The sequence below is a fragment of the Callospermophilus lateralis genome, unplaced genomic scaffold (assembly GCF_048772815.1).
Source record: "Callospermophilus lateralis isolate mCalLat2 unplaced genomic scaffold, mCalLat2.hap1 Scaffold_130, whole genome shotgun sequence".
NCBI lineage: Eukaryota > Metazoa > Chordata > Mammalia > Rodentia > Sciuridae > Callospermophilus > Callospermophilus lateralis.
The window spans coordinates 1,655,301-1,727,389 of NW_027512473.1; positions in this window are offsets into that span (position 1 = coordinate 1,655,301).

Here is a 72,089-nt window from a genome sequence, read left to right on the forward strand (position 1 = left end):
AGTATGAGACTACAGATGGCAAAAATGGAGGACTCAGGAGATTAGAAGTGAAAGCCCACCCTCCTACTCCCTGATGACACACAGGATTGGACAGTTCCCACAAAATGCTCTTGATTGGAAGGGACTTCAGATCATGAACATTGGATCTGAGAGAAGTGAGCCCTTTTTTGAGTGACAGGGAATATTATCCAATCCAGGCAAGAATAAGGGCTAGAATCTCAGGTCATTGAGTGCTGGTTTTTTGTTGTTGTTGTTGTTGTTTTAATCTGAGAAATGTACCCCAGTGTCTCAGGCTGCTGTTATTTTAAGACAAGGTTGTTTTCCCATAAGTGGGAACTAATTTAAATTTAAACTTACATATAAAGTCATTTCAGTTTATGAATTATATATGTTTGTATATTTTTCAGGAATTAATATAAAATAATGACAATAATTATAAAATTTTATTTATTGATTGATTGATCTCTGTTCTTTTTAGGTGACAGATTGAAGTTTGAACTGGGAAGAAACCCCCTAAAGTAAAAATGCCCAATAAAAACAAGACATAAGGGGCTGGGATTGTGGCTCAGGAGTAGAGTGCTCAACGCCCATGTGCAAGACCCTGGGTTCAATACTCAGTACCACATAAAAATAAATAAGTGAAATATAGGTATTCTGTCCAGCTATAGCTAAAAAAATACATAAAAAATCCATACGGTATAAGGTGAGAAACCAGCCTCTACCTCAGAGCAAAGACTGTTGAAGGAAGGGGGCTTGACTCCTGTCCTTGAAAAGACACACAGAGCACTCCTAGGCTCATACCCAACCTGCTGAGTTGTTTATCTACAAATAACAGGAGACATCTGCTGGGCCTGGTGTCTGTGACTCAGTCAGGCTAGGTGGGGATCCATAGCAACCCCTTAGCAGCCACCAATCAGCATGAAGCAGGGAAAATTCCTGGGATTCCAAATGACCCTTACACTAGTTTATGGTGGTTGATAACATTTTTGGAAACCATACAATTCAGCATACACTCCCCTTGTGGCCTAAGCCAGTCTGTTCAAATGAATACCCATCTTGTACTAATTAATCATGCTTACCCAACTTGTTCCCACCAGTGAATGTGCTAATCATGTTTTACAGTTGTTTATGATTTTTCCAAGGTGTGTGATAATTTGCTAAGAGATGCTATGATGTATGTGGGGTTCCTGCCTTCCACAAAGAGTTATAAAACTGCTAACCCTGGGGTCAGGGCCTCTAAGCCACCAGTTGCTGTGTGTGTGGAGGACTGAGATAGATTGCAATAAACATCTCTTTGGTGCTTACATCGATCTTGGTCTCTGGTGGTCTTTTGGGGGTCCCATATTTGAGCATAACAGTCTTTCCTGAAACCCATGGGAAAAGAAGACACCATTCCAGTTCTCTAGGACTGTAGTTTTATAGCACAAAAGGTTGCAAAAGGGGGGTGTCTTGAGAACTTACACGAATAACAGGATTTTCATAAGCATAATACAAATGCAGGTAGTAGGTTAATGGTCTAAATGGTTCAGCACTTAGGGAGTAAATTTAGATAACAACATCAGAATTTATGATGCATCACTAAAGTTTCAGAGTGAGTTGTTATTTGGTCAGGGAAAGCCAGAATTTATGAGTCATCACTAAATTTTCAGTGAGGGTTTTTATCTCATCAGGGAAAACCAGACATGGATGAGTTCAAGGCACTGGAAGGCATTTCAAGCAAGGTTACAAATCAAGGTAATTTATAATGAAGCAGAAATTAACTTTTCATGCCTTTGTGATGAGATGGCTTCCAGTCTTAAATAAAAATTAGGCTGGATTTTTCACTTGCTATAGCCATAGCTTTTAAAGTATATGTTTCATATTTTAAAAGTATGAGCATTAAATTATTAATAAAGATTACTACTAATTTTTAAAAGACAAAATAAAATAGGAAATTAGATATTTGTTATTAAATGCATAAAAATTTTGATTAATATATTGATAATATGAACATGGAAAATTTTGACAATGATAAGAAGACATTTAATATAAGGCCTTCAATATTATAAGTCCTTATGTTCAGTGGGTCATCCTTCAATGATTTTTTCATTTTTTAGGTCATTTTGAATTACACTTCTTCAAATGTTTGTGAAGTTTATAAATTTAAGATTTTGTATTCTGTAAAGTAGAAAAATGGCAGATTTGAGCTTCTGTCAGAATTTTAAACTTCTAAGCCATGTGGGGCATCTTAGCACTTAATTTTCATATTTGCACACAGTCCAATTCTATAGAGGAATGAGTTGGAGACATAGTATACTGTCCTGAGAAAAGAGAAACATAGTCTACTATCCTGAGTAAAGAGAAATTTCCTTAGGCTATTTCTAAAGCTTTCAACTTTTCTAACTTTTCAGAATTTCTGGTGATTTAAAAAATTATTTATTTTAACAAATGAATAGTTTGAAATTAATTATCTATCTTTCCTGCATTATTTTTCACTTTCATTGATTTTTTTTAAAGAAGTAACAGGACATATTTCCAAAAGTCTTCCATGTATATTTAAAGTTATGATTCCAATGATCAAGATAGAAAGCAGGAGCAAAATATCATCTAGTTTGGTGGTTCTGCCTCAAACTAGAGAGTTACTTATTTCTGCCATTATTCACTAGGTTCCTGAGGTTCCAGAAATCACCAACAAAGATGAAAGCCTTTTTAGTTTGTTTCTCACAACCAATTCAAGCTAACATACACTAGTAGCACTATAGTTTCAGATCAAAGTGTGTTTCTAAATAATAAAATATGTATACATAAACATATAAATAAATATAAAATAAAATATAATATTAAACAGATTTTTTTCCTTAATAATCATTTTGTAAATATTTCCCTTTAGACACAGTTCTGGGAACAAAGTGTCACAAATAAGACATAAATCCTACATTGGTACACAGAGTAATTAAGGCACATACTAAGAGCTTGGTTTAAAACATAGAGACAAAAATAACTAGAGAACACCATAGAGAATTATACCTAAGTGCTAAGCAGCAAATTCATAGTCTTTAAGTACATGAAGAGACAAGTTATCATAGCAAATTTTATAACTCAGTTGCTGCTAATATACAGAGATAGAGATATTTATTAAGAGATGGTTTTATGCAGATTTTTGGTTTAAAAAGGGAAAGATCAAATAATGTAGGTGATTCAAACATGAGCAATAATATTTTTCTGCATTCAGTACCATTTTTGCAGATATATTAATTATAATTAGTTCCAACCAGTAAAATGTAGAAATAGTGTAAAGATAATTCACTATGAGTAAAACTACTTAAAAAGAGAATCAAAACTTCCATTTTTATCCAAATGTTTATTCCTGACAAAAAGACAGCTTCTTTGAACCATTTCTGTAGATATGATTTTTTGTAATAAATATTTTGGTGACTTTTTTTGCATATTACTTAATATATTCATGCTTCACATTTTCTCTTTTGTACTATTTTACTACGTATATTCTGAAAGAAATAAAATTTCTACCTCCTAAACTCTCTTGATATTTGAGAGATCTTTTATATCATTTCTATAATGAATACTGTGCTTTCAGTAAGGAATGACTATTCTTATGCACCTGGCTCATTTACAGGAGTTTTGTTGTGTTCTTTGGTTTTATTTACAGTAAAGTTAATACAAAAGGTTAATGTTAAACCAAAACACAAAGTAAAGAGCACCAACTCCAATTTTAAATCAAATTAAATCAAGATTGTATTGTGTAGACAAAAGCTGGCCAGGACTGTCTCTTACAAGACCCCATGCTAGAGATCATCCCCCTGATCTTAAGGAAAATATTTTTACAGCACAAAAAGTTACAAAGGAGGTGGGTGCTAAGGTACCTACAGCTAACAAGATTTTGAAAATCATAATATAAAGGCAGATAGCAGGTTAAGGATCTACATGGCTAACATTTCAAGGGAGGGAATAAATTCAGCTCCAGACTTAGAATTTATGTGCTGCCACTGAGATTTAGAGAGAATTGTTATTGGGTCAGTGGGAGCCAGAATTTATGAGGCACCAGTAAGGTTTTAGAGAGGGTCGCTATCTGGTAAGAGATAGCCAGGCATAGGTGAATTCAAAACACAGGTAGAAATTGCAAGCAAGTTTAAAACATCAAAATATTGTCAGGACAAAGAGAAATTTTTGTTTTCTTACAGAAAACAGAAATAAACTTTTTACCTCTGAAAGCTCTAAGAGAAGATTTTATTTTATGTATTTTCTCATATCTAATGGCTTTTGGTATTCCTTTGTTTGTGAGCATAAATGCATCTCTTCTGTGTTCACGGGGCTTCCAAAAAAAACAATATAGGTAAGCCCTTCTCATAGGGAAGATGTTTCTAACATAGCAAGTAACTACCTTTTAACCCACAGGGTTTGAAAACCATATTATATGATATGAAAGACCCTCCATATGCTTGTTCTTCCAACAATTGTTGGCAAAGACTTACAAAAGTCAATTCATTGCACAGAATGAGTGAGGTGGGTCTCTGCTCTGCAGTCCAGAACAGGAGGTATAAGAGCCCCAAAAGGGAGTTTAGACAGGGCTTTACATGACATAGCTGACAAAATCCTAAAAACAAGAGAAAACATAAATTCAGAGAGAACCATACGCACATAATCTCATTTGACAGAATCAAATTTATTAGAGGAACAGAGGACCGAGGCAAATCTAAAGGGATTTAACTATATTTTCTTTTTCTAAATTGCTATTAATGTCTCCCACAATTATAGAGTTCTGGATCTCCTCAGTTATTACTTTATAATTACCTTCAACCTACAATGCATGAGGCATACTGAATTTACCCTACTCATGTACTTATCACTTATTTTTTATAGAAATGCATATGAATATGAATATATTTTCCCCACATTTCCAAGATTCAACCCTGAAAATTTCTGTGACATCACTTTCCTGAAATGCATTTTCATTACTTCTTGTCAGTTCATCTAAGTATTCCATATCATGTTTTGGAAAACCCTAAGGCCCTTCTTATTTGACTATTTATAAACTATAATTAAAGGTCAACCTCAATACCTCCACAGAACTTAGGTCTCATTCACCTTTCTCATTCATAGTGCTTTATTTTTAAGTAGGTAGCAGAAATTTTATTTTGAAGAAGAGTAATGATTTAAAGCCATTCAGTGTACTTTAGAGGATCCCAAAAACCTATGGTTGTGGTTCTTAAACAACCTTACCACTGAAAGACCTGGATCAAACTCCAGGTTGGACACTGATACTATGCTTCCAATGGAAATGGTTTCTTGGTTATGAATATTGTCTTTTTCTTTCCCCTATAGTCTTGGAAATGTGTAGATTGTGTGAAGTTTTAGAATCACTATTTTCAACACACTTAGCATGGACCCATTTGATAATAGAAGACATCTATATTCTGAAAAAAAAAGACCTTTCACCAAGGCCTAAAGAAGTGATAAAATAGTCTCTGGAAAGAAATAACAGTCATCCATTAGATTATTTTTAAAAAAATACTAAGAATAAGTTTAGTTAGTAATGCATTACTGTACTAGGAAAAGTGATATAAATGCAATTTCAATTTTTAAAGTTGTTTCTGATTACTACAGAGAGTATAAAAAGCTGGTTACATGGGCTGGAGTTGTGTCTCAGTGGTAGACTACTTTGCTAGCATGTGCAAAAGCACTGAGTTTGATTCTCAGCAATACATATAAATATTTTTTGGTTTTATTTTTTAAATACATGACAGCAGAATGCATCGTAATTCTTATTACACATATAGAAAAATTTTTCATACCTCTGTTTGTATATAAAGTATGTTCACATCAATTCCTGTCTTCATATTTGTACTTTATTTTTTAAAGAGAGAGAGAAAGAGAGAGAGAGAGAGAGAGAGAGAGAGAGAGAGAGAGAGAGAGAGAGAGAATTTTAATATTTTTATTTTTTAGTGCTCGGCGGACACAACACCTTTGTTTGTATGTGGTGCTGAGGATCAAACCCCGGCCGCACGCATGCCAGGTGAGTTCACTACCACTTGAGCCACATCCCCAGCCCCATACGTGTACTTTAGATAATAATGTCTATCACATTCCACAATCCTTGCTAATCTTTACTCAACACGCTTACACTGGCTACTTCACGTAAACTGCCTCAGGGATTTAATGCAGTAATCAAAAAATTTTCTGCAGCCTATGCAGTTCTATTGGAATGGCTATTATCAAAATCTAAAATTGTCATGCATGGTGGAATATGCCTGAAATTCTAGAAGCTATGGAAAATGACACAGGTGAATTGTTAGTTCAAAGACAGCCTCATTAACATAACAAGGCTACAATCAACTTAATGAGAGCCTGTCTCAAAATATAACATAAAAAAGAATGTGGATGTATCTCAGTGATATGCAACTCTGGGTTCAATATTCAGCACCAAACCATTCAAAACCAAGCAAATATCTCATAATTAATAGGGATTCCACGGTACACAAATATGTAAAAATGTTGGTGACATTTTTAAATACATTTAATAAATATATTTTAAATAAATTTAATAAATATCTTTATAAAAGGTTTAAGATTCTTTAAAAGCCCTAAACAAAAATGCACATAATCCACTAGTAATAATTTGGGGTAGAAGTGCAAGGTCGTACATGCCTGTACTCCCAGGGGCTTAGGAGAATAAGAGGTAGAAAACTAGGGGTTTATTCTCAAGTTAAAGACCAGATAGAAAGTATATCAGAAAATGCCTTCCAGCTGCAAAGCATCCAATTAGTCCATCCCTTCAGAAGCTACATACTTAAAATTCAAACTGGTCCCTAGAAAAGACTCAGGTAGTGGTGTTTTCTAAATACTCCAAAAAATTTGGAATCTCTGAGAACCTTGTTTCAGTTATTCTAAAACTCAGAACTAGGTCATATGGGAAGTCAGAATGAGAACACAACACACAGTAAATTCTTTAATGGGGAATCTTAACTCAGACATTGTCATAACCAAAAGCAGTGTTGGAGATAAAAAATAGAATCTGTTTCACTATTATGTATTCAAATCAAATATATATTAGAAAAAAGTTAAGGCTACTGGTTAAAATCTAACTATAACAGGTATTAAAAATGTAGCAGGGGCTTGGTGTGTGGGTGCAAGCCTGTAATCCCAGTTGCTGAAGAGGCTGAGGAAGAGTTATCAAAAGTTCAAAACCAGCGTTAGCAGAATTGAGGTGCTAAAAAAACTCAGTGAGATCCTCTCACAAGATAAAGTAAAAAACAAAACAAAACCAAAATCCTGGGGATTTCTCTTAGTAGTGAAGTGTTCGTGAGTTCAATCTCCAATATCCCCAATAAAAAATGTTCCAGGGGGCTAGGGCTGGAGCTCAGTGGAGCTCTTGTCTGACACATCTGAGACACTGGAATTAATTCTCAGCTCCACACATAAGTAAATAAAACATAAGGTCTATCAACACCTTTATATATATAGTACCAAGATATTTACATGGACTGTGATCTAATTTGCCTGTACTTTAGCCCTTAAGATTGAAGTTGGCAAGGCATAATGGTGCATGCCTGTAATATCAGCTGTTCACAAGACTGAGAAATAAAATTAATGAATTCAAAACCAGTCTCATCAATGGTGAGGCACTAAGCAACTCAGTGCAACCCTGTCTCTAAGTAAAATTCAAAATAGGGGTAGGAATGTGGCTCAGCGGTAGAGTGCTCCTGACTTCAATCCCTGGTCTCTCCTTCCCAAAAAATGGGATTGAGTAAATAGTTCAGCTTGTAGAGTGCTTGCCTTCTAAGTATGAGGCCCTGGGGTCAATCCTCAGTACAGAGAGTGAGTGAGTGAGAGAGAGAGAGAGAGAGAGAGAGAGAGGGAGAGAGGGAGAAAGAGATTGAACTTGCATGTAATTTAAATTCAAGTTAGTCCCACTTCTATTTTTTCCTGCCACACCAGAATAAAAACGTTTCTTTAAATGTTTGGAATGTTTCTGTGGGTTATTTATTTATTTATTAATTTATTTATTATTTACTTATTTTTATTTGGTGCTGAGGATCGAACCCAGGACCTTGCATGTGATAGGTGAGTGCTCTATCACTGAGCCACAACCCCAGCATTTTCTGTGGGTTATTTTAATGAAATGGTCTGACCATAAATAAGAAAATAAACAAATTAATTAATAAATAAATACACCCTCAATTGATGACCCATTACAGTTTTTAAAAAAATTTTAAATGGGACACATAAACTGCATTTAGGAGAGATTCACTCTTTTTAATGTCACCTGATATTATTCTGCTTTTTTCTCATGTGAAAATCTCAGAATGATAAATTAAAATCTTTTAAAAATGCCCTCCAGTTCTTGAAGAAAAACACTATAAATGATGCATACATTTGAAATAATACATGGGGAAATAATGATTAATAATGCTGAAAGTGGAGTTTTTAGATAAACCAAAATTTCTCAGTTTTCCATGAATCTGGGTGCTTGTTTCATAAATTTTGAAGAAAAAAAATTATTTAAGCAAGAAGAAATAGAATGCCCACCATGTTGTATAAGGATTGATATCAGAAAAAAAAATCATTTTTGTGTGCCATCTTAGAAGTTTACTGATGGTTTTGGGCAGAACATGGAGCATAATGCATTTAGAATAGGCTTTGGAAAAGGCATTCTGACTACCATATGGGTTCACTTTTATTCTTTCTGTGACCCATCCTTTTTCCTTCAAATTCAATAAGGAATCACTCCTGGGACAAAGGACTTTGTAGAAGGTGTTCCCACAAGTGGGATTCAAGGTCTTTTACTTTTGAAATAGGCCTTAATGGTGCTCATTAACATCTTTCAGTTAGCCACCAGGTGTCTTTGAGTGAGGCCCATTATCTGCATTACATGGTCATTATTAAACTTACTCTCTGTGAACAGAGAACCCTAGTTTTGGATATGTGAACAGAGAGCTAGAAAACTAGGGGTTTATTCTGAGACCTATGGAGAGATAATCTGAAGTTCTGGATTTCAGGTTTTTGTTCTGGATTTGAGATACTGCTTCTGCTACATTTATAAATCTCAGGACTCATGAAGAGAATGAGTTAAAAGCAAGCATCATCAAATGTCTGAGGCCCTAAGAACTTCAAAGTCACAATGTTTCTAAATAAAAATATTAAAAAATGGTGAGAATGTGAATCAGTGGATGAACACCTCTGGGTTGAATTTCTGGTACCAAAAAGAAAACAACAAACAAACACGCACACACACACACACAAAAAAAATAATAAACCAACAAACAAACAAACCCTCATGAGTAACAAGCCCTAAAATCAGCAGCCTCTCTCATGCTTGAATACAAAAAATGGTGTTGTGATTTTCTCCTGGTAATTATCTCAGTCTTTATTATGCAATCTGGAGACATGCTGGAATCATGGGACATGGAAGCCCACAAAGGGCTTTAGAAAAAAGCTGGAAATATCTTACGATTATGGAACAAAATGCCCAGGTTTTCAACTGCTGATCTAAGCCTCACTAGACTAGTCAGAGGGAGGTGAAGGCTAAGTTTCCACAGAGTGACCCTGTGGTCAAAAGACTCTGGAGAGGACCATGAGGAGTCACTAGCCACAACTCCCAGTTTCCACTATTGCCACTCCTGTCAGCTTTAAGCCACCTTCCTACCCAGTATCAAGATAACAAGGCACACTTACCATTTCCTGGCTCTCAGGGTTCTCAGTGTTCTCCCTGTGATTTGTTTTCAGTTTCTGCATAGCACAGACAGCTGGGCTTGGATCCAGGACAGAAGCCTGCAAAAAGATTGAAAAAATGGTGGGCTCCAGACACCAAGGGAACAGAAGATTGTGGAAGCCCTCCCCCTCATCACCGGCTGCATGAGGGTTGGACAGTTCTCACCTAAGAGACTGATTGATCAAGGCTTCATGCCCTGCCTCCAACCTGAGCCAAGTGGGCGCAGAATCAAAAGCTGAATGACAGGCTGCTCCATTGTCACTGTTAAAAGACTATAGATCAGGGCTGAGATTATAGCTTAGTCAGTAGAGTGCTTGTTTTGCTGATAAAAGGCCATGGATTAAGTCCCTTGCACTACACAAACACACTCTCCCACCCCCCCAAAAAAATAAGTAAAGGACTTTGGGGACTAGGGTTATGGATCAGAGGTAAAGCATTTCCCTAGCATGCGTGAGGTACTGGGTTGAACACAAAGCACTGCATTAAAAAGCCACCCAAGAGGGGATGTGGTTTAAGTGGTACAGCACTCCCTGGCATGTGGGCGGCCCAGTTTTGATTCTCAGCACCCCATGTTGTGTCCGCCAAAAACTAAAAGTAAATATTAAAAAAAAGCCAACAAACAAACTACTAATGACATTTGACAAGAATGAATGAGAACCAAATCTAGATGAATACTCTGACCTCCAACTCTATATTCATTTGTCAATAAGCAAGAAGGTAAACTTCTCTGTGTCTAATCACTAAAATAAGGGGATAGTGATCATTTTCTTCAGTGGGAAGTGATTAAAAATCATTATTTTGTGTAAAGTTCTTTAAATGTGAAAAATCTATTTTGGATATGTATAATGATTTTGGACATGTATAAAACGATTGCATAACTAACAATAATTTGTAATTTTATTATATAGTAGTTAATAAGAACCTCAGAGATGCTATAACTATAAAGAACAGTCATTCTTTTCTTTTAATGAAAAAACATAACCATAGTTTGAACTTATAGTTATTATGAAGCTGGTCATAAATAAAATTCTTTCTCCATTCAGTATTACTATTGCAACAATATTTGTTGGTTTATTTTACCACATTATGGTGTTTCTTTTTTTTTCTTTCTTTCTTTTCTCTTTTTTTATTGGTTGTTCAAAAGAATAAAAAGCTCTTGACATATCATATTTCATGCATTAGTCTCAAGTGGGTTATGAACTCCCATTTTTAGCCCAAATACAGATTGCAGAATCACATTGGTTACACATCCACATTTTTACATAATGCCATTAGTAACTATTGTATTCTGCTACCTTTCCTATCCTCTACTACCCCCCTCCCCTCTTCTCTCTCTATCCCATCTACTGTAATTAATTTCTCTCCTTGTTTTTTTTTCCCATTCCCCTCACAACCTCTTATATGTAATTTTGTAAAACAATGAGGGTCTCCTTCCATTTGCATGCAATTTTCCTTTTCTCTCCCTTTCCCTCCCACCTCATGTCTCTGTTTAATATTAATCTTTTCCGCCTGCTCTTCCTCCCTGCTCTGTTCTTAGTTGTTCTCATTATATCAAAGAAGACATTTGCATTTGATTTTTAGGGATTGGCCAGCTTCACTTAGCATAATCTGCTCTAATGCCATCCATTTCCCTGCAAATTCCATGATTTTGTCATTTTTTAGAGCTGCATAATACGCCACTGTGTATAAATGCCACATTTTTTTTATCCATTCATCTATTGAAGGGCATCTGGGTTGGTTCCACAGTCCAGGTATTGTGAATTGTGCTGCTATGAACATTGATGTGGCAGTATCCCTGTAGTACACTCTTTTAAGGTCTTCAGGGAATAGTCCAAGAAGGTCAATAGCTGGGTGAAATGGTGATTTGACCCAGATTTTTTCAATCAAAAATTCTAAAGTATAAATTATCTACTATGACTGTTTAGCCTAAAGCAAGATACTCATTGAATACAGTATAAGAAGAAAGCCATAATTTTTTCAGAAAGATAACACTTGTAAATTCAGGTATTATCTATAGTTACTGGCTTGGTTAGGTATCTAATGTTACTATCTATAGAAACCAATCAATTGAACAAAAGTTTGAGGCAATTAATACCTGAGTAAAATAGTGCTTTTGTTTATGTAGTAATACTAAGTTTATATATCTTTCTTTTCTAACAAGCTGAACATAGCATCAAAACCCCAATCTCTCAATATACAGGAATTTAACCAAGACTTTTTACTGAACAACCAATTTATTCAGTTAAGTGAGTTTAGTGATTGCTGTCTGAGCCAAAATGTTTTTTCTCTGCATGCAAATCTGGGTCAGCTTCATGTAACATAAGGTCAAATGATTATAGGAATCCTCAAAGTTCAGCACTGCAGAGAAACGGCATGAATAATTTTCCTTCAAAAATGTTAAAAACTGATGGTACCAATCTACCATTGGATTTATTGAAAATCACAATGTTTTACCCAGGAGACATCTAATTTTCTGCACCACAACTCACTTTATAAGGCTCCAGAGTAAATTCATTGCAGAATGTATTTCTAGGTAAATAAATAATTTGACCCATGTATGGAATTTTTGAATAGATGCCAATTAAACAAGAGAGAAGAGCTGAAAAAATAAATTGTCATTTTAATTTTAAAGTAGTTGATCTTGAGCTATTACCATTGACAGTAGTTATAGAGTCGGGCCATTTCTCTATTGAGGGCTCTTAATTTGTGAAAATAGTATCATACTATCAGCACAGTAGAAAACACATCTTTTGAATTCTCTAAGGCAAAAAAAATGTATTATTTTCTCAAGTTTCTGTGAGTGAATAATTGTTTCAAAAAAAAATTTCTACTCTAAAATAGTACTATTATATAGTCTTGCTCAATCCACTGTTTTCTCAATAGACTGAAAACCATTACACATTGTTAGCAGACTTACTTCAAAATTCCTTTGGTGGTATACCTGAAAAATATGAATACTGAGACCTTTTACTTCCTACTGGGAAATCCTCTTCCATCATCTTATAATCCTAATAAAGGGTGAAAAGAAGTTGCTTGTTTTTCAAGTTTTATATACCTATATATGTTTGTATACAATTATATATAAAATTCTTTAAAGTAATTTATATATATATATATATATATATATATATGTGTGTGTGTGTGTGTGTGTGTGTGTGTGTGTGTATTTATTCACACATTGCCTACATAAAAATTACTTTAAGGATAATATGTTTAAGATACCTGGAGAATTTAACTGCAATGTGGTCTCTTGTACATGAAATCATGTAGCTGGTTGCAGTGGTACACGCCAGAGTCTTGGGAGGCTGAGGCAAGATGATTGTGAGTTCAAAACCAGCCTCAGCAATTTAGGGAGTCCCTCAGCAACTCAACTCATTGAAATCCTGTTTCTAAAAAAATACAAAAAAGGGCTGAGTATGTGGATCAGTGGATTATGCATCACTGGGTCCATTCCTTGTTACCAAAAAAAAAAAAAAAAAAATAAGGAATGCAATCCTGCAATCATGTAGGCATACATAATGCATAAGTACATGGATTCAAGTTTAAAGAAAAATAAACATGGTAAAATTTTACTAAAATCCAATAGTTTGTAAAAAAAATAATTAAAGAAACTAAGTGTTAAAATACTTACATATTTACTGGAATACCATAAACTATTATCAATAATGTTGTAAACATTGACAACATGAACATTTAATAAACTATAATGTTATCAGAAAAAAATATTTTTAAACATTACAGTTAACATTATCACTTTCTATATAATAACAGGGAGGCATCATTTAATCTTAATGCCTTCACATTTTAGGATCTAAATTTTAGATGGAAGAAGACCATCACTAGTCTTTGGCTATGTGGGCCTACAGATACCTAATGTTAAAAAATCCACAGAATTTACAGTTATTGAATGAATTAATTTGGGAGTATTATGACTATGGGTAATTAATTTTTTTCTTTGATTTACCTTTTTTTATAGACTTCACAGGATGTTCTACTTTTGTAATAAGAAAATTCCGTTTCAAAAAAAATTTTAATACAATTAAAAGTAAATTAAGACATGGAATGGATTTAGTTTTTATTAATCAAAAATAAAACTATGGGGCTCAGAAGGGAATATAGTACATGGGTTGAATGTTTGCATTTTAGAGTTATGCTTTTCTGAGTCTGAATTCTATCTCTGCCTCTCCTACTTAACAAGGAACACAGCTCTCTAGACAATGGTGTTGTAAACCTCAAATACAATAGTGCTTGCAAGGTACTTGGCACTCATAGTTAGTTTCAAAGGATAGTTGCTTTTATTATTACCATAAAATCTAATTTTAATAAAATGAACAACCTACAAACTATTAGACATTTCACACTTTGTACTCTTTTTGACAATAAAATATTTCTAAACCTTTAACTCATACTTGGACCTGGCCAAATACTCACTCAATTTATATTGTATTTTCCACTTAAAATATTATTCTAGGGTAGTGAAAAAGGCAACCAGTTCTCATGACAACGACAAACATGTCTACTTGGAAGTCATCTTTGGTACTGGAAACTTGAAACTACTCATTCCTTTAAATAAGAAACACAACCCTTCATTTGAAATACAAGTTATATTATACTCACAAACATATGGACAAAAGTGTTAGGGAATAATTGGTTGTGGTTGTTTTTTCTTTTCTGTGGAGGTGAGGATTAAACCCAAGGCCTTACAATTGCTAGGCAAGTGCTCTACCACTGAGGTATACTCTCAGTCCCAAATATATGTATTGCATACAATCTCTTTTAAAAATCTGTTATGTACGTCATTAGTAACAAAATATGCTTATTACAAGATGAATTTTTTCTTAGTTCAATATTTATTTCCAGATAATCATATGAATAAATAAATCATGTATGCTAATTTTATGATATGCAATGTAAATAAATTGAATCATCTTCCAGAATAATTAAGATAAAATCCCTTTGCATAATAGCAATTTTTACCATCCAAATATCAAAAATAATGGCTTTCTTCATTTTCATACCTCTTAGTTTATAAGTAAGCGCATGTGTTTTAAAAAAATACTTAACCTTACTGATTGAATATAAGTCAAGGAAAACTAGGATCTTTTAATTTGGCAATAGTAAGAAAACATTTGAAATTTAAAGGAAATTAAGCTTTTTAAAGTATTTCTTCAAAATTTTTCAAAATCAATATTACATAAGGTAAAATTTTTATCTTTCTGTTTTCCAAAAAAATACTAGTTCATCCTTAGTTACATTATACCCTAAAACAAAATCCTGATTCAATGAAATATGTATTTTTATCTTTAAGTTTTCTAAAATGGTAAAATATTTCTTACTGTTCATATAACTGGAAATATAATAATTATGCTTAAACATTTTCACTTTAGATTCTAGATTATAATATCTTGTATTTTCTAAAACTCTCCTAGTAATTGAATTTCTACATTTATCTCAGTTTTAAATACACATATTAATTAGTAATTCATACTTTAATATGTAGCATGTTATAATAAATTAAATGCTTAAAATTTACAAGAAGATGATAGCGAGGGTATTTTAAATGTTCTAAAGATTAGTATCTCCCATTTATATTGCTTTGGTACATAATTTAAAAAATGGAATTGCAGACTCAATATAGCAGAGTGAATATGTGCTACCTCATCATGCACAGATTTTTCTAGCTTCATAAATAACATTATGATCTTGGATTTGGATTTCACCTTTCTGTGTGCTAAAGAATTACATCTTGGGTTAACTGAGTCTATTTCACAAGACTGTTGGAAAGAAAAAAAATTCAAAGTGGCTTTATAGAAATATTCTAGACAAATTTAAGATATAATCTATTAGAACTTAATTTTCTTTATTTCACAATGTTACATTACTGGAACTCATATGCCAAAATGCCCCAAGACTATTGATACAAATCCACTGAGAATATTACATTCAGAGAACTGTAATTACTGGTTAGTAATTCAATTTTTCTAAGAGGCAAATACTGGATCACTTGCTCTCCCAGAAACAGAGAAAGGAAAAAAAGTTTTAAATGAAACTTGAATATGTTACTTGGACATTTTACAAAGTAGTTCATATTTTTTAGTTGTAATTTCTTCATGGATATGAACTTGATCTTCAGAGATAATATCCCTTATAAGTGCATCACAATTAGTTCTTTCCTAAGACATACAAAAACAGAATCACTTAAATATTTAAATTCTTAATTGTTTTTTTACTATTAGAAATATGTCACTACAAAGAAACACATATTAAGCTGTATACTCTTAAGTACATATTATATCAATATGAAAAAGCATTTATTTTTCTTTTGCAAAATTATTATGTAAAGCCTAAAACAAAACACCATTAAAATATTTTTTTACAATAACTCAGGACCTTTTCTTAAGTGTATTCTTAAGTTTTTAAAAATTTCTTAAATCATTATTTATCTTTAAAGATTTGTGAATATACTTAGCTATAATTAGAGAAGAATTTAATTTTGCTTTATAAAGTTTATGAAAATAATATCATCTCATGGGAAGGCTGGAATATTTTAATATCTGTCTGACTTTTGTTGTGTGTTTTCTGCATCTGCAAAGGTAAATGTAACTCAATAGTTCTTGTTTTATAAGCTAGCAATAAATTTGTAAAATTGGAGAGACCATTAAGTGTATTTCATACAAAAAAAATGGTTTTAGATCCCTACATATTCTGGACCCTTTATCATGTAGTTTTTGTACTTTGGACTTTTCAGATATTTTCTATTCCATATGATTGTTCAGTCAAATGTGAAACTTCTTTGAAATTCAAGGTATTACATGATTTCTTCTATATAAAATATTTTCTTTAGAAAATTTTACATACCCTTATCAAGTCTGAAACCAAGGTTGTAATTTTAAAATGGGAATGAATACTTTATGTTGAATTTATTATCCCACAAAAATAATAATGCATAAATATCATGTTTAAACAATCAAGGATAAACCTTCTATAAAGGCAAATCTTAATGAGTCCACCCAGCATCTGGCCTCTTCCCTGCACTGTTCTGCAGAGCCATGCCCACTCCACCCATTTGATCTTCGACATTGTGTCCATGTGGCTCATCTTCCACAGACATATTTAAAACTCTGAGATTGCAGGATTTTCTCTCTAGCTCTGGAACATTTGTAGTATGGCTTGTTTGATATAAGAATACCTCAATATTGTGATTAACAATGTTTCTCAAAAGTTAAAAAATAACATTAAAAAAATCTGAGGATGAGGCTCAGTGGTTATGTTCCCCTAGTTTGAAACGCTTGTGCAAAAAAAAAAGAAAGAAAGAAAGAAAGAAAGAAAGAAAGAAAGAAAGAAAGAAAGAAAGAAAGAAAGAAAAAGAAAAAAAGAAAAAGAAAAATGAATAAAGAAAGAAAAATAGGCAAGTAAGAAAAAAATGTGGTTCCTTTTTCTTATGTGTTACAAATTTAGCTTTCATGTTTACCTATTGTGGATGCTGTGAAAAGTCAGTCTTTCATACATACTTCCATGCCCACACCTGACATTTTGCTGTAAGGCTATTGATTTATGTCAAGGTCTATAATTTACCTGCCACCTCACTTAAATTGGAATTTTTTTCAAATCCTAGGTTTCTCTGGTGGCAAGGTTCTTCTTTAGTCCTTGGAACCTGACTTCTTCCTTCAGTGCTCATTTAGTTTCAAGTTTTTTTTTTTTTTTTGGAGAAGACACACTTGAAAATTGGGGACAGTAAAGCTCACTTTCCCAATGGCCCATCAGTGCAGGAATGGAGATTGGGACCAGTGTCAGCCTGTTGTGGAATAGTTCTCAGGAGAACCATGGGAGCCCTGAGATTTTGGACTTGAGTGTTGGCATCAAGAGGAAAGATACTCACTCTCTGTGAACATTCTGCAGCAGATGAGGGACCCTGGAGATGACTCAGGCCTAACTCTGTCCAGATGGCTCAGATTAGGTACTATAGAGGTTCTGTGTTGTATTTCCCTTCCATCCCCAGAGACCTGAAAAACAATTGGTGACAAAGATGGCTGGTTTTCTTGACCTACATTGTTCCTGAACCTGAAGACAATGAACAGAAAGCAGAACAAGGAGGAAAATCAATGCATCTGTCTTTCCAATACTAGAAAAGTAAACCCATCAAATACTGAAAAATATATCCTTTTACTTGAAAATCAAAAAGCCCAGTGATTGGTAGTCTGGGCTGCTATGGCTATCCAGCTATTCCATCATGCCCCAGGGCCCTTCCTGTTTTTCATTGTGCCATCCATTTAATACAGCAATCAGGGGGAAAAGAAAAAGGAAAAAAAAACAACAAAGAGGTAGAGTCCCAGTTGCTTCCAATGTTATCTCATTGGCCAGCACAAAATCACAGAGACCCCTACCTGCAAAGGATATTGGGGAATACAGTTGTTTTTCACTTTTACTTTGGGTTTGTTTTTGTATCTGGTTGTGGGGACTGAATCAATGATTGCTTAATCACTGAATAACCATCCCCAACACTTTTTAAATTTTAGAGACAAATTTTTAGGGCTTTACTACATTGCTGAAACTGTCCTTAGACTTGTGAGCCTCCTGCCTCATCCTCTATAGTCACTGGGATATAGGCATGTGCCATTAGGCCTGCCTGTGTTTTTTAGGTGCTGGAGTTGGAACACAGAGCCAGGCACATGTGAAATTTGTTTACTACTGAGCTGTAATTTCAGCCAAAAACTTGTCATTTTGAATTATTAGCAACCCATTTTAAAAAAATATAAGGTCCCAGTGGAATGAATGAGGAATACCTGCCACCTGGACCTTAGCAACCAGTTGTGCTGGTGTGGCTTAGTGCAGGCCCAATGCATACTCACAGGGTGGCATGAAAAGATGGGCATCAAGTGAGGAATGGGTTCGGATGGGCTGTGAAAGGAGAACTGCTAGATAGGTGGCAGACTGAGATACTGTTCTTTCATGTGTTGTGATGGGCATCTCAAGTGGAGAAGGGGTAGAGGGTGAGTGAATTTGGGTGGTTACACACTGAGATACATCCCAATTTTTTAAAATATTTTTTTCTTAAAATATTTTTTCCACTGGGATGTTAGGCCTGCACCACTGAGCCAACTCTTATACAATTTTTAAAGTTATTTATTCCATGGTAATATGGATCTATTGAAACTTATAATATAAAAACATACTTATGATATATTCACTTATTATAAATAAAGTTATATGAATTAGAATATGTCATTTTTATAAAAATAGATGTCACAACACTTGTTCCCAGTGACCAAATATGACCCATAAAATGTTAAACACATATGGACATTTGATTTATATATTTTATTCTTTTTTCCATATTTATTATTGTAGACAAGTTCTAAACACTGAATGAGTGAATGCAGAGGTTTATGCCAATTTCCCTAATTATTAATTGAGAATAATATTTTATTTTTCCTAGTAGTGGCATTTATTTTTCCACAAATACTGCATGTGGCATTTATGTGATGAAGCTGAAATGTTAATCACACAGAAACTGAGAACAGAAACACTTCCCGGATTTTTGATAAGAATGAGAAACTGACTGATTGTGTGTAGGGAGTGCAAAAAACAATTAAGTCCAGAAAGTAACTCTTAGGTTTTAGAGCACAATAAGGTGATTACATTGTATAATAACTACTTAAATAAATCAAAATAGCCAGAACTTAGAAAGTTTCAAACACAGAATAATAATTTTAATGAGATGAAAATTACCCTGATCTGATAATTACACACTATGTCCACATGCCGAGTTATAATAATGGGTCTCATATCCAAATACAAAGAGTAGATTCCAGGTAAAAATTAAAATAATTAGAAGTAAATTCTTTGATGTTTTACCAAATAACTACATTACCTCAGATTTTTAAATGGTATCCTATGTTCATGAATGTTTCACTGTTTTGGTTTCCCTTACTGCAATGTCTTTTAGATCTGCAAGGTCTAAAGAGTCATGGAATTATTTAGACTTATTTACATGGATTTCTCATGACTGTTATTTATTTTCAAAACTTGTTTACACTTTATTTTATTACTTTATTTTTATGTGGTGTTGAGGATTGAACACAGTTCCTCACATGTGCTAGGCAAGCATTCGACCACTGAACCACAATGTTAGCCCTGATGACTGGTATTGTTTAATATGTGGCTGGAAAAAAGCTAAAATACATACCTACTATTTCAGGCACTTGACTTAAAATCCAACATGCTTGTATAAAAAAAAAATATTCCATCAGACTAACATCAAATTTTTTGTATCAATTTTATGCATGGTTTCTTTACTGGAGAAATGCATCGCTTACTTCAAGCAGATGAATATTGGGACTCTTATGGAAGTTTGTCTTTTAGGCTTGGGTCAAATTCTTGTCCTTTAATTTAAAAACCTTACAATGAAATGACTTTGAGTCTATCTGAACTGTGACTTTAATTACACCTTTATTCCAGATGACTAAGGAGAAAACAATAATAATATATTTCTACTGATATTCAATAGCTGGACTTTGGTCACTTAAGATAGTTTTTCTGCTCATGATAATAGCATATATGCAAGGTGGATAGCTACATTGGGGATTCAAAGACAGGCCTTAAATACCGTCAAAGAGCTTTCTACACATATTGCTAGAAAATTTTAATATCATGAAAATAATTTGAATCCACAACATATGTAGCCATTATGAAAAGAAAAGTTTAAATCCATTAAATCACATAGATGATGAAGTACATAATTAAAAGATAATGGCCAGCATTTCTACTGAGTACTTTTTATTTCAGAAACACATCCATATATGATCCTTGTTCTTCTTTCATACACAATAGCTCTAGAATATATGTAATAAGACTCCATATATGTAATACAAGATGATCAGATTTAGCACCAACATAACACTTGAACTCAATAAAAGACTACAAATACAAATTAAAAAATCATCTTAGAGGATATGCTTCTCAGTGTCAACTTAGATGATATATTAAAGGCATTAAGTCTGATAATAAATGGTCAAAAGATAGATCTAAAAAATACTTCTATGTGCACACCTACTACATTGAGATTCATTTTTTCAGAAGGTAGCAATTCTTTACTTTTGTACAATCATTCCATTTCAATTCATTGAAAATTGTAGAGTTTTCAATATATTCCTACTACTTAATCAAGAAGAGAAAGATGTAATCAACTTAACACACTACCTCAGAAAATCTCAAAAGAAGATAATATCAAGAAATATTTTGAGAATATATAGTAATTCTGAATCTATAAGAAAGGCTTTGTACAGTGGGAGCACAGCTACTATTACACAATCCAGACATGATTTGGTAATAATATTCGAATGGCACCTGGAGAATATTAGAGAGAGTTTATAATTGAAGTGGGAAAAATGTGTGTTGGGTGAATCCACATATATCCCTAGTAATAGGATAGGCTGAGATTGATAAAGATGACACTATTTGAAATAAGGGCTTCTGCTTCATTTTCTCTTAAGATATGTACTATTAATATGGAATTTGAAAATAAAGATCAACAAAATATATTATTTTATTAGTATAAGAAACATTTCCTCTGAAGTTCATCTTGAGATCTCAGCTAACACCATAATTTTTTTCTGCAACTTCACGTGCCTTTTCTAGCACAAGATCTAACCCAAGAACTTTACCATTGGTATCTTGGCCATAACATATCTAGGGATGCTGATAATTATGGGGTTTATAGTTACAGATGTTTTTGTCTCAGAATTCTGGAGATGACATCAAATATAAATTAATAAACTACTTTCACAGGTTTGGAGAGGGGGCTTCTCCATTTTTACAATCTGCCTGCTGAGTGTTCTCTATGACATACACCTCAGCCACAGAAGCTCTTGCTTGGCAACGTTCAACCATATATTGTCACATCAGAGCCTGTGGTTCCTTGTTTCTTGTGGGTATTCTGCATGTATGTGACCTGATATGATCTTATATTTATTACTGTATGCTGAATAATTATACAGATGCATTACTTTCTAAGGCATTTATTTTAAATATTTGGGATGTTCCAGGAATTCTTTTTATAGGGTTCATGTCCTCAGGTCTTTCTAAAATTCAATAAATAGATAAACCTCTAACTAAAACATAAATGATGTTATCACTATTAAAATGTGAACATTAATATAAATAAACAATATTTAAATCTCTCAGCCCATAGGTATAAGGACTTAGATTACAAAGATCAATTTTTTGGGAGACACAAAATACCAAAATGCATTGTGTCCTTGGTGATCATTGTACTGGGAAGAAATTATTGGTTTCAGCATTGGACTCTCACCAAGCCATGGATTTATTGAGGGTAGCACACTGATGTTTTCTTCAGCAACCATGACATGGTATCAATCATATGTAAAAAGAAAAAAAAATTACAGAAAGAGAAAATGGTTCCCACAGAAAAAGAAGGAATTACCAGCATTCTGTAATAGTGCAAAGAATATCCAAAATGTGGCCTCTGTCTACTGGGGCATCTACAGAAACCATGAACTTGTATACTTTCTGGCAGAAAGAAAAACTGTTCTATCCTTCCAAAGAATCTGGCTTTATTACTTGAAATAATAAAAAGTAGCCATTGAAAAAGCAATATTTCTTGCAGGACTGAACATTCAATGTACATTTGCAAGAATATAAAATAGATTCCCCGAGGTATTCAATACAGAAATATTGTTAATACATTAAGCTCAGGAATAGCGCAAATGTCCATCATTTGTTTAGTTCCAACTTTGGTTTATGGAAAGATAAGATTTTTGCATATGTGGGGTGTTTTCCAGGTTGTTTCATTGAGTAATAAATAAGGGGCAGACAGGATATACAGGAGCACTCCCTTTTGGGTAAGAAAGAAATTTACCTAATAACTTATTATTGTTATTGACTCCTAACAGAACAAGAAACAGTGAGAATAAATACTAAAAACAATTAAAACAGATGTTCATGAAGGGCAATGGGAAAAGATTAGTGGGGATGGAATAGAGTTGAGTCTTTAACATGGGTTTATATTTGAACCACATAAACAACAACCATGTTCAAAACATAGAATTAAATCAATAACAAAAATCAACCCCAACAGGTAAGAGTCTGACAACCCAATCATGAACCACACTATTTGGTGACTAATATCTTTTTGTTTTTCATTTTTTTTAAAAGAGAGAGAGAGAGAGAGAGAGAGAGAGAGAACTTTGAAAAAAATATATATATAGTTTTCAGGGGACACAACATTTTTATTTTATTTTTATGTGGTTCTGAGTATAGAACCCAGTGTCCCGCGCTTGCCAGATGAGCATGATACCACTTGAGCCAGATCCCCAGCCCCTAATTAGTTTCTTAAGCTTGCATGATTTCCACTATCTTTTTCTCCAATGTGAACAATATTTTACCTAAATTTTTTACCACATGTTTGTTGCAATGTAATATTTACTGATCAGTAATTAGCCATAATGGATCCCAGGATTCATATGCAATGTTTAGTGTCAGTGCAGCAATGGACAACATGGGTTTTATGCTTTCTCCATTAGACTGGAGTTTACAATGGAAGGGGCCACTTCTTATCTTGAGTGAGCAGCCTGGTGAATACACAGATACGACTATTAATATGCACTGAAGAATTCTTTGAAAGTTTATTGCCAGGAACACATAGAGGACTTGACAGTTACTTCCAGGTCCAGATTTCAGAAGCTTGGCTATACACACTTGGGGAAAAATGACCAGTACTAGACCCTGTGTGAATATGTATTGTAATATTGTGGTAGTTTATCATAAGCCTAGGCAAAAAAAGGTTGGGTCTTGAAGGTTATTCAGTCATGTGTGTAGAGCTATGGAATGGGATTATTTTCTTTTATTAAAAGAGAGCTGCAAAGAAATTTCTCAATTTATCCTGTGAGGACACACATGGTGCACTTCCTTACTCTCATCAAGCTGCAATAATAATTTATGGTAGACTGGGTGGTTTATAAGCCACAGACACTCATTTTTCACATTGTACAAAATCAAGGCACAAGACTATTCAATGCTTGTTGAGAAAATTTATAATGGGTAGAAGCTTCTGGCTGTATCATAATGTGGTGGAAGAAGCCAGCTAGGCTGTAGCACCTGTTCATTAGAGCATTAATTCCACTGATGAAGTCTTCAGCCTCAGAAACTCAACACCTCTCCAAAGATTCACCTTCTAATACCATCACCTTAATGGAGAGAATTTCAACCAAGATACTCAAAGGGACACAAACCTTAATATTACAGCTTTCTATGAAAAAGCAGGATCTCAATAGTCAATAAATCTGTTGGAAAGTTGATGTTAGAAATCTGAGCTTTCAGAAGTCCACAAATAAAATTTGTTTTTGCTTGTAAAGTATGTAGTTTCTAGAACTCCCTTAGAGCAGTCCAATCAGACTAAAGTATATTTCAAATAATAATATTGTCTTTTCAATTGTTCCTCCATTTTGAACACTTCCCTGATTTTTACACAGGTTATCAACTCTCTGGGCATCTCTCTCTGTATGTGCCTATGTACATGCACATACAACAGAAAGGAGTTTGGGGCTTTCTGCCAAGCCCAACCCTCATAATCTGCATTTCTACATGTCAAATTTGGGAACCACCCACTTGGCCCCATGCCTTCAAGGCAGGCCCAGGCCTCCTGTGGTGTTACTCTCTGAGCTACCTCTTTATGGTAGGAGTGAAGCCTGCTTCTACCCTGTACTCTGGACTCTGCTCTCTCCTCCTCAGTCCTTGCCTATACCCTGGTTAGAGCCAGTCCTTCCATTGCACCTATATCTCCTTTTACTGCTCTATAACCTGATCATTATGTGCCAATGCTTTACCATGCTCATTTGTGCATTTCTTCCCCTCTGTTCCCACAGCTACAATGAAGCTGCCATTTGCTAGCTGTGTGACCTAAATCAAGTTAACTCGACACAGCTGAGCATCTTTGCCCTGCAACATGAGTGTAAACATGGCTTCTGCTCATGGAGTTCTTATTGCCAGTGAAGAAGGCAGGGATAAAAGTCTCAAAAGCAATAGTCCAGTACATGGTCATCAATGGCTCCTGATGTCATTAAATGTTACCACTACTAGCTGTCAATCTCATTTCACAACTTGGGAACATGAATCCCTGAAAAGTAAAAATAATAATAATAATAATTAAGTTCACCTGGCCAGTGGGACCAGGTCTGCTCTGACTCTAGATTCTCTGTCCCAACCAGAGCTCGGGGCCAGGATGAATACAAAGGTGCCACATGAATAGAGGACTAATGTAAACCTGGTGAAGGCAGTTTCATGAATGGACAAAAGGGAAAGAATTGTGGGAAGGAACCATATCCTATATCTGACACCTGGAGAATCAGGAGATTTTACTTTCACATTGATTCCCTTCTCTTGAGAACAAAACTGTACTGAAAACAGACCCCTTAAACAGGTTAGTCATCAATGCAGACAATAAAGGACACGCTGGCAGTTACCAGGCTGTTTGGTGCATGTACAAGCAGTAAGAGCCACAGATCGGAAGACCTCAAATGGTTCACATGAGACCTCATTATTCCTGCATCTTCATTCAATGGCTCACACAATGGCAGGCTGAGCTTGGAAACTCAAGGTTCTGTGTGCTGGCAGGTGACACACCCAAAAAATAGCATCTACACATCTTTTCACAAGTTTACTCATTCTACTCAGCCATAAACAAGAGAGGAATTATATCACTTGTGGGAGATGGAGGAACCTGGAGCACATCAAGCTAAATTAAATAAATCAGATGCAGAAAGTCAATTGTCAAGTGCATTCTCTGATATGTGAAAGGTAAAAAGAAAAATGGAGTGCAAAAAGAAGTGGATCTCAAAAAAATTGGAGAGAGAATAGTTGAGTTTAGATTGATGGAAGAGAGGATAAGAGAGATGATTCAGGCACTGAGAAATGAGACTGATCAATGATGTTATGCCCATACATGTATATGTCACAAATGAATATACTAAAAAATTAATATAATGTCCTAATATAAATGACATTTTTAGCACCTGTGACTGAAATTCAGCATGCTTCACCATTGAGCAACATTTCCTTCACCACTCCTTTTATGTATTTTTTTTGAAATAGGTTTCTGCTAAGTTGTTCAAGGCTTTGCCAACAGACAAAAAGCTGGGTGCCCACTTTTTGTCTTTGTAAAAATACAAAGGTCTGTCATCCCCCTGGCTTATGGATCACTCTCTAGGCAACAAGTGACAACTATTTATGACTTCATTTAATTCTCATCACAGTCTTGAGAAGCAAGTGGCACATTCCCCGTCTTTAAGATAAATAAAAAAAAGTTGAGAGAAATTAAAGATCTATTAAAGCTGAGTGAGGTGGCACATGTCTGCAATACCAGCAGATTAGGAGACTGAGGCAGAAAGATTGTGAGTTCAAAGCCAACCCCAGCAAAACTGAGGTGCTAAGCAACTCAGTGAGACACTGTCTGTAAATAAAATACAAAATAGGAGTGGGGATGTGATTCAGTGCTTATGAGTCCCTGAGTTCAATCCCAAGTACAAAAGGAAAAGAAATCTATTCAAGCCTTAAAAATATATAAAAGCCAGAATACAAATATATGATATGTACTCAAGACCTTGGTCCATTAACATTTATTTTATACTAATCATAACATCTAGGAACCTCCCTGCAAGCTTAATAAATCCAATGCTTGAGAGTACTCCCCAGTGATTTTTGTTTCAATGATTGGAGCTAAAGTCCAGGTATCAGGATAATTGACTCTAATGCTCACAATTAGGAATGGAATCACTTTTCTATTAAAAATCAGGGGAGCACAGACAAAGAGATTGGATTCACCTGCTCAATATTGTGTGTCAAGTCGACAGGAAAACCAGGGTGTGTGTATGTACTTCTGTAGCTCTCCAAAGAGCTCTCTGTGGCTCCAAACAAAAGAAGACTCCACAAAGCTGGGGGCGGGACACAAGCCAACCCCTTTGCCACAACTCACCCCACAATACTGCAAATCTCCTAGACAATAAGTGTGCATATAGGAGACAATTCCAGATGGTACCTTGGTGATCAATGGGTGACATGCAAAGAAATAGGGCACAAACAACTTTAGCAAAGGCAGAGGTGTGGCTGGGCCAGGATGGGGACTAGTCAAGAGGATAAACTTTTTCAGGGCACATGAAACCCAGGGCTTCCTCCTCCCCAAATGAGCCTTGCCTTATCACACATATGCTTGTTCAACTATTTATGTCCTTCTCCTATTTTATATTTCTCTTGCATATATGGCTTTAGAGGTCTTATGCTTCAGCATTTCTTATATTTTTTAATGCATCTTTCAAACTACCACAAAATCAACCATGTGGAATATTTCCTGTACACGTTACAGTTTTATTTTATTACCATTTAGCTCAAGTTTCCAAATCTCTCTGAAATACACTTTTTTAGTTTTTATGATACTTTTATTATCCCTTTACATATTGACAATGGTTGTGATAAAGCAGTATCCTCTGATTTCAACACCTGGAATATCAGTGACCTGCTTAAACTGATTGCACTTTCTTTTAATTCTCCATCATAAGCCTCCATTTTATTTTTTTACAGTATATATTACTTTATATATAGTACAGACAAGCCCAAGCTAATATTACATAGTTTCTCTCAGAGAAAGGGCAGGTATCCCCTCTACCTCCATTAGTGAGTACGAGGGCTCATCACAGCTTCCTTAGTTTGTCCTTCCAGCATGGGCTCTGACTCAGCTCAATGTTCTATCTTCCTGTGATCTCCTCAGCCTATGGCCTTCAGCTCATCTTCTTCTTTTAAAATTTTAGATTAATTTTAATATTTTACACAGACCCTGAATCACAAAAATGCCAGTTTGCAAATGGTGGCATACATAAACAAGACTACCCAGAAATCAGGTGCTTCATGTGGGAACAAGCTAGGGAAGAGGAGCCTATCACACATGATAGAGAGAGGACCCTCAGAGCCATAGTGGAACCATTGGAGGATACAGAAATCCCTCACCTCAAAGTTGAGGCATTGTAAATTGTTTAATGGGTCTGAATTAATGTTATCATACAATCAGAACAATAGCAACTGTGATTGGTATATGATTCCAATTGAGATGCCTTTCCAAATATGTCCAGAAAAATGTTTGGAGACCAGCTATCCCAGGATTGGTGTTATCCACCAAAGAAGAAAGTAAAATTAAAAGACTGCTGACATGTTACACTGGGAAAGCCACAGTTCTGTGTTTTCCAGGGGGGTGTTTTTCATCTTTCTATAGACATTAAAATAATAGGCCTGCAGAGAAAGAACTTAAAGATGTCTTTCCTTAAAACATGCAACTCTTTAGGCTATTACCTGCACCACATTCTCTCCTGCAGAGAAAGAACTTAAAGATGTCTTTCCTTATAACATGCAACTCTTTAGGCTATTATCTGCGCCACATTCTCCCTGGCCTCATCCATCTGGGTAAGTGCCTCTGCATTCTTAGATTCAGAAGTAGTGTGCAGTTGGGTCACTGAAAGGCTGTGGAAGAAGGGAATTTTAGCATATTGCTGAGGTTTCTTGTAGATGCAGAAGAGAGACTTCAGCTCCAACAGTTCAATGCAGTCCAGAAAACTTTGTTCTGTATGATACTTTGAGGATATTTTCTTCTAACAATGTTTGCTTCTTTAATTCATATCCTCCTAAAATGAGTCATTTTTTAAATAGGGACTGATGATTAATTTTAGTTTCTCATTTGTTCTAAGTTTAATGAGATATACTGATACAACTTACATATAGAATATCATCTAGAGATTTTAAAAATTACTTATTTGTATACATATTATAAAAGAAGATATGAATTTTAACTTGATATTTTATAAACATTTATTTTATTTACATGTGGATCTGAGGATCAAACTCAGGACCTCACACATGCTAGGCTCACACCACTGAGCCATATCGCCATCTGTAATTTAGCATTTTTTATTTATAAACTTGCTTCTGTAATATTAATAAATAAAATAGAACTACTATTGATGTGAATTCTATAATTTGAGTAATTATAAGTTTTTAAACTTTTAGAAGGAAATGAGATTCTATGTTCAAAACTTCATTTCATAGAGGGCAATATCACAATGCCATAAACTACATATATTTCTTATAAAGTCTTTGGATCCAATTTAACTCAAAGAATTAAAAATTTCCTGACCCTGTACTCTCTAAGTTAGGAAATGACAAATGAGAGGATCATAATAAAAGGGTTTGGAAGCACACTGAAAATTTTTGAAAATCAAATGAACATACTAGTAATTTCCTAATCCTGGATTAAAAGTACACAGGAATATAATTTCCAAGTTTAGAGGAGGAATATTGATGTTGATTAGTTCTTTATGTATTAGTTTTATGTGTGTATATATATATGTGCCTATATATACACATATGTCCTTTCCAATTTCTATTACAATGGAACTGTCTGACTCTAACTTTTCTTAAAGGAACATTTAGGTCAGTGGAATCTCATCCTACTCTGCCACTGTATTTAAATTTCTGATGTTTTCACAAACTCAAGTTATTTTTTAGTTGTTTTTTTACTTGTTTGCTTGATTCTTTATATGAACAAGTAATTGTGAACCTGTCTCCTTCTCTGGTCACTGAAACACAAAGAACAAGATGACACAGAAAAGCCAAAGTTGTGGGGAAGAAAAGCAGGACTTGAATTTTACATAACTACATCAATCAGAGAGACAGACTGCCCTTTAGGAATCCATGGGTTTCCCAGTAATGAAAGCTTGGCATCTGTGAAGACGCACTCTCTGGCTTTTTATTTCTTTACTTTAAGATTAAACAGATGTTAACTTTATGAACCATATAAATTTATTGACCATCAACTATGTGAAAAATTTAAGGCTAAACTCTTGGATGAAGAGTTCTTTAAGCCACTGTGCATTTTCTAGCTTTCATGGTAATTGCTCTCTAATTTAGAAACTGTGAATAACAAGAATTTCTAGACAATTCTATAATTAGAAAGAGGCATATAATTTCAAATTACTCATATAAGCATATATTACATTAATACATCTGAATAAATGAAGCATGTGAGATCACAAAAAAAAAAAAACATGGGCCTAAAACTCCCCACACAGTTATGAAAAGTGCTGTAATTACAAAGCAAAATAATTGTCTTTTGGGTCCAAAGCATGAGGTTTCAAAGTCCTGTAGCTAATAAGTGTCTATACATTCTTTATTTCAAATTTATTGCTGTACATGCATTATTATAATTTGTTTGAAAGATCATGTGTTGATCTAGTGTTTTATTTGAAACAACTCTCTTAAAAGTACTAAGAATTTTTCTTCTAATATCCATCACTAATAGTATTAGTACCATAGTGATATGGTGATTTTTGAGCCTAAAGGAGAAGCTTACTTAAAATTTAAAAATTATGTGTCACTGAAAAGGTAGAAAATATACTATATTAAAGCTGACTTTATTGTCTAGGAATTAGAAATGTCAAAGAAATTTTTTTCCGGGAATTTGGTCACTTTTGATGTACTTATCTGTGTATAATAAATAAAATTTAATTATATTTGCAGATTTATGGAACTATGCTTCAAATTAAATGTTCCTTGAGAAAGAATATTAGTGTTTTTAGCTTCTACATCTATGTCTAGAAAATTTACATAATATCATAAAAATTATATGTTTTCTGTAGAAATGCTATTCACTGTATTGAATTTGGAGGAGATTCATGGATTTGGTATTTTTGCTTCAAATATGTTTTGTCAAAAATAAACAGAACTTGGTTATAAAGCTTTTTTATATTATATCATCAATTTATGGTGACGTTTTTATTCTCTTTCAAGCACAGCTATATATAAAAAATAGTGATTCTTTTTTTTTTTTTTGGTGTCATGTTATTTTCCAAAATTCTTATCCTTTGTGAAAAAAATGATAATTTTGTAGTGCAGAATTACATCCTTATAAAGCCTATTTTATTTCCTCCAATTTTAATCATGGATCTAAATTCATATTAAAATGTATTGAACATTTTTGACTGTGTATTATAAACCCATAAACTAAGCTAACTATTTTACTTAGAGACCTGGATCTTCAAATATACAATTCTATTTTACCCACAATGAATTAAAGTAACAGTAAAATAGAAGCATAAAATGAGATAAACATTCACAATGAAAAGAGGAGGTGATCTCCAGTGACAAAAGACTTCAAAGAACTTCTGGAAAACAGAAAGTATGGAGTCAGATGAAGGATGCATTTGAGTTCTAATTAGGGCTCCCAAGGAGGGAGATTAAGACCATGACTAGGCATCTTGGAAGTCTCTAAGGTAGGGTGCTTCAGATCAGCACAATGGAAATAAAGGGAAGGAAGCTTGTTTGGGTGCACAGAATCTGGGTTTGCAGTCTTATCTCAAAGGAGGCTTTTGCTTACTCCAAGTGAAATTTTGGAGTTGTCTTGCACTCTCATATTGGGTCCTACTTGAGACATAGAGTGTGGTTTACATGAGTCTCAAACAGTCTTGAGTGTAGGAAGCCTTGAATGGTCATAGCCAGAAAAACTCTCTTCTACAGATGAAAATATTTTGAAAAGACCACTTTCAGCAATTGTCTGGGAAATGAATCCTTCTGTCCTTATGGTGCCATACAGCACAGTTCCCTATAGTGACACCACAAAAATTCGCTTTTCAGTCAAAATTCTGTACTTAGTTTATGGTACTGGTGAGAGTCTGTTCCTGAAAAAAAAAAAAACTTATAAAAAGGAAAACAGGGCAATTAATTACAGTTTTGACAGCTGTGTACACTGAATGTCAAATTAATGTCATCTTGTGTTTTTTCTTCTCTTCTTTTTAGATCCCCTAAATGGACTTCTTTTGGTCTCTACAACTTAGCTGATTGAGTGAAACTCATACATATGCCCAAATCATTTGAGCCTCCTCACCATGATTTTCTCAAGACACTGGTCTCTTTACTTCACTGGTCTTTTTACAATTCCTGTATGGAAAGTGAGTACTAAAAAGAAGAGAATTGGATCATCTGTTTTCAAATTGAATCATCTGAGTTTTTATCTCCATTGCAACATGGAATCAATGTCCTTCTGATAGGGAGAGTGAATTGACCTAGCTAGGATTGTACTTTCCCCTCTTGCTTTCGTTTTTTTTTTTTTTTTTTTTGTACATAGAATTTTGAGTCCTCAGGTTCAGTTTAAATTTTAGTTCAAATCTTGTTAGACATCCTGTTGGAATAGTGTCCTCTTAAATAATTAGGATTTCTAAAACTAGAGGATGCGGAGGCATGGTGTAAGAAAATGTAATTGCCAAGTGGGTTAATGGGAGTGATAGAGAGTGAAGACTCTTCAACTTTGACAGTCTAGCTCCTGGATCTATGTAGTCTATCTCTTGGTAGCACAAACTGATATAATGTTATGTAATTTAAGAAGTATAAGCGACATCATCACCTGTTCCAGAATTCTACCAGGCCAGTACCTTTTTATTTTTTTTGTAGGTGAAAATACAGTGAATAACATGGTCATAGACCCATATAATATCTTTGTTTTGTTAACTGTGGTCTCATTAACATTTATGCATGATCCCTTGACACTTTATTAATGGTGCTTGCTTAGGATTTATTGTCCCTAAAAGCAAAATGTAAAAAAAAAAAAAAAGTTTGGGTTTTTCTGGTTAAAATTATTTCTTTATTAAAAGAGGTCCACTTGTTAATTTATGATGAGAGAATGATGAAAAGAATGATGCTGTCACAAGAACCTAGAAATAGACCTCTCTTCCTAACTGGCTGGATATTTGTAAGAAGTATTTGATAGATAAAATGCAGTGACTGGAAACCACTATGGTACTCAGTCCGCATTCATCCTGTGCATCATCAGAGGCTGGATAAAAACAACTAGCCAAGTCAAGTTGTCAACTTGGTTGTCTTGTACAATGTCCATGATATATTTGCTTTGGTATTTGATAGCATGAAATCTCATGATATTTACACTGCATTTTCTCTTTCAGAGATCCATCCTGATTACTGTACCCCTATAAGTTTATGTACCTTCTTAGCTGAGGTAACTTTTTTTACAGTGTAATTAAGGATGAAGTGTGCTGCCAAGTATTCTTCTCCTTAGAATGAGCTTTTTTCACTTTTCATTTTTTCAAGGCTAACCCTGAAAGATACTGTACAATGATATGACTTAGAAAATGTACACGTCTATAAACCACTTTTTAAAATTCATATTAGAAATACATACAAAGAACTACAGATCCAGTTAAGAAAAAATCAGCTACTCCTGGCAATAAAACTACAGGAGATATCACAATATCAATACTTGATAGAATAGAAGATGGCGGCGAATGGAGTGCATTACCCCCATGTACCGCGTCATTGTACCGGGAGAATGACGAGTTAGAAAGGCTACAAGCTATCTTGTTAGGAATTTCCAGCAAAATTGGGGTGCTCCAAAACCTATAGGAAGGATTTCCATCGCAGGAGGATCAGCTATGGGGTCTCAAACATGAGAGATTTGTCTGCACGGAGGGTCACACTGCTTATTCAGCAAATCGCCCCGCAGCTAGAGTCTGCGGCTTGCGCTGGGAAACAAGAAAACAACGTAAAGATACAGTGTTGCAGTTTCCATGGGCTTCTGCCAGCTGTATAATCACCGTACTAAGTGCTGATTTCTGGGTTTGAGACAGGGGAAGGAAGTGGTCCAATTTGGTTCTCCACACCGGTCAGACCACAGAGGAAAACAGTGGTCACCATCTTGGAGAGCTGATGTCACCATCCCTATTTTCGACTGATCGCAGCCCATTCAGCCATTGAACAGGTAATTTCAGGCTGCCATTCGCCTGCAACTAGCAGACAATTTACTCAGGCCCAGTACAAATTAACCCGCGGAAACTGCTTCTTGGAGCCTGCTCCTATCAGAACAGGCACCGAAAACGGAACGGCTGAATTCCGGCTCCTGGAACTGCTCTGGCCCAGGGCTAAAGAACCCACGGAAACTGCTTCTCAGTTCGGGTCCTGCTGAATTCTGTGGAGGTAAATACCAACTGAGACTTCATAGGCAGTGGCAACACGACTGAGACGGGGCTTGTGAGGACCGGTCAGGACTCACCCGTTGCTTTGGCCACCCAGCAAAGGGGACAAAATGCTGCCATTCGCATGGGATACCAACACGGCAGAGATCTGATGTCATCAGAAAGCAGCGGAGGAGAGAACTTCATCGATACCAGCGGCAACAGAAACAGTTGGTCTCCTGGTAAAGAAAGTGAGTCACAAACTCCCGAGTCTCTCTCACTTTGTCATCAAGCCAGAGGGGCAGAGTAGAGCTGCTGCCCGCACCCGGAACAGGCCCAGAGTCCCGCCAGCATGACCCCAATTGGCGTAGGGACAGAGCAGAGCCACCACCCGCACCCGCAAGGTAGGCAGGCCGGCGACAGACCAGTGGATCAGGCCCAGCAGCCTGCCAGGGTGGTACACATGTCACCCCAAATGGAGTAGGGGTAGAGCAGAGCCTTCGTGCCGGGATCAGGCCCAGCGGCCCGCTGGTGTGGTAGTCACATAACCCCAATTGGAGTAGGGGCAGAGCAGAGCCGCCACTTGCGCCCACAAAGTAGACAGACCTGTGGAAGACGGGCGGATCAGGCCCAGCGGCCTGCCAGCGTAGCACACACGTCACCCCAATTGGAGTAGAGGCAGAGCAAAGCCACCGCCCGCACCCGGGACAGGCTCAGTGACCTGCCGGCGTGGTAGTCACGACATCCCAATCGGAGTAGGGGCAGAGCAGAGCCGCCATCCGCGCCCAAAAGGTAGACAGACCAGCAACTGACCAGCGGAACAGGCCCAGTGGCCTGCCGGCGTGACAGACAGACACGTCACCCCACTTGGAGTAGGGGCAGAGCAGAGCCGCCGCCCGTTCCCGCAAGGTAGGCAGACCTGCGACTGACGGGTGGAACAGGCCCAGTGGCCGGTCAGGGTGGTAGTCACGTCACCCCAATTGGAGTAGGAGCAGAGCAGAGCCTTCGCCCGCGCCTGGAACAGGCCCAGGGGTCTGCGGGTATGGTAGACAAGTCACACCAATTGGAGGAGGGGCAGAGTAGAGCCGCCACCCGTGCCCGCAAGGTAGGCAGACCTGCGATCGTCCGCCAGAACAGGACCAATGGTCCGCGGGCATGGTAGGAGTGGCAGGGAATTCAGGATATACATGCTCCAGATGATCTGGAGTCTCAAGGAAGACATTAGACAGCAAAATCAGACAATGAAAGATCACTTCGACAATGAATTACACAAACAAATCCAGGTAGCAAAAGATCAACTATACAGGGAGATAGAGGTTATAAAAAACAAACAAACAGAAATCCTAGAAATGCAGGAAGCAATAAACCAACTTAAAAACTCAATTGAGAATACTACCAGCAGAGTAGAACACTTAGAAGATAGAACATCAGACAATGAAGACAAAGTATTTCAACTTGAAAAGAACATGGACAGCTTAGCAAGACTGTTAAGAAACCATGAGCAGAACATCCAAGAAATGTGGGATAACATTAAGAGACCAAACTTAAGAGTCATTGGGATACAGGAAGGTATAGAGCTCCAAACCAAAGGAATGAGCAATCTATTCAATGAAATAATACGAGAAAACTTCCCAGACTTAAAGAATGAGACAGAATCCCAAATCCTAGAAGCCTACAGGACGCCGAATGTGCAAAATCATAAGAGATCCACACCTAGACACATTATAATGAAGATGCCCAACATGGAGAATTAGGAGAGAATTTTAAAAGCTACAAGAGAAAGGAAGCAGATGACATTTAGGGGTAAGCCAATCAGGATAACAGCTGATCTTTCAACACAGAGTCTGAAAGCTAGAAGATCCTAGAATAACATATTTCAAACACTGAAAGGAAATGGGTTCCAACCAAGAATTGTGTATCCAGCAAAATTAAGCTTCAGCATGGAAGATGCAATTAAAACCTTCCACGATAAACAAAAGTTAAAAGAATTTACAGCTAGAAAACCATTTCTTCAAAACATCCTCAGCAAAACATTACAGGAAGAGGAAATGGAAAATAACAATGAAAACCAACAGTGGGAGGTAGGACAGTAAAGGGGGGAAACTAATCAAAGAGGAAAACGAACCATGTTTAGTAACATAAATAAACTAATATGGCTGGAAGAACAACCCATATCTCAATAATAACCCTAAATGTTTATAGCTTAAGCTCATCAATTAAGAGACACAGGCTAGTAGAATGGATCACAAAACAAGACCCAACGATATGCTGCCTGCAGGAAATGCATTTGATAGGAAAAGACATACATAGGCTGAAGGTGAAACGTTGGGAAAAATCATATCACTCATATGGACTTCGGAAACAAGCAGGAGTGTCCATACTCATATCAAATAAAATAGATTTCAAGCCAAACTTAATCAAAAGGGATGACGAGGGAAACTACATACTGCTCAAGGGAACCATACACCAACAAGACTTAACAATCATAAATATATATGCCCCAAACAATGGTGCAGCTATGTTCATCAAACAAACTCTTCTCAAGTTTAAGAGTCTAATAGACCAACATACAATAATCATGGGAGACTTCAACACACCTCTCTCGCCATTGGACAGATCTTCCAAACAAAAGTTGAATTAGGAAACTATAGAACTCAATAACACAATTAATATCCTAGACTTAATTGACATATATAGAATATACCACCCAACATCAAGCAGTTACACAATTTTCTCAGCAGCACATGGATCCTTCTCAAAAATAGATCATATATTATGTCAATTGGCAACTCTTAGACAATATAAAAGAGTAGAGATAATACCATGCATCTTATCTGATCATAATGGAATGAAACTGAAAATCAATGATAAAGGAAGGAAGGAAAAATCATGCATCACTTGGAGAATGAACAATAGGTTACTGAATGATAAATGGGTTATAGAAGACATCAAGGAGGAAATTAAACAATTTTTAAAGATAAAAGAAAACACAGACACAACATATCGGAATCTATGGGACACATTGAAAGTGGTTCTAAGAGTAAAATTCATTGCTTGGAGTTCATTCCTTAAAGAAAGAAAAAAAAAACAAATAAATAATCTCATACTTCATCTCAGAATCCTAGAAAAAGAAGAGCAAAACAACAGCAAAAGAAGTAGAAGGCAAGAAATAATTAAAATCAGAGCTGAAATTAATAAAATTGAAACAAAAGAAACAATTGAAAAGATTGACAAAACTAAAAGTTGGTTCTTTGAAAAAATAAATAAAATCGACAGACCCTTAGCAATGCTAATGAAGAGAAGAAGAGAGAGAACTCAAATTACTAGCATACGGGATGAAAAAGGCAATATCACAACAGACACTTTAGAAATACAGAAGATAATCAGAAATTATTTTGAATCCTTATACTCGAATAAAATAGAAGATAGTGAAGGCATCCATAAATTCCTTAAGTCATATGATCTGCCCAGATTGAGTCAGGAGGATATAGACAACCTAAATGGACCAATATCAATTGAGAAAATAAAAGAAACCATCAAAAGGCTACCAACTAAGAAAAGCCCAGGACCGGATGGGTATACAGCAGAGTTTTACAAAACTATAAAGAGGAACTTATACCAATACTTCTCAAGGTACTAAAGGAAATATAAAAAGAGAGAAAACTTCCAAATTTATTCTATGAGGCCAACATCACCCTGATACCTAAACCAGACAAAGACACTTCAAAGAAAGAAAACTACAGACCAATATCTCTAATGAACCTAGATGCAAAAATCCTCAATAAAATTCTGGCGAATCGGATACAAAAACATATCAAAAAAATTATGCACCATGATCAAGTGGGATTCATCCCTGGGATGCAAGGCTGGTTGAATATACGGAACTCAATAAATGTTATTCACCACATCAATAGACTTAAAAATAAGAACCATATGATCATCTCGATAGATGTGGAAAAAGCATTCGGCAAAGTACAGCATCCCTTTATGTTCAAAACTCTAGAAAAACTAGGGATAACAGGAACTTACCTCAACATTGTAAAAGCAATCTATGCTAAGCCTCAGGCTAGCATCATTCATAATGGAGAAAAATTGAAGGCATTCCCTCTAAAATCTGGAACAAGACAGGGATGCCCTCTCTCACCCCTTCTGTTCAACATAGTTCTCGAAACACTGGCCAGAGCAATTAGACAGATGGAAGAAATTAAAGGAATAAAAATAGGAAAAGAAGAACTTAAGTTATCACTATTTGCAGATGACATGATTCTATACCTAGCAGACCCAAAAGGGTCTACAAAGACAGTATTAGAGCTAATAAATGAAATCAGCAAAGTGGCAGGCTATAAAATCAACATGCATAAATCAAAGGCATTCCTGTATATCAGTGACAAATCCTCTGAAATGGAAATGAGGACAACCACTCCATTCACAATATCCTCAAAATAAAATAAAATACTTGGGAATCAACCTAACAAAAGAGGTGAAAGACTTATACAATAAAAACTACAGAACCCTAAAGAGAGAAATAGAAGAAAATCTTAGAAGATGGAAAAATAAACCCTGTTCATGGATAGGCAGAACTAACATCATCAAAATGGCGATATTACCAAAAGTTCTCTATAGGTTTAATGCAATCCCAATCAAAATCCCAACGGCATTTCTTGTAGAAATAGAGAAAGCAATCATGAAATTCATATGGAAAAATAAAAGACCCAGAATAGCAAAAACAATGCTAAGCAGTAAGTGTGAATCAGGCGGTATAGCGATACAAGACTTCAAACTATACTACGAGCAATAGTAACAAAAACAGCATGGTACTGGTACCAAAACAGGAGGGTGGACCAATGGTACAGAATAGAGGACACAAAAACCAATCCACAAAACTACTACTATCTTATATTTGATAAAAGGGCTAGAAGCATGCAATGGAGGAAGAATAGCATCTTCAACAAATGGTTCTGGGAAAACTGGAAATCCATATGCAACAAAATGAAACTGAATCCCTATATCTCACCATGCACAAAAGTTAATTCAAAATGGATCAAGGAGATTGATATCAAATCAGAGACACACCGTCTAATAGAAGAAAAAGTTGGCTACGATCTACATACTGTGGGGTCGGACTCCTAATTCCTCAATAGGACACCCATAGCACAAAAGTTAATAACTAGAGTCAACAAATGGGACTTACTTAAACTAAATTTTTTTTTTCTCAGCAAAAGAAACAATAAGAGAGGTAAATAGGGAGCCTACATCCTGGGAACAAATCTTTACTCCTCACACTTCAGATAGAGCCCTAATATCCAGAGTATACAAAGAACTCAAAAAATTAGACAATAAGATAACAAATAACCCAATCAACAAATGGGCCAAGGACCTGAACAGACATTTCTCAGAGGAGGACATACAGTCAATCAACAAGTACATGAAAAAATGCTCACCATCTCTAGCAGTCAGAGAAATGCAAATCAAAACCACCCTAAGATGCCATCTCACTCCAGTAAGATTGGCAGCCATTATGAAATTAAACAGCAACAAGTGCTGGCGAGGATGTGGGGAAAAGGGTTCACTTGTACATTGCTGGTGGGACTGCAAATTGGTGCAGCCAATTTGGAAAGCAGTATGGAGATTTCTTGAAAAGCTGGGAATGGAACACCATTTGACCCAGCTATTCCCCTTCTCGGTCTATTTCCTAAAGACCTAAAAAGAGCATGCTACAGGGACACCGCTACATCGATGTTCGTAGCAGCACAATTCACAATAGCAAGACTGTGGAACCAACCTAGATGCCCTTCAATAGATGAATGGATAAAAAAATGTGGCATTTATACACAATGGAGTATTACTCTGCATTAAAAAATGACAAAATCATAGAATTTGCAGGGAAATGGTTGGCATTAGAGCAGATTATGCTAAGTGAAGCTAGCCAATCCCTAAAAAACAAATGCCAAATGTCTTCTTTGATATAAGGAGAGTAACTGGAAACTGAGTAGGGATGAAGAGCATGAGAAGAAGATTAACATTAAACAGGGATGAGAGGTGGGAGGGAAAGGGACAGAGAAGGGAAATTACATGGAAATGGAAGGAGACCTTCAGGGTTATACAAAATTACATACAAGAGGAAGTGAGGGGAAAGGGAAAAATAATACAAGGGGGAGAAATGAATGACAGTACAGGGGGTAGATAGAGAAGAGAGGGAGGGGAGGGGAGAGGAGGGGGGATAGTAGAGGATAGGAAAGGCAACAGAATACATCAGACACTAGTATGGCAACATGTAAATCAATGGATGTGTAACTGATATGATTCTGCAATCTGTATATGGGGTAAAAATGGGAGTTCATAACCGACTTGAATCAAAGGGTGAAATATGATATGTCAATAACTATGTAATGTTTTGAACAACCAACAATAAAAAAATTTAAAAAAATACTTGAGAAATAGTGCCACTTATTATCTGATCATATCACTCACAGAAACATTACCCAGGAGAGTCAGATCCAGTATAAACACTCCAAGAACCATTTAGAGCACACTATTCTTTAAGACCTCAGAAGTAAATATAGCTAGAACCTACTGACATACTAAAATTGCTTATTATCACAAAGGTGAACCAATATATTCTGCTTTACAACTCTCTTGGCAGGCCAGAGAACAGGATAAATTTATTATCTACAGCTCCATAATGCTCACAAAGAACTCTGTATAATTCATAAGACTGCATATAAATTATTAAAGAAAACTTTTTTTCCAGTTTATAACATTGTTTTATACATATCAATACATTACGTTGTGGCCAGCAAAGTACATATTATTACTGACAGCTATTGACATGATTCAATAAAGCCCCAACGGATTTCACTGATAATCCGAAATCACAACTACTTTTCTAAATAAAAAGCCACTTCTATCTCTCAAAATATTTAGAGGAGGTTTGCAGAAATGCCAGTGGTTCATAAGGAAGAAACTTGGGCAGAAGTCCCAAGAAACCAGTGTAATTTTCTAAGTTTAGTGGGGAGGAGAGGGGGTCTTGTATATTAGAAAATAAGCCCTGTGTAGAAAATGGAGTCTCTCATGTGAAGATTAATAAGTCTAATTTTGGAAAGAGAGTTTCTGTCAGACTTTGCTAGTATTTTATATGGTTTCTTATCTTTCTCTTCCTGTGTCAGATGGTGAAGTGCCTAAGTTTAAACCACATTTTGAGATGAATGTCCTTAAAAAAGTTTAGAGATTTTTCTATTGACTTTGAATTCCTCTGCAGTTTTCAATTTGGCAAGTCATATTAAAATAGGCAGACTATGGGCTGGGGATGTGGCTCAAGTGGTAGCTCGCCCGCCTGGCATGCGTGCGGCCCGGTTTCGATCCTCAGCACCACGTACAAACAAAGATGTTGGGTCCGCCAAGTACTAAAAAATAAATATTAAAAAATTCTCTCTCTCTCTTTCTCTCTCTCTCTCTCTCTCTCTCTCTCTCTCTCTTTCTTTTAAAAAAATAGGCAGACTGCATAACCAAATGTTACTCGGATGTCTTCAAATAAATTTAATAATTTCTTTTTTTATTCCATGTAAAAAGGAACAATTTAATTACAATGAATAAAAGTTGAGAGTAGTTGGTTCTTTTCATAAAGCAAAATTTTTTAGACATCAAGAACTCCATGAATACAATTTTGAGCTGAAATATGGGTGGACTGCTCCTGCCCCGGCTGGCTCCAGCACACCTCTGGCACACATGTCCACCCAGAAAGTTAAGTCATGAGGGAGCGAGATTGGCGCCTCTGAGGCCCTGGCTCTGGCTCCCCACCCAAGGCTCCTGCCCCCACCGCTGCTGGCCAGCCTCCCATCCGCGGACTGGCCGGCTCTGCCAGAGCCTCCGCCGCCCTGCCCGCTGCAGCTCCTTCCTGTCAGGCCCCATTGTGTGGCGCCCCTTGTCCCCGCCCCTTGCGCTGACAAGGGCGGCAGCCTGTGGGGCGGGTCTCCCCTCCTTCTCCTTCTCCTCCTAGAGGCTCAGCCGGAGCTTGCCTCTGACACTCTGCTTCACCTTCACACATCCCCAGCACTTCCCGAGTCCTGCCTCCCCTTGCTGCCCTGGGGAGAGCTGTAGCCTAGGCTGTCTCCAACATCGCACCAGTCTGGGGGGCAGGCGCTCGCTTTTCCAGTGGGGTCTGCCCCTGCGCCCCCCCCACCCCGGCCCCGCCTCTGTGCTCACCTCTGGCCTGCACCCGGGGCTGCAGCCTCCCCTGGCCTCACGCTCCGGGACTCCTCTCCCGAGTTCTCCTGAGTCGCTGGAGCTCCTCCTTTCTCTCCCGGGACTCCACTTCTCCCTGCACGCTTCCTGCCCTCCCCACCCCAAACCCGAACTCCCCAGCTCCCTGGCGCCTCTGGGATGCAACTCCCCTTTTCCGCATACTCGGGTAGCAGTTCCCGCACCCAGAAACAGCCCTCTTTGGGGCGCTGGGCTCCTCGGGGCTCCGTGTGGGCACTCACAGCATGGGGTGGGGACCCGGAGCCCCCAACTACCTCAAACCTGCCCTCCCAGCCCCTAGGGAAGGCGCGGTGACTGGCGCCTGTCATTGGTCCTTCAGGTGCCGGCTGCCCAGGGCGCTGACCTTCGCTGCCAAAGCTGTAGCTGAGGCTGCCGCTGCCAAGTTCCCATGTTATAACTCCTCCTGTTAGCAACTCCTTCTGCTCCACTCCTCCCCCTCCTCCTCCACTCCTCTTCCTCCTTTTCCTCCTCCTCCTCCTCCCCCTCCCCTCCTCCTCTTCCTCCACTTCGTGCTCCACCCTCCCCCTCCTCCTCCTCATCTCAGCATTTGCTGAGAGAGGTGGACCACAGAAGCTCTGGAGCAGAGAAGGGGGGCTCGGGAGCAAGGCTGTCCCTCCCTCCTCCTTCCCAACAGTGACCTCTGCCAAGTTCTGTCCCTGGGGAAAGGATGGGGCAGAGGAGGGGGCAAAGGTGGACTGAGGAAAAAAAAAAGAAATATGGGTGGAGGGCATAGGAGGTGGAGAGGTGGGGCAATTCTCCCTGGGCCATGGAAGTTTTTCAGTATCTCTCCACCAAATTAAAAGTAATAAAGATTAAAAAAAAAAACTCATAAGGAGAAAAAGAACTTCTGAAGCCATCAACATTTTTCTTTTTCTTTAGTCTCCACCTTAGAACCTAAAATATTTTATACTGCTATCATCATCCAATGATGGTTCTGCAGGCTTATGGGGGAAAGGCATTTTGAAATTTTAAAAAATCTTTCTGGATGATTTGCACTTATTTTTTTATTAATTATGATTTCTTTCTATTCTATCCTAATCATAATTTTAATATTGTCAATTTTCCTTATTGTCTCAACAAATCATTTTTTCCTCCATTAAAATCATTAGTATTCATTCAACAAATTCTTTTTTGTTATTTTAAAAAAATATATACTTCCCATGAATTGAAAGCATTTCCTGTTAAGACTTTAACCTGAGAACATAGTGACCTAAGAAAAGAAAAAAATAGACTTTCATAAAGAAACTCAAATAAAAACTATTTAATTCAATAATAGTTTGCATCTACCTATGCTTGGAAACTAATCTTTAACTAAGAATTCAAAATGAGAAATTTTGTATTAAGGACTATCTAATTTAAGATCTTGGATCTGCTGACAATGGTGTCAAAATGTGAAAAGAAGCTCATCTAAAACTGCTGAGTCCAGCAATTAAAAACATGAGAGGATAGCAGGCCCTCAAAATAAAAAAAAAAGAGGTCAGAATCTTCTGGTAGAGTGCTTTTCTAGTATGTGTGAGGTACTGGGTTGAACACTCAGCACCACATTAAAAAAAACAATGAAGAAACAAACTAATAATGATATTATATCCATCTACAGCAACAAATAAAAATTTAAGAAAAAAGAACTGTGTATTAGACTTGTGTACCCACACTACTTGTGTGTGTGTGTGTGTGTATATATATATATATATATATATAGAGAGAGAGAGAGAGAGAGAGAGAGAGAGAGAGAATATAAATTTTTCCTATGATAATTTTTCAAGTATCTTATATTACAGGTGGGCGTCACAATTCTAGAATCCCTCCACCCTTCTTCTTTTTTTTTAAAGAGAGAGTGAGAGAGGAGAGAGAGAGAGAGAGAATTTTTTTAATATTTATTTATTTATTTTTTAAGTGATCGGCGGACACAACATCTTTGTTTGTACGTGGTGCTGGGAATCGAACCCGGGCCGCACGCATGCCAGGCGAGCGTGCTACCACTTGAGCCACATTCCCAGCCCCTCTACCCTTCTTTTTATTATTATTATTTTGAGTGGCTGTGAATTACAATAAATTCCTTGGGTTGATTTACTTTGAGAGAGAATTTCCTTCCAATAGTAGGACCTAACCCAAACAAAAGTGCATTGACAATTATCACTGTATATAAGGTTAAAGCAATTTGTGAATAAATATGTATATATTTTTATTTACGGAAATGATATCACAGTTAGTTTAAATTTTTATTTAACTTTTCTGTTCACTGATCTTATGAAAAGCAGCTTGAGGTTTAAACTCATTAGCAATTTCCTTAGGCATCAATGTCCCCATATCTCTCACCACTAAAAAGAGACTCACAAGTATAATTTTAAAGTTTTTCTATTTAAATTAAAAATGAAAAACAAAAGTTAGGCACAGTGACATACACCTGTAATCCAAGTGGCTCAGGAGGTGGTTGCAGGAGAACTGTGAGTTCAATGTTACCTTCAGCAAAAAGTAAGGCACTAATAAACTCAGTAAGATCCTGTCCTTAAATGAAAAAGAAGGAGGAGGAGGAGGAGGAGGAGGAGGAGGAGGAGGAGGAGGAGGAGGAGGAGTAGGAGGAGGAGGAAAAGGAGAAGAAGGAGGAAAAGGAGAAGGAGAAGAAGAAAATAAGAGCTTAAACAAATTGTAACTAAAAACTCTATATTCAATATATTATCATTCCTTGACATTATGAATTTATTAATACATACATGCACTTTTGGAAAACAATCTTAATATTCACTATTTATCTGAAGTCTCAGGCATATCTCAGTTTACTGTATCCAAATTTCACATTTAGAACTATGGATTCATTGACATCAGGAAGATGAAAGGCCTGAACCACTCATTTTTATGTCCTAGGTGATGGAATAAACTTCCTGGACATATTCTCAATAGGGCCAAAGAACAGAAGAGACAGTGCACATTGAGACAGCTGGCAGCTCCAAACCAAAACTGTACAAATGTGGACATTATTTCTAACTAGATTCTAAGAACAGATTCATTCCCATTTCAGATCCCACATAGTAAATATAAAGAATTGATATCACAGGAGGTGGATGGTGCCAGGTCTTCAGATTTTTCAGTAGCCCAGACTCTACAATATAAATACATTAAAGGGAAACTTATTTGCAATTTTACCTTGACAATAGACGCAGAATTGAGATATTTGGCTTTTATAATTGTGCTAAATTCATACCAAATTTATAAGGTAGTGGGAGAATATTTTCAAAATTAAAGGCATATATGTCTATAAATATTTTTCTATAGTTCAATAGAGTTTATTAAGAGAGTCAACAAAATTTTAATGAAGAAAAAATAAATCAATGTCTATAAGATGACTGCTGTTTTTCATACAACCTCTGCACATCATGTGATTGAAACCTGGCATCCAACATATAGTGAATAAATTAAATAATTTTCTGTCACTAAATAAGTCATTCTAAAACTTATTAGCTCATATTTGGGATGGCCATCAATTTAGGCTCAGTTCACCTGGAATCTTTGCTGCATATAATTAGCTGATGGTTGGTAAATACACTGAAATTTAGAGTATAATCTGGCTGCCAATAAAACACCTTGATGTTTTTTCCCAAAATAACTCATGATTAAAAAAGTATTGTTGGCTTGTTCTCATGGAGGTAACAGTGTTATGAAAGCAAAAATGAAAACATTCAAATGTTTCTTGACCAGATACCTGACTAATACTCTTTCATAGCAAACAGCATTACATAATTCATAAAAAATAATAAGAGACCATATTCAACGTTTTGTAAACACATTCTACATTTTTCTAGAGTAGGAGTAAAAACATATCATCTACTTTCTGTATATAAATGAAGCTGAAGAATTGTTACATGTTGGCATTTATGATTATTGTACCTTTTATAATCAATGAGGTTCACATAGGTGTTCAGTGTGAAATAATATTTTCTAAGTCTCACAAGAATATTTGCTAAGTAACTTTACTCGAATTCAGGTTAAACTTTACCTTATCTCAAAGCCAAAACTCACCTGCTCTAGGTTACATGAGTTATCAATATTTTCAAATTCTCTTGGATGTTAGATAGTGACACTTATTCAAAAGAGCAGAATTTTTGTTTCTTTTGTACCAGAGATCTTACCCAGGGGCATTTAAGCACAAAGTCACACCTCCAGCCCCATTTTATTTTATTTTATTTTTGTAACAGGAATTGAAGGCAGGGACACTTAACCCTGGGCCACATCCACAGCCCTATTTTGTATTATACTTAGAGACAGAGTCTCACTGAGTTTTCTAGGGTCTCACTTTGGCTGAGGGTGACTTTGAATTTACTATCTTTTTTCCTCATTTTCCCATCCTTCTGGGATTATGGTTGTGTGCACCTTGCCCAACACAGTCGTGTTTTTTTTTTTTTTGCTTCTTTATTATTTACTCAGTTGCTGAAGCTGTCCTTGAATGTGATATCTCTCTGCCTAAATCTCCTGAGTCACTGAAATTACAGAAACACATCACCATACCTGTTCTTTTAAGTTCATACAAAGGCAGAATTGGGATGTCAAACAGAAAGAGAGCTGTTAAAATCACCCCATCTTAAACGGTGTCTTATTTCCTAATATTTAAACATTGGACTTGTTTTGACACATAATGAGGAAATATTTTAATCGGGAGTCTGTAGATTCTCATTTTATCTATACAATTTTTTACAGTTCAAAACTTGATTTAATTTGAAAATAAAATTCATCCTTTAAAATTTCTGTGCTTTCTCTGCTTTCTGTTAGAACACTGGTTTTAATGCCTGTGCAAAATTTTTACAGCTAGAGAGAAGTCTACATAATTAAATATTAATAGTATTAATTTTAATCATATTTTTGTTTCATATTTCTAACTTAGTTAGCAATATGAAGAATTGAACTCATAACTCCTCTATCACTGAGTTATACTCCAAGACCTTTTTCTTCTTTGTTTTATGACAGGGTTTTTCTCAGTTGTCAAGGCTAATCTAAAACTTTTGATCCTCAAGCATCAGAAACCTGTATCACGAGTATTGAAGTGCATGACTGTGTACATGGCTATATTGTAACATTCTTAATGTTGAGTATACAAACTCACCTAATGGTGCATTCCTATAACTCTAGTTACTCTCAAGGTTGAGGTACTTTTTTTTTCTTTTTTAAAATTCATCCATGGTGACTAAGATGCAGATAATTGCTTTGAGAGAGCATACAACACAATCCTTAAGTCATAGACTGAAGGATCTATTTCTAGTGAAAGAAAAAAAATATTAGATATATAATATTGTGTTGCATAATCACATGACATTTTGTTTGGTAACAGCAGCACAACGATGAGTACATAACAGATTTAGTTGCATATGTATTCTAGATGATTAAAATAATATTAGTATGGCTTAAGTACATATGCTTTCTGAAGTTGCAGCTACAAAGCGACTGACCAATGATCATTTGCATGAATGATAAGCTTGTCTGGGTATCATCTGGAGGTGGCTTTTAGTAGATCTTTGTTGTTAAAATTTATTTCTACAGTAGTCTTATAATAATCTAGGTGCTGAAAAACTTCTTATCCTTTAACATTGCTTGGCTTAAATTTATGCACTGCTCTTAGGAAGAAAACCCAAAAGCCTTTTTTAATGACAGATGTACTATGGAAAATTGTCCCCACAAAGTTCAGATGCTGTGTAATATCAACTCCCTGAAATCAAAGAAAGGAAATGACTTATATTCTTGGAAAGTGAAGCCACTAGCAGCTTTCTCTGACAAACTACTCCCTGTGGCAACTGGGAGTATTTCATACAAAAACTACATTTAAATAGATGCTTATGAAACCAATAAACAAATATCACCGGGTCCTTGAGGATAAGGGAAGGTATCACACATAGAAAATACAGCAAGAAATGATTTTCCTCTACATTTAGAAGTGCTAGATCCCAGAAGTCAAAATCAACCTGAGAATTGTAAGTTTGTCTTCCCTGCTGTGGGTAATGCTCAGCTTCTGAGGAAAATGCTGGCAAAACCAATTCTTTGCTAAAATAAAATAAAAACAAAAACTAAAAATGTAGAAGAAGGTCAATGACATAATATTTCTTTAGGCACAAGTTACACAAGAATACGGTCACAAAATTTTGCAAGCTTTTATTTCAACTTTAAAATATACTAGTTTTGACCATTTTCATCTCTTCATCTTTTAGAAAATGCCCCTCTGTTAGGCTCTGCCATCCTGGGACTGGAGGTGTTGTTTTCATCTTTTTGATATCCCACAGATGGCCCCAGGTGGCCCTACCTGACAGTGCCTGGCAGCCAGCCCAGAGAGTAAACTGTGGGGCTTCTTTGCTGTCGCCTGTCCTAAGGTCTGCCAACTTTTCCCAAGACCAACATTCTGCAGGCCATGCCCCAACTCACATGTCCCCTGAGATCACTTCAGGACCAGGAGCTCCATACTGGAGTCAGTTTCCCCAATGAGGCACTTTCAGGGTCATGGAGCACATGCTGCACTCTGGTCCTTTCCAAAATCTGAACAGCCCGGCCTCCAGGGCGCACAGCAGGCGGCACCCAAGGCCTCCGGAAAGCAGGCTCCAATGCTGGTCCCTTCACAGTGATGGAGAGCGATAAGTAAGAGCCCTAGAACAGAGGGCCAGAGACACCACCAAGCCCTGGAACCTGTGGAGCCCAGTGAACCTGGGACGAGGCCTGGTGCATGGAGCCCAGCGCACAGCCCGCAGTCAATACAGGCCTCCTGCCATCTCCACAAAGGGGCCTGGGAGCTCCGGCCTCCCCTGCTGCCAGGCTGTGCTGCCCTCAGGCCTGTCCCCCACGTCCTGGTGTGGGCGAGCTCCGACTCCCGAGGCAAATTGATCGCCTGGTGCCGACCCTAGACCCAACGAACTAAAAGAAGAAGACAGACCGAGAGGGGGACACTGCCTTCCCAAGACTAGGAACCTCGATAAACCCTGTGTAAACCCATCCAGTTCGGCTGACAGGGGACCCAGCCGCCACACGGGGCACGATTCCTAGGGAGGCACTGGGTTCCTTTTCTTCCCTCTAGAAAGTCCTGAGCACCAGGAGTAAGATCCTCCTCAGCTGTGAACTTCTTCCTGCTGGTGCCCCCTGCCTGCATCTTCCTTGTGTCTCTCTTAATTATTATGTGACTTTTTGCACCAGTTGGGGAGCAAGATAGAACACTTAGCCTCTTTTTTAAAAATAATTTTTAGTTGTGGATGAACACAATACATTTATGTCCCGACCGGCAGGACACATCAACGTGGGCAGCGAACCTAGGTGGGGAGGAATGAAGGGACAAGAGACACAGAGAGATGACAGCAAGACAGTAGTTCTGATCAAGCTGCAAACTTTTATTGTTCACACAGGGGTATTTATGGGCTGGGGATGGGGAAGCTGTCTTATCGGCAGTTGCTAGAAGTCTTCATACGGTGAGATAACGCAGGATGCTTCAGGAAGACAAATGGCCATAGGCTGTCTCATGGAGATAGATGGCTGCAGGGGTGTCTCAGGCAAGATGTCTCCCAGGGGCTGCTTCTTGTAACTGTCAGGCTATTCTTTGAAGGAGAACTCCCTTTTGGTCCCTGACATCTCCCCCTTACTTATATAAAATATTTGACCATACCTTACCAGCCTGTGTCTAATAGAGAAATCTTTAATTCTGTTACTTAGGGCTAGATAACCATACTAGCAAACATTAAGCCTACCTGTGTAGGTTAGAAATAAAGGCCTTAAACTAAAAACTATTCTAGCAGTCCCTTTTGATGGTTATCAGGCATTCCTGTCTGAGGATCTCTTTTGCAGTTCCAGTTTACTATTTCTTGGAAGTTACATTTAACTATTATTATTATTTAAAATACTCAGAAATAGCAGTGTTTTGGCTTTGACTGTCTTTGCTAAGTGTTTAGGATGAAGCAAGTCAAATTGACTTTTGTTTTTATCTATTGTTAACAGTCAGCCGAGTTTCCCTGGGAGTCCTCGGGAACTTACAGCAGCTTTTCAGTTCTGCTAGTGCCATTTGCGCTAGGATGGGTCCAGGCCTTGCTTGACCATATGGCTTCCTTCTGAAGCATCAGGGATGTCTCCCTTATCTGATGACCCTCCTCTTCACAGCAAATGCACTAATTGGCTTTCTGTTCTCCATTGGTCTCATTAATCTCCCTGCTCGGGAAGTTATGTGGCCCAGAGTTACAAAGCTCTTTGAAGAAGTCCCCTATTCCCTGACTCAGACTGATTCAGAGGGCAAGAGCCAAATTTTTTAATTTTAAAACTTGATCCTAAACATCCAGCAAATAAATTAACAGCCATTAAAGCCCTGTACTCTTAATATAAGGCTATCTCTCTATCCTGTAGGTAATGGCTCCTTGTAACTCATTATTTTAAATTAACCCAGGTCGTGAGTTCTTAAAGTAGTACCTCTGCAAAACATTAACAGGCAATCTTTAAACCATCTATAGGCAAACTACAAACTAAGAGTAACTAAGGTAAAAACATATTTAGTTTATATAATAGCTACCTCGAATTTTGGCAGGGTTATACATTATAATCCCCTGTTTGAGATCCTAGTAATCTTGGCAAAAACCAACTTTTGGACACAACTTTAAATGTACTGAAATCTGGCCTACTTCTTCCATAGTCTCGGGCTCTTCATAAATCTTAAGCACTATAGTTCTGAAGCTGATCTTTGTTTTTTAGACATCATTTTACAAAGCTTACATAAATTGTTGTTCAAGTTTACATGAATATTAGCTAACACAACATAATATCACATCTAAAACATGAATTAAAGGCTAAAAACTTCTAACCTCCCCCCCCCCTTTTTTTTTTTTTTTTTTTTTGAAAAGTAGCAAAATACTTTTGTGTTGTACAATAAAACCTTTACACAGATTAGGCTCTCATTAACTTAAAAATACATTTGAATTGTATCTCAGTGTAAAGTAACATAGAACTTTACATATCTTATTGATAACAAATCCAGTTAGAGAACACAAATGATATAAATAAATCTCCAACATGCTTTTCTTTTAAGCCTAAAATTACCATACAACTTCAGAACACCAGCTTGATATAATGCTCTTTTGAAGCTTCTACCTTACAGACTTGTATACCTGGAAGATATGAATTAATAGCACCATAATTACATTGATGATTTTATATTAACCAAGTTTGGTTCTTAAAGAAATAACATTACAATATTGAAAAATAACAGTTATTGTTTAACCATAGTTGTATAATTTTTAATTTCTTTAAGATCACTTGTTCAAAAACTTACACATTTACAGAGACCTTTTTTATCACTTACTTAAACCCTTTTGTTAACTCAATCATATAGACTTTTTATCCAGAAACACATTTTTCCTCTATTAAATCCATGTCTAGAACCTTTTAGTTTTTCTTTTCCATCTGTTAACCTTCTTTTTTATTCACATTATGAAACAATACTTGTAACTTTCTGAATTTAAGCAATTATTTTATAGACATCAACATTTTGTTAGGTTTTATTGTTGAACACCTAGAAAAACTTATAAGCTTAATTTTAAAGACATCTTTACTTTTATCTGTTTACCCAATTGAAATTGAACCATTTGAATCACGTGAATCAAAAATATTTGGATCCATATTTATTTGTTTATTTATTTTTATATTTTATTTATTTTTATTATTATTATTTTTTATTTATTATTTATTTATTTATTTATTTTTTGAGCGCTCCTCACATATCTGCCAATTGTCATATACACACATACAGACATACTGACATACAACACATAACACAAGTGTGCACACATATACAAGGCCTTGTAGCTGTTTTTTGAGGTGAAATCTCCATTGCAATGTTTAAAAACTCCACAGCTGAACAAAAATAGGACTGATCAGAAAACATTAACTTGTCTGTAGGATCAAAATTATGAGCTCAAAAAATACAGAATCTAAGAAAAGCAAGAGTCCTAAAAGGATGACTGGCCAGTAATTAGTAAATACCATTTATTTTTTGGTTTAGTCTTGTTTGAGTTCAGGTAAAAAGACACTTTTAAGAAAGGGGGGATCTGTGGGGATGTAAACTTAAGAAATAAGCCTGTGAGAAGGGTAGAACATCCTTTTAAATGTTGGCAGCGCGGTCTTCCATCTCCAGACGATGATAGTGAACCTGTATGGGCTTAGAGGCCAAAATATTAATCTGTTCTTTAATAAATTGTACCAGCCTGTTTATAACACAGGGTCCTATGGACACCACTAAAAGTAAACCCAACAAAGGGCCTAATAGTGGAAGAAGGTAGGGTAAAAGTCCATTAAGCCCAGTCCAGAGGGGGTTTTCAAATAGTTCCCTTCGTCTCTTTTCTAAATCTTCTTGAAGCTGCTTAATTTTAGTCCGTACTATGCCTGATTTATTGGCATAAAAGCAGCATCGTTCCCCTAAGGCCAAGCAAATACCTCCCTGGTTAGCTGTCAGCAGATCTAAGCCTCGTCTGTTTTGAAGGACCACTTCTGCCAGGGAGTCTATTTGGTCCTGTAAATCTTTAATGGTTCCTGATAAAGTTTGTACATCATCTATAAGTTGTTGAGATAGGCGGCGGTAGGAGTGTATAGCCGTGCCTAAGCCAGCTGTACCTGTGCCTACAGCAGCTATTATTCCAAGGCTGGCAAGGAGTGGTAAGGCCTGTATTGCCCGCCTGTGTCTTTTGACTAAGGTGTCTAGGCTAGGAATGGGTAGAGGTTCATCTCCTGGGACAATAGTTATATCAGGGAGTAATAAGGCAAGAGCACAGCCACCGGTCCAATTCGCTGGAAGCCTGGGGAAGGTGAGTTTCCTCCACACATAAAAACTGTGCCATTGGGGGGACAAAGAGATGGGGTGGGTGAGGAATAATTTTTTACTGTTGAGCAATTTCCAAAGGAAGTAACTCCAACATCAATATCATAGGTATTATTCTGTATCGCGACTAACTTACCTATGGAGGCCTCCTCCACCAGGTGCTTGCTGATAGTTTTAGTGCGGCAGTTCACTGCAGTGCTCCTGGGACTGAAGGCTCACTCCAAGGCCTTGGAACGCCTCAAGTTGCGCACCCTGTAGAGTGGCTCTCCAGCCCCGAGCCCTGGAGCGAAGGCCGGCTTTAGAATTTTTAGCAGTCTGGTCTTGTGATCTGGTCGGGCAGGGTCATCTCGCTGGGGAACTCCAAAATGTTAGACCAGGATGCAAGAAAAGACAACTGACTCCAATTAAAATCAAATTACAGCAAGCTTATTATTTTAACTGGCTGGGCTGCCTCTCCCTCCCAAAACGGCGGGAACAAGACAGCCCCCACCTTTCCTACAGCCCAGCTTTATAGCCCAGAAAGTTACACAAAGGGGGGTTACAGATAACAGAACTCTGACAAGCATCACACTAATGGTAGTTTTACATTTTTTTTTTTGTTGGCCCCAACATCAGAATTTATGAGGACCATTAGAGCCTCAGAGAGTGTTGTTGTCTGGCCAGAAAAGGCCAATATTTATGAGGTGTCACTAAGTTTCAGAGAGGGCTGCCCTTTGGTCAGAGAGCCAGGCATGGGTGAGTTCAAGGCACGGACAGGCATTCCAAGCAGGTTCAGAATTTGCAGTAATTTATAGTAAAGCCGAAATTATCTTTTTATGGTTTTATGGCGAGATGTTCAATTTTAAGAAAAGATCAGGTTAGGTCTGTCATCAGATCTATCTCCTACTGAGCGGACTCCAGGCTTCTTTTATTTGTATATCAACTTAAGTCCTGGATGAGGTCTGGAAGGAAATGGGAAAACTGGAATTCTGAGCAGAAACCTCATGCCTAAGGCATTTTAACCATAAGTCATAATTTTCAGGTTTGGATGTTGAAAATTATGATACAAGTTTAAGATGTAATTCTCAAATTTTTATATTCTTATATCTTTCTACACTAGAAAAACTTGCTCACACAAAACTGAAAATAGGATCTCTACCATCAGAAGAAATGTCTTTAGGATCATTAAGCTACTTTCTTTGTTCTGAAGTTCCTAAAGTAGTATTTACATTAAATCACCTGGAAAAAAAATCCACACACTGTCATGTATATCCAAAATTAAGCTTTGAAAATTTCCAAGACTGTTGCTAATTAATGTCATTTCAATAAGCCAGACTAACGTTTTAATTTAACAGTTTTTTTTTTTTTTTTTTTTTTGAATCTTATACACTGAGGGGAACAGATATCATAATATATTATTTTTGCCCAAGTTAATATACTGGTACACCTAGTGAACTCTTTTTAGGCTACCCAGTTCAAAAATGATGAAAAAATAAAACTCAATGATTGGGAGTTACTTGCCAACTTGGAAGTAGAGTTCTTTAATTTTCCATCCTAAGTATTTAAGTTTTTTAGCATGAACTATCTGAAATCACAAACTAAACAATTACTTAAATCCAACTTTTAACTGCAAGATTGTGCAATGCTTTAGAAACCCATTCAGAGAAACAATCTATAATATCAACACATTACTGCATTTATTATCCCTTTTTTAAGTAGACAGAGGTGGAGTAATCCTTAAAGTGCAGGTAAGGAAGAGGGAGTTTCCTGAGAAGCGGGAAGAAATAGGCTGTCCAAGGGCATCTTAGATCTATACTCACTGGCCCAGTGACGACCTTTACCACATCTAGGGCAAAGGGTGCCTGGGGGTGGTTTCAGTCTCGGTTTGAGGAGACGCTATCCCTAGGGCTTTGTTTGCCTGTCGGACACACGCGTGCAAAATGGCCAGGTTGTTTACAAGTAAAGCAAGTACGTGAGCCAGGATTGGGAAGGACCTTGGTAAAGGCAGCACCTATGGCGAGACCCGTGGCATGGGCTGCACCCACCCCGGCACAGAGTCTAATAAAGTCAGAAATTTCCCCTTTATCCTTGTGTGGTCGAAGAACATCCTGACATGCCGGGTTGGCATTTTCAAAGGCAAGATGTTTTACAAAGGTGCTTTCGCTTTCGCTTGGTCCAAGCAGGCGCTCCGCGGCTAGGTTAAGCCGGGCAACAAAGTCGCTATAAGGCTCGTCAGGCCCTTGTCGAATTTTTGCCAGGGAAGTGGTAGCCGAGCCCTTTTGAGGGAGGCGCCTCCAAGCATGTAAGCCAGCTGTCTGAATCTGCGCCAAGAGTCCAGCAGGGAAACGCGCCTGTTTAGGGTTAGTGTCAAAAGGCGCATTGCCCACTAGCTTAACATAAGTCCAGGATTTAGAGGAAGCCTTGGTTAAATTTTTTTGAGCAGTTTCCCGACAGTGCTCTTTAAAAATCTGCATTCCATAACAGGAAGTCTCCGGCACTGAGGGTGGCGCGGGCTAAAATTTCCAATCATTAGGAGGTAAGCCATTGTGCGCTGTGACTCTCTAGTAAAGCCAATGTGTAGGGCGCAGTGGGTCCATAGTGAGTACAAGCCTTTTTAAGTTTTTCGAGAAAGCGCAGGCTTAATTTTTGTAAACACTCTGGGTTCCCTCCTGCCCAGGGGTGAACTCCTCATCCTCTGAGTCCTGCTCTCCCTCTTGCCCTCCCCCCGCTTCATCCCCTTGATCCGTTTCCCCTGCTTCCTCCCCTTGATCCTCTAAGTCATTGTCCTCAGCCTGGGCGGGCTTATCTGTCTGCGGGTGACTGGGAAGGCGAGAACAGGCCGATGGCTCGGCTTAGCCTTTGTATTAGATCACCTTGGGCCAGCTCGGGTTGACTCCGTGCCTAAGGCTAATGAGCGGAGTTCAGAGTCAAGGGATCTTAATTCTTTTTAAGAGTTGGATCTGTTTCCGTCTATGTTGGAGAGACTCTCGCAAGGGAGCCAGGTTAGGCAGGGGAAGTGGAGAAAAAATATCTGAGGGGGCAGTTGGCCCCTGAAGGGCCGGAGCACAAAAGGCAGGAGGGATATAGGAGGGAGGGGGATGTGTAAGTTCTATAGACTGTGGCGGGGTCCTGAGAGTTGGTGGATCTTCTGAATGGTAGTGAGCTGCTTCCTTCTCCAAGGTAGCCTCCTCCCCAGGGGTCAATGTGTCTCCGGGATTTAAAACTGGATAAAGGTGGTTGGTAGCCGTTGGAGCCTTATTCATTAGGGTGGGATTTTGAGCGGGACCAGGAAGGCTCCCAGGGTCCTGGGGAGACTGAGAAGGATCTGTGTCTATACTAACTGAAGGGCATGCCGAGGGGGGACGAGAGGGAGGAGAGGTCTTTTGTATAGCCTCTTCCCCAATCCTGACAAGTTTTAAGGTACCATTGTCAAAGGGTGAACTTTTAAGAATTTCATTAATTAAATTCCAGTAAGAAAAGGTGGGAACAGGCACCTTTTCTGGGCCAAAGGATTCATAATAATCTTTTAAACATTCTCCTACTCTAAGCCATCTTTTACCATCAATGGTCCCTTCAAGGGGAAACCATGGACACAATTCTCCTATGTATGAAAAGAATAATTTTAAGTCCTTTTTCTTAACACAAGCCCCCTGTGTCTTGAGGGCCTCCTTGAGGCCTGACAAAAACAACTCATGTGACTAAACTGCTTGTCCCATGGTGTGTCACTCACCTTGCGTCGTCCTCACTCTCCTCCTGGATCTGTCTCTCGGTTGTGTCTGCCGAGGCGATCGCGAGCTCCCGCTTGGCCAAGTCTTCCCCGGAGGACGGCGTTCCTTCTCAGTCAAAGGCTCGAGCCCCACACTGGGCGCCAAATGTCCCGACCGGCAGGACACATCAACGTGGGCAGCGAACCTAGGTGGGGAGGAATGAAGGGACAAGAGACACAGAGAGATGACAGCAAGACAGTAGTTCTGATCAAGCTGCAAACTTTTATTGTTCACACAGGGGTATTTATGGGCTGGGGATGGGGAAGCTGTCTTATCGGCAGTTGCTAGAAGTCTTCATACGGTGAGATAACGCAGGATGCTTCAGGAAGACAAATGGCCATAGGCTGTCTCATGGAGATAGATGGCTGCAGGGGTGTCTCAGGCAAGATGTCTCCCAGGGGCTGCTTCTTGTAACTGTCAGGCTATTCTTTGAAGGAGAACTCCCTTTTGGTCCCTGACACATTTAATTATTTATCTAATATGATGCTGAGGATCGAAACCAGGACCTCACACATGCTAGGTAAGTGCTCTTCCATTGAGCCAGGATCCCAGCCGCACTTAGCTCCTTTTGAAACAGATCAACTCTGTTTGCATAAAAACAAGCAGGCTGGGGTGAGCAGTCATGATGCTGTTATTTATTTATTTATTCGCCTTGAAAAGCACAGAGTGCTCAGCAACTATTAAGAATGAACAACTGGATAGTGGCTTTGCAGGTTTTTTAGGAAGGCAGATGAATGTCCAATGCCTGGGATCCATGTGACTTAACTGGAAACTGGGAAAGCACCAAGGTTGATCTTTCTTTGTGTAAGGCTGCCAATCATGAGGCCACTGCAGATATTTGTGACCAGTGAACTACTGAGCTGAGTGCCCAGCTCGGTTTGACACATTTCTGAGCTGACTCAATTCTTCTGAAATGATTCCTGTTTTCTGCCTCCAGCCAGAAAGTCATCTCAAAATATTGATTAATTTCAGAAGGAGGAAAATAAGATTCTAATGCTGCCATTCAGGTCCAAGTCTTCTCCAGGGCATCTGCTAGGCCTGCTGTGAGCCTCCATCAAAAATGGTCAGAAATTCACTGACAAATTTCAAAGGGGCTGAAATGTCATTACTCTTTGTATAATTTTGGAATGATTAACAGTAGCATAAATGACAGAAACATGACAAAGGTGGAAGCTATGAAGCAAACCTCTCATTGGCAATCGTTTCTTTATTCAGTATTTAGCAGTAGATTTAAGCAATGGTTTACCTAGCATGGCTTATTTGGGGGGCAGAATATGGCTTAAGTAAGGATCTGGGTTACATAAGCTTCTTTCACCATATCAAATTTCTTTCAGAAGCTTACAACATTCTTAACATGGACACTCATGCCATCCACATCTCCAAATACAATAGGTCAAATCTTTCTATTCTGAAATCTAGATTCTATTTTTTAATGTTTCATAGTCCTGGCAGTAATTATATTTCCCACCTTGGTCTCCTTTTTCCTCAATTTGCTTTCTATTTAAAAATGAAATAAAATAAACAATGAAAAAATTTTTAAAAAATTATTCTGCATGCCTATATATCTCACATTTCTTTTTGTTTTGAAAACATAGGACTTGGTGGTACTTTACATTCTAGATAAGCCTGTTCTCTAATTAATAAACCTTGATTAAACTTCCAACATATTCAATGACAACATATATTTTGTATGTAAAGGGGTGTTGAGATAAATTCTAGCTGTTGTTTCTTTGTTGAGAGCCACGCCAGTCAAAATGACGCCTGGCATTTGCCAGAGGAAATGTTTGAAAGGTGACAGGGAATGTTTGAAAGTTATGTCAGGGAACCATTGAGATGATGATTTGAGTTAAGCTATATCGAATTGCTATGATGCTGTATTGATTGAATTGTATATTTGACCTTTACTGTCCGGCAATGGGGGTGGCTCTTGCTGCCTTGGGAGCCCGCTACTTTGAAGTTTTTGCTCTACTTTGGAGTTCTCTTGGGGATTCCCAGAGAGTTCCCATTGATTGGGATAGTGCTGGAGGAGGGATTTTCAGTGTGGGGGTTGCTGAAATGCCCATGTGAGTGGCGTTGGTGAAAAAGCATGCGTGCAGTGCCCGTGAGAGTTGAAATAAAGTTGTTGCTGTTTGAACCTACAAGGCTTTGTGGCGGCTCAGTTATTTGTGCCCAGACAGACTGTGGCATTTCTTCTTGATGTAAACTGTGAAGTGTATAAAAAATAAGTCCAAGCACATTACTCTAAATCGTTTGTCATTTAAAATGATAGACCTCAGCCAGAGCAAAGAAACATATACAAAAATACTTGCACCAGCCTGGTTTCAGACACCCCACACACAATAATGGAGCAGCAGACACCAAAACAATAAGCCCAGGAAATACCCTATTCACATTCTGGTTCCATGTTAATTACTCAGCTGGGATCAGTGCGTGCAGGGAAGTAGGCAAATATCAAAGGTGCCAGTCTAGCTCAAGACATTATCAGCATATTTTCTCAATTACTATTGCTGGGAGTATTGTATTGTGGGTGTAATAGTGTAGAAAAAAGTAAATCACCAATATACTGAGTGATCTTCCAGAGCCCTGGCCCAACTCTGCTGACCACAGTAATAACTCCACAACTACCAATTGCTCCTAAAAGAAATTTGTTTGTGCACTGTTTCAACTTTAACAAATTTTGTTCGAGTTACTGTGTTCTGAAGTTTAAAGTTTTAGATGCAAAGGCGACTGGGCATGTGCAAACTGCAAACAAATACATTTGCATTCTTTTCTCTAGGACTATTATGAACTATGATTTCCAACAGTCCTTCACAAAAGAGGTTAGATAAAAAATCCCTGTTTATTCCCAAGGAATCATTACACAACACTTTTACACTGGCTACTTCACATAAACTTGCCTCAGTGATTTAATTCATAAATCAAATGAATTTCCTGCAGCCTGAACAGTGCTGTTGTAATGGCTATTTTAATAATGTAAAATTGTGATGATTGATGAAACATGCCCGGAATCCTAGAAGTTCAGAAAAATGAGGCAAGAGAATTGGTAGTTTGAAGACAGCCTCATTCACTTAACAAGGCTCCAAGAAACTTAGTGAGAGCCTGTCTCAAAATATAACATAAAAGACAGTGCATGTGTCTCAGTGGAAAGCACCCCTGGGTTCAATACTCAGCACCAAACCAAAAATTAAAAAAAAAAAAAAACATAAGGATTCAGGGTACAAAAACATGTAAAAAATGTTGACAACAACATAAATTTAATATATATATATATTATATATATACATATATATATTATATTATATATATGTATATATATAATATATATATATTAAATTATAATAAATATATTTATATTATATTATATTATATATACTAATATATATATATATATATATATATATATATATATATATATAGTAATTGGCGGATACAACATCTTTGTCTGTATGTGGTGCTGAGGATCGAACCCGGGCCACACGCATGCCAGGCGAGCGCGCTACCGCTTGAGCCACATCCCCAGCCCCTATAAATATATTTTTGATAAAAGTGTTAAGGTTCTTTAAAAGCCCAAAATAAAAATGCTACGTAATCCACTAGTAATAATTTGGGGTACTACCACAAGGTTGTACATGCCTGTACTCTCTGTGTCTTAAAAGGGTGAGGCAGGAGTATCTCAAGTTAGAGACCAGACTCAAAAACTTGGCAAAGTCCTAAGCATATCAGTAAACCCTGCTTCAATAATAAATAAATAAATAAAATTGGTGGAGACTGGGTATGTGGCACATTGGTAAAATGCCGATGAGTTACTCCCTGGGTTCAAACCTCAGTACCACAAATAAGTAAATAAATAAAATAAAAGAGAGAAAGAGATAGATTAAACTTGCATGTAATTTAAATTCAAAATAAATAAAAAATATGGGTATATATGTAAAGCAATTGAAATCCTTTTGCTGAAGATATTGCTGCACTTCTATTTTTATTGTTTCTTCATTCACAGTATCTAATAAGAGGAAACAAATTAAGTGCCTTTTAGATAAAAGGCATTATCAGAAAATGCCTTCCAGTTGCAGATAATTCAACTAATGCCTTTAGAAACTACACACTTAAAATTAAAACTGGTTCCTAGAAGGCAAGACTCAGATACTGGTGTTTTTTAATGACTCCAAGATATTTGGTATCTGTGGGCACCTTGTTTCAGACTGTTCTAAAACTCAGAACGAGGTACATATGGGAGGTCAGGATGAAACCACAATCAATATACAGTAAATTCTTCAATGGGTAATCTTAACTCAGACACTATAATAGAAGATACAGTTTTGGAGATAAAACTAGATTCTCTGTTTCACTGATTTCTGGGTTATGGATTCAATCCAAACATATATTAGAAAAGACTTAAGACTACTGGTTAAAATCTATTTATAATAGGTATTGAAAATATACCAAAGGCTGGGTGTGTTTGTGCTGGCCTGTAATCCCAGTTGCTGGAGAGGCTGAGGCAAAACGATCAAATTTCAAAACAGCCTTAGCAAAAGTGAGGTTCTAAATGACTCAGTGAATCCTCATCTCTAAATGAAGTAAAAATAACCCTGAGATTGAGTCTCAGTAGTCCAGTGTTCCTAAATTCAATCTCTAGTATCCACCATAAAAAAAAAATATGGACCAGGGGGTTGGGGCTGGAGCTCAGTGGTAGTGATAGACCCAACCTGATCTTTTCTTAAAATTGGGCATCTCGCCACAAAAACATGAAATGTTAATTTCAGCTTTACTATAAATTACTGCAAATTCTGAATGTGCTTGGAATGCCTGCCCGTGCCTTGAACTCACTCATGCCTGGCTCTCTGACCAGATAGCAGCCCTCTCTGAAACTTAGTGACACCTCATAAATATTGGCCTTCTCTGGCCAGACAACAACCCTCTCTGAGGCTCTAATGGTCCTCATAAATTCTGATGTTGGGGCCAGCAAAAAAATGTAAACTACCATTAGTGTGATGCTTGTCAGAGTTCTTTTATATGTAACCCCCCTTTGTGTAACTTTCTGGGCTATAAAGCTGGGCTTCAGGAAAGCTGGGATGCTGTCTTGTTCCCACCATTTTGGGAGGGAGAGGAAGCCCAGCCAGTCGAAATAATAAGCTTGCTTTAATTTGATTTTAATTGGAGTCGATGGTCTTTTCTTGCATCCTGGTCTAACAGTAGCTAACTTGTCTGGCACTTGGCTTAATTCTCAGCACTACATATAAGTAAATAAAATAAAGGTCTATCAACAACTAAAAAATAGGGGTTTTTTTCATAGTGTACCTATTTGTTGACAGCCTGTGACCTAATTTGCTGTGTACTTTAATTTTTGAGATGGAAGTTGGCCATGCATGGTGCTGCATGCCTGTAATCTCAGCTGATTCAGAGGCTGAGAAAGGAGGATCCTGAATTTGAAGGCAGTCTCAGCAATGGTGAGAAGCTAAGCAACTCAGTGAAAACATTTATCTAAGTAAAAATTTTTTTAAAAAGGGTAGGGAAGTGTCTCAGTTGTAGAGCGCCCATGATTTCAATCCCTGGTTTTGCCTCCCAAAATATGGGACTGGGGATATAGCTCAGCTGGTAGATTGCTTGCCTTCTAAGCATGAGGCCCTGGGTTTAATTCCCAGTACCACAAGAAACAAAAAAGGAAAGAAAGAGAGAGATTGATCTTTCATGTCGTTTGAATTCAAGTTAGTCCCACTTTTATTTTCCTGCCACACCAGAGAAAAGTGTTTACTGAAATGTTTGGAATGTTTCTATGGGTCGGGGCCATTTTAATTAAAAGGTCTTACATATGAAAACAAAATGAATTGAGGACCTTTATTGGGACACATAAACTACACTACCTCATTTAGAAGAGATTAATTCTTTTTAATGTCACCTAATTTTATTCTGCTTTATTCATATTTAAAAAGCTCAGATTGATGGTAAAGATGGTGCCTGGAGGGGCTGGGAATGTGGCTCAAGTGGTAGAGCACTCACCTGGCATGCATGCAGCCCAGGTTCCACCCTCAGCACCATCTACCAACAAGATATTGTGTCCGCTGAAAACTAAAAAATAAAATAAAATAAAAATAAGGGCTGGGGAGGTAGCTCAAGCAGTAGCGCGCTCGCCTGGCATGCGTGTGGCCCGGGTTTGATCCTCAGCACCACATACAAATAAAGATGTTGTGTCCCCCAATAACTAAAAATAAATAAATAAACAAACAAACAAGTAAATAAATAAACAAAAATAAAAGAATTCTTTCTGTCTCTCTCCTTTCTCTCTCTCTCTCTCTCTCTCTCTCTCTCTCTCTCTCTCTCTATCTCTCTCTTTCTCTCTATCTCTTTCTCTCTCTCTCTCTCAAAAGAATATATGGTGCCTGGACCATTGCTCTTCCAGGAGCTCAGGTCCATGACACTGAATAGCGTAAACTTTTAATGGCACAATTGCACACCTCCATATCTCCAAAGTAGCGTGAACTCTAAGCCAATAAAGAAGTAAGAGCCCACTCCCCCCTGCTCCTCCTCATCCCCATTGAGCTCATAAATATCAAAACCCTCTCCCTCTCCCCATCCTTCTCCCCCTCTTCCCCTTTCCCTCTCTCTTCTTTTCCCTTTCCCCTTCTCTTCTGTGACAGGCCTCTCCAGACCTGCTTGTTGAGTTTATGGAGCTTTTCTGCCATTCCTACACAGATGATAAATCAAATCTTTTAAAAATGCTCTCTAGTTCTTGAAGAAAAATGAAATGAAATATGGGAAAATAGTCATTGATAATGTTGAAATTGGAGTTTTGAAATGAAACAAAATTTCTCACTTTGCCAATTGCATCTGGGTGCTTGGCTCACAAATTTTGAAGAATAAAATCTATTTATTTATGCAAGTCGAAATAGAACTCCCACCATGTGGGATGGGGAATGATACCAGATAAACTCCTTTTTGTGTGCCATCTTAAAAGTTTACAGATGTTTTTCATCAGACATGGAAAAAATATTTAAAATAGGTTTTAGAAAAGGCATCTTGACTACTATATGGGTTCATTTTCATCTTTTCCATGACCCATTTTTCCTCTGGCAAATTCACCAAGGGACAAAGGACTTTGTTGAAGGTGTTCTCAAAAGTGGTCATTAAGGTTTTTTTACATTTGAAATAGGCCTTAATGGTGGTCATTTACATATCTCCCAGTTAGCCTCAAGCTGTGTTAGAATGAGCCTCATTATCCTGATTACACTGTAATTTTACTATCCCTTCTATTTTATACTAATTCACTATGAAAAAAAGAACCATAGATTTGAATATGTGAACAGAAAGCTAGAAAACTAGAGGTTTATTCTCAGACCTAGGAAGAGTTAAGCTTAAGTTCTGGAATTTATATTGTTGTTCTGAATTTGTGATACTGCTTCCCCTACATTAAAAAAGCTCAGGAGTCATGAAGAGCATTGAGTTAAAATCCAGCATCAGCAACTTAATGAATCCTAAGAAACTCAAAGGGACCCTGTCTTTATATAAAAATATTTTAAAAGGGATGGGGATGTGATACAGTGGCTGAACACCCCTGGGTTGAATTCCTGGTACTAAAAAGAAAACAAATCACACACACACACACACACACACACACACATCACACATACACACACATTAAAAAAAACCTCCATAACAAGCTCTAAAAGTACAATCTCTCTTGTGCATGGAAACAACAAATGAAGTTGGGGTTCTCTTCAGATAATTATTCCAGTCTTCACCACACAATGTGGGAACATGCTGGACTCATGGCACATGGATGCCCACAAAGGGCTTTAGAGACAAGCTGAAAACAGCATACAATTATGGAACAAAATGCCCAGGTTTTTAACTGCTGATCTAAGCTTCACTAGACTAGTAAGGGTGGGGGATGGAGGCTGATCTGCCACAGAGACCCACTGAGGAGTCCTGTGAAGATGGCCTCAGGCCTGAGCCTACACAACTCTATTTTAAATATTCTAGTTTCAAACCTGCAATCTCACCAGGCACACACAAACAGAGCACTCCAGTATGGCCTCAAACAAGTTATTTCCCCTCAACCTGATAAATAGAGTGAAGCCCCTGGCAGGCTCTCCTAGCCTGATAAGAGAGAAAGGCAAAAATATCAGGGTGGAGACCACCAGACAAGATGTTTCTGACCTTAGGGTAAATGATAATGATACACCTGGTGGTAGCTGAAAAAGATTGCAAGGGGGATCAAAAAGCCCAAAATTTTATGTAAATAATAGAGCTAATGAACAGTGATTCAGCCAGCCAAAACAAGTGTTACCACTGTTGACCGGTGAGGAGTTCTTGCTTCCCCAATGTTGAAGAATAACACCAAAGAAGCACGCCGAGGCAAGGTCAGAGTGGAAATTAGAAGTTTATTTAAGGACAACATAAAAGACTTCTCCCGGAGAAAGAAGGGGACCCAAGAGGTGGAATCCATGGAAGTGCGGTTGTTTCCACTTTTTATAGTTTTGGTGATGGAATGTAGGTTGGAAGGCCCGAGGGGTGGGGCACAGGTGGGCCAAAGAAGTAATCTGGTCAGGAAGGACTTCTGAGTCAGCACCTTTTTGCTGGGGGCTCTTCATTAACATTTCTTTGAGGTGGACTTAGGCCTAGGGCCTTTTTGGGATTTCATTCCATGAGATGTCCTGCTTTTCCTGGAATCATTCTCCGCATGGCCTCCATTTTAGATCTCACTCGGTATTAGACCCGATTTACCTAACTTCACTGACTACCTAACTTTAAATCTGGCTTCACAAGGATGCACTTGAGGTGGACAGCCTGATGAGGAACTGACATCCCATTAGTTGTCTTCATTTTCTGATCCTCTGCATAATACTCACCACTCTCCAACTCTATGCCCTTGACTGGACCCTGGTGAGAGCTGCAACTTCTCCCTATCATCCTCTCCTCAACCACTCATCTGCTCCACACCAGAAAAGCCCTGTCATGGTTTTTGTCCTGATTGCCCTGGTCTGAGTGACTGTGCATATGCTGGACATAAAGCCTAAGGCTTGAGACTTTTGAACTTAGCATGCAGAGGGAATGTCTGTAATTAGCCTGTCATTGTTATGTGTGCTTTGCAGTGCTTAGAATCAATTTATAATTGTTAGCTCTGAATGGATTATATCTATTGCAGTACCTAGCATTAAGAATTGTTGTTTTCTTAATTAAGAATCCATAGAGTGAAATTTTGTTGAGTAATTCAATAAATAAAGCATTGAAAGGGGCAGAAGTGCATGGAAATTCTTTATTTCTCTCCTGTACTGCATATTTCACAATTGTTGCCCCCTAACAACAAGTCCCTAGCCACAATTTTCATTTTCCACCATTGCCACTCTTGCCAGATTCAAACAACCTACTTATTCAGTCTCAAGATAACATGGCACACTTATCATTTTCTTGCTTTCAGGGTTTTCAGAATTCTCTCTGTGATTTGTTTTCAGCTTCTTAGCACAGAAATCTTGGCTCCTGATTCATGACAGAAAACCTACAAAATGATTAAAAGAATGGCACCTAAGAGACCATTGGACAAGTCTTCAGGCACTGACTCAAACCTAAGCCGAGTGGGCCCAGAATCAAGTCCAAAAGGCAAGCTGGTCCATTTTCATTGTTAAAAGACTAAGGATCAGGGCTGGGAATATGAACTTAAATAAAAGAAATTAAAATACTTCTTATAAGATATCTGCTGTTTTCCAGATATTCACTGTACCATATATGATTAAAACCTGACATTTTCCCTCCACTGGGTATATTGTTGTCTATAACTGTAAAAGAAGTAACTCTAAAACTTACTAGTTCACATTTGGATTTAACTGCGTTCATCTGCAATATTTTTGCTGCATATGTTTAGCTGTTAAGATTACTGAACTTCAGAGGGTGATCTGGCTGCCAAAAAAAAGCACCCTGAATCTTCTTCACATGATATCTCAGAATCTAATAAATTAAGGTGAGCTTGTTCTCATTGAGGAGACAGTGTTCTAAAAGCAAAAGGAAAAACATAAAAAATATTTCCTGACTAGGTTCCTGACTAGTACTCTTTCATAGACACAACTTTATAAAAGCCATAAAAAAAAGAAGAGCCCTGACCCAGAGTTTGTAGAATGCATTCTGCATTTGGCTAGAGTATGAGTAAAATCACATTACCAAATTTCTGTACACAGATAAGGCTAAAGGACCTATGATATTATGTCACTAATTCTGCCTTTTGTAATAGATGAGGTTTATACAGCTGTTCAATGTCAAAAATATTTTAAAAATCCCACAAGTACTGTGTGTGTGTGTGTGTGTGTGTGTGTGTGTGTGTGTGTGAGTGTGTGTGTTTTCATGAGTGTAGTGCTGGTGGTTAAAATAGAGAATTAATATTCCTGAGCTATATCCTCAATTTTTTTCTTTTTTTTTTATTTTGAAAGAGGATCTTACAAAGATGCTTTGTTGTGTGCCCACAATTTTTAAGTACATATCAAGATCAAATATGCCTGATGCAAATGCAAAACTTACCTCCTTCAGAAGCCATGATTCATCATTATTTTTAAGTAGTGACATTTTTAAGTAGTGACATTTATTAAAAAAGGGGAGGGGGGTTACACACATATGTGGCTCATGTCAGCAATCTTAATAATTTGGGAGACTTAAGCAGAAGAATCACAATTTCAAATTCAGCCTAAATAATATGAGAGGGCCCTAAGAAACTAAGCAAGATTATTTGTGAAAACTAAAAATAAAATAAAATACAATTTAAAAGGCCTGGTGATATAGGGATTTAGGAGAACTACCCTGGGTTAAGTATTCATTCTTCTCCCCTTAAAAAAAAGAAAAGAAAGAATAAAAAAAGAAAAACAAAATGTTTACATCTGATGAACTTTTTATTCAATGGGGATAATATGTTTGAGAAAAACGTCAAAAGCTTATAGCAAGGATTTAAAATAAACTTGAGAAATTGCTGAAAATTGAATTGAAAAATCAAGAACAAGCAATATTTTTTAAATTTCTTATCAGGAGAAATTTGAAAACAGGCATATTTTATTTCAATCATGATGAAAATGCAGGATGCTATGGAAACTGCAACAAAAGGACTATATCGGTATCACAAAAGTTTTGAAAATGGAGAATATGAAACATTACATTAAAAAAGTGAGGTTGAGACAACATTAAGGCCATATGTGTAATCTAAAATAAATAATATACTAAATCTCCACTATATGAATTTTATCTGGGACTATGTCTACAAAACAACACAATACTCCTTGCATAAAGCAGCAGAGGATTTGTGATAGTCTCAAATTAAAAATGATTTCACATCTGTAGTTGTTGTGCAGGGGCTTATATCAAAAAAGCAAGGTTTGGGGCTCAAGCAGTTGAATGAAGATGTGAGGAACTATTGGGACGGTAGGCATCCTACTTTTGAAGGCAGCAATAGCCCATAACCAAACTCCAGCTTCTATCCCTCAGCCCCCCAAATTATTAAATATAGCTTTTTTTATGCAGGTCAGACAAAGAAGGCATATCAACAACATTTTACTGATGTAAGAGCATGCTTACAAACAAATGTTCTTGACCTTGAGTACATAGATTGAATATGAGTGTTTATGACCTTGATTACTTGCTAAAAATACAGCCCTCTAGATGCCTGGCCAGGTACTAACATACTTGGTCTTTTTTGTCCTTAAATGCCTCATGGAATTGAGCATTTTACAACTTCTACTGTAAGGAGCAATGCTAACCTCTCCATTCTTAAGGTACAACACAGAATGCTGTTTATCTCTAATTCTTACAGACAAAAAATTATACTCTTGCTGTCTTGCCACCTGGGTAAATTATTTTTTAAGTCCACCAGTTCTGCTTGACAGGTAAAATGGGGTAAACTTGGATACCTGGGCTGGCCATGCCAGTTGTTCACTGGAGCCATTGGCTGCTGTTGTTTCATTTTATGCATCATCCATTGACTGGACTTGAAGGCCTTTATCCTTCTTCTTCTCTCCAGACTCAATCATCACAATGGAAAAGGTTGATGGGTATTTTCAAAATACAGAGATCTTACTCTACTGGATATTTTTTGGATTCCTATACTTCTTGATTATCTTGCAATTTCTCATTCTGGTAGTCTCTCCTACACTTGCACCAGTTTTTGCTGTCAGATTTATAGACACCATTCATCCCATGACCACAGCAGCTGCACATGACTCATTTGACTACTTCTCCAAATCATCTATGCCATTGCTGACACTTTTTTCTGTGGCCAGGGGCTGGAGCCTGGGCTTCAGCAATTCATTGATAGTTCAACTTCCAAGGTTCATGTTTGCACACAGTGCAGTCAGAATCCTTATTTCTGTTTACAAGAAACTAATCCTATTCTGTCACAGGAGTTTACTATAATTGGACTGAGGCAACAAAGTGTTGTATGCTTCTTCGTGTCCATAGGTGCTACTACTCCCCTAAAAATCTCCATTAATCTATCAGGACTGAGATATCTCTCACCTGCAAATATCCTAAAGACTATGTGAGTTGCTGTGTGGGTGTTGAGACCCAGGATGTAAAATTTTGGTCTCTAGCAATTGAGAGATCTGAGGAAGAGTTGGCAGTGTAGTCATGCTTATGCAGAGGTAACAATAGCTCCCAGGTAGCCCAGAGCGTTTAGACCTCAGGATCCTGCATCATTCCATAGGTCTTTTCATATATAGGCCAGAAAATGAAGGTGCGTGATCAATATTTTACATAGTGAACACATGCTCAGAAGAAAATGTTTATGAGAATGAATGTATACACTTAATCAAAGTATTCATTACTTAAATAAATGATAATAATATTAATAATAATCATCATCATAATAATAACAGTAACCTGTTGGAAGCATCAACAACAGAGTAGTTATAGCCATGTTTGGCCTTTCCAATGATCCACCCTTATAGGTTTCATCATCAAAAAATCTACAAACCTGAAGTCTTCTGCAAAGATCTATTAGCATGAAGGTAAGAGCTCTGCATCCACAGGCCTCAAAAAATATGCTGTATTGTGATATGACTAGAACACAATCCCCCTGTCTAGGATTACTAAAACCCATCTCCAGATGGTATCTAAACAAGCTCATCATTCTTGCAACTTATCATTGATCAACTGCTGTGTGGCTGCATATAAAGATATCATATGTATTGAAGTCATACTAATATTATTATATGGCAGAAACCCATTCCTGTGCTGCTGATAAAAATCCAACTGCTATGTGATTTTGCAACACAACTTTTTGTATTTGATATTTTTTATTAACTACAGTTAGAGTCTGCTTTGTATGATTTAAGGTTTGGCAGTGTACTCTGTATGTTATTCACCAAGGTTACATAAAAATAAAGAAAATACCTCATCTTCATGAGTTTAAAATTTTATCATATAGTCTTCTCTTTAGCTATAACCACACCATAATTTTCCATAGGCTGTATGGTTTGAACTTAGTATCCTAATAATGCCAGAAGTAAAACCAGAAGTTCAAACATATTCAGTAACATTTTCAAATTAAATCAAAATTTAGGCAGTAAAAAATTGGATAAAGTGGAGATCAACAGACTGTTGACTATAATAGATAATGTTACCTTCAGTATACATTGAAAGATGGGTTTCACTATTTAAACCTTAAGAATTAAGCCAGAATTAATAAAGGGGTGATTATAACAGCTGCTTCTCTTCTTATCATTTCAATTTTGCCTATTCATAAACCAGTAAACAAAAGCCAATATTGTAACGCATGTCTGTAATTTCAGTGACTCAAGAGGCTGAGGAAGAAGGATTTTAAGTTCAAGGCTAGACTCAGAAACTCAGTGGGGACTTAAGCATCTTAGTGAGAACTTGGCTTATCTTTAAAAACAAATGGGTTGGAGATGTGATTTGTGATAAAGTGTTCTGAATCCAGTCCTTGGTACAAAAAAAAATTCTGGTTTTTTGTGCCACTATCTAACTTCTAAGACAATAATGAAAGACTGATAATTCATGTAGTCTAGAGGATGTGAGTTGTGACTTTGGGGTCACCGATAATTGATCCTGAATTCCAGTAAAGTTGCTTAATATTCAGGAGATCTTTCAATTATTCTTTCACACTGAACAGCTATGTAAATCTCATCCATTACAAAAAGCAGAATGATACCGAGTGTCAACATATTAGCAATTCTTTAGCCCTATCTGTACACGTAAAGTTGGCAATGTGTTTTTATTCCTCTTGTAGCCAAAGTGCAGAGTGTATTTCCCAAATTTTGGATCTGAGCTCTTATTTTTTTTTGTGTGACTTATGTAAATCTGTGACTATGAAAGTGTATTAGTCAGGAAACATTTTGAATACTTTGTTTTTTCTTTCATAACACTGTCACCTCCATGAGAATGAGCCCACCTTAATTTATTTGATTCTGATAAGAAGGGTGCTTTTTTTGGCAACCATATCTCCCTCTGAAGTTCAGTAACCTTACCAACTATCACCTAATGCAGTAAAAAGATCCCATATGAACCCAGCCTTAATTGATGATAAGCCCACACTTGAGACAATAATTTTTTTATGGTTTCTTTTTATTCAGTGATAGATATCTAATTCATTAAACATGGGCCGAATGCCAGGATTCAATCACATGTGGAACAGAAGTTATGTGAAAAACATATTGTGCCTTACAGGTACTGGTGAAATTTTTATTAATTTAAATTTAAACTTTAATCTCTTGTCAGTCTTTATTAAATTATATGGAAATATGTGTATACTTCTATGCCTTTAATATTTGATAATATTCTCAGAGTTCCCCATACTAAAGAAGAAAATTGAAATTACAACCCTGCATTAGGCTAAAGACAAAGCTGCAAAATATTTTTTTTTAAATGTTTAGACTCTAGTTTCTGCGTTACTGATGATCTTATTACCTAGAGTCTTCTCTCCAGTGATATCAACCTCTTTTGGTTAAAGTATGATATCTAAAATGAAAAAGGATCTGTGCCCAGAATTCTATGAGAAACAGTTTCCACTTTTGTACACTTCTGAGTTGTAGATGGCTTCTCTCTCAAAGTGCAGAGTCTCTCCTGTTCTTTGGCCATAAGAAAATGTTGTTTGGTATTTTTATTCCATAACCTATTACACATAACTGAGTTCTCCATTTTTTTTTTCAACTTGCTGAGGTCAGGGTATTTATGGATCTAAAACATGGAATATAGCTGTGGTGAACATAGATATCCCTGAGATGTCAAGAGTGAATTTTAGGATGAAGCTTTAAAAGTACATTTATTTATTAGTTAATTTATATTTTCAAAAATAATTATATTTTGGATATAGTGGTTTTAGTTATTAAATTGATTTAAGCTGTCCTTATTAATTTTTATTATGAATACTATAAATTTTTAAATTATACTAATGCATTATATTGTTTTTCCCTCTGGGAAAATATTAATGCCTTAGGACAGCACAAAAGTTAAATGAAATTTTAAAGTAATTTTGATAAAATTTTTATTCATAAAAGTATATATTTTGGGTGTGTGGGAGATCTTGCCTCTTGGTTTCATTTTCCCCATTAGGTTTCTCCCCACTGAAATTAAGTTTT